The 69000-nt window shown below is 36.8% G+C and overlaps 1 protein-coding gene, 1 long non-coding RNA gene and 1 pseudogene across 2 annotated transcripts; 2 read left to right on the forward strand and 1 right to left on the reverse strand.

Moving 5' to 3' along the window:
- Positions 1 to 28377: 28377 nt before the first annotated feature.
- Positions 28378 to 33134, forward strand: LOC113342047 (annotated as a pseudogene).
- Positions 33135 to 33290: 156 nt separating this feature from the next.
- LOC113341978 lies at positions 33291 to 35283 on the forward strand. The gene is made up of 4 exons (XR_003356296.1): positions 33291 to 33743; positions 33890 to 33944; positions 34672 to 34891; positions 34990 to 35283. It is a non-coding gene; the product is annotated as an uncharacterized LOC113341978 (long non-coding RNA).
- Positions 35284 to 36601: 1318 nt separating this feature from the next.
- LOC113341977 (pre-rRNA-processing protein ESF2-like) lies at positions 36602 to 40389 on the reverse strand. The gene is made up of 8 exons (XM_026586661.1): positions 40268 to 40389; positions 39089 to 39205; positions 38398 to 38726; positions 38203 to 38270; positions 38024 to 38113; positions 37807 to 37937; positions 37010 to 37165; positions 36602 to 36904 (listed from the first exon to the last, which is right to left on the reverse strand). The coding sequence occupies exons 3-8, from the start codon at positions 38724 to 38726 to the stop codon at positions 36887 to 36889; spliced, it is 792 nt and encodes a 263-aa protein (XP_026442446.1). The 5' UTR covers positions 39089 to 39205; positions 40268 to 40389; the 3' UTR covers positions 36602 to 36886.
- Between the last annotated feature and the right edge of the window lie 28611 nt (positions 40390 to 69000).

Raw genomic sequence — 69000 nt, forward strand, 5'->3', positions numbered from 1 at the left:
CCCCCCCCCCTTAGTCAATACTCCATCTCACATGGAAGCCACTCCCCCTTACATAATGATCCGAAAACCATATGTATTTGTAGTGTGAACTACATATTAATTCTCCCCGTTTTTGTCAATAAAATTGGTAAAGGTACAAGAACGGGATCCTAGTGAAATTTCCAAAAGAGATATTTCATGACCAAAAGAAAGCATATATCATCTTGTTTAGATGCAATCATAAAGCCGAAGCTAAATGCATTCATCAAGGAGTTTAAAGACACAAGATAACCCATATAATATTCCACAGCCGGACTCCCCACAAAGATTTGGCAATTAAGCACAAGTTCAATTAAGAACTCTCCCCCATAAAATGTCATTCTCGAAAGAACAATAAGAGCGACCTTAATTTTGAAAGAAAAGAAGGATTTCTTTGGACACAACACACACAGGACTCTGACAAAAAAAAATCAATCCTACGGAAACAAATACAGAATTAGAGTAAACACTTACTGAAGTTTCAAACTCAATTGCCCAAAAGATCGAGATAAGCACAGGGGCAAGATTCATAGAAAAAATTAATGAACCAGAACAACACCAATAGACTGCCGTAAGTGTTGAAACGTAGCAGTGTCTAATGGTTTGGTAAGAATATCAGCCAATTGTTGTCCGGAAGGAACAAATTCCATACTTATGATACCATTTTCATAGAAATCTCGAATAAAATGGTACCTTATATCAATGTGCTTAGTTCTTGAGTGATCAACGGGATTCTCAGTGATTCGAAATGCACTAGAGTTATCACAAAAGATCTTCATTATTCCAGTATCAATTCCATAATCATCAAGCATTTGTTTCATCCATAGAAGTTGAGTGCAACATGAACCAGCAGTAATATATTTTTCTTCACATGTAGATAGGGATTGTGAATTTTTCTTCTTGCTATACCAAGCCACAAGATTCAGTCCTACTTAGTAGAAACCCCCTGATGTACTTTTTCTGTCTTCTACACATCCTGCCCAATCAGCATCTGAATAAGCAGAAAGATCATTGTTAGTATCAAAAGTGTAAGATAGACCATACCCGACAGTGTGATGGACATATCGTATGATCCTTTTTGCAGTTGCAAGATGAGATTCCTTTGGATTAGCCTGAAATCTAGCACAACAACCAACACTAAAAGAAATATCAGGTCTAGTGGTTGTAAGATATAAAAGGCTACCAATAATAGATCGATACAATTTTTGATCCACTTTTACTCCTTTCTCATTTCTATGCAGTTTACCAGTAGTCGGCATAGGTGTCAGTTTTGGAGTTGACTTATCCAGATCGAATCTTGACACAATATCCCCTGCATACTTTTCCTGGGATAAGTAAATTCCATCCTTATGTTGTTGAATTTGTAATCCTAAGAAGAATTTTAATTCACCAACATTGCTCATTTCAAATTCTTTAGCAAGAAGGACTTGGAAGTCCTTTGCAAATTTCTCAGAAATTGAACCATAGATGATATCATCAACATAGACTTGAGAAATAACAACATCTTTCCCACTCCATTTGGTAAACAAAGTTTTATTAGCTCCGCCTCTTGAAAAATCTTTTCTAATAAGAGAAGTGGTAAGTTTTTCAAACCAGGCTCTAGGTGCTTGTTTTAACCCATATAATGCCTTTTTGAGTTTAAGATAATGATCTGGGAAATCACGGTTTTCAAACCCCTTAGGTTGAGAGACATAGACTTCCTCCTTTAATATCCCGTTTAGGAATGCAGATTTTATATCCATTTGAAATAGCTTAATCTTAAGAAAACAAGCATGAGCTAATAAAAGTCGAATGGACTCAAGGCGTCCCACAGGAGCAAAGGATTCGTCAAAGTCAAGACCTTCAATCTGTGAATATCCTTGAGGGACAAGTCTGGCTTTATTTCTGACAATTGTGCCAAATTCATCAGACTTATTCTTGAATATGCATTTAGTACCAACAATATTAATATTGGAAGGACAAGGTACAAGTTCCCACACGTCTTGTATTTGAAATTGATTTAACTCTTCATGCATCGCATTCACCCAAAAGGGATCGCCCAGAGCTTCATCAATATTTCTTGGTTCCACTTGTGAAAGATAACAATCAAAATTGCAAATATTTTGAAGTTTTACTCTTGTCTTAGCTGTAGAATCTCTTCCTCCAATAATACTATTGGGATCTTGAGTCCTTTGAACCCATAGGTGTCGTGGAGGGACACGCTCTTGTTCGTCAGGAGTAGCTTGATCAGTGCTCTTCTCCTCGTCACTATAAATATCAGGGTCAGTGACAGTTGGGATAACTTCAACTGAATCTGGGATTTCTTTGACTTTCTCAATTGTCTTAGTTGGAGGAATTTCAGCAGGAGGATTATCATGATGAAAATTACTAATATCATCGATGATAACATTAGCTGATTCCATCATGACCTGGGTTATGAGATTAAATACTCCAAAACCACGGTTATCAGAAGTATATCCAAGAAAGATACCTTCATCACTTTTGGTATCGAATTTCCATCTATGTTCTCGATATTTTAGAATGCAGCACTTACTTCCGAACACTCTGAGATAGTGTAAGTTGGGTTTTCTTCCGTACCACAACTCATAAGGAGTGTTTAGGGTTTTAGACCGTAAGTAAACACGGTTGATCAAATAGCATGCTGTAAAAACAGCTTCTCCCCAAAACCTTAATAGAAGGTTTTTGTTATGGAGCATTACCCTGGCCATTTCCTGAATGTTCCAATTTTTTCTTTCTGCAACTCCATTAGATTGAGGAGTAATGGGTGGTGAGTATTGTTGAATAATTCGCAGTTCGTCACAAAATTCAAACACCTTAGTGTCCTTGAATTCAGTTCCACGGTCGCTTCTAATTTTCTTTAGTTTGCGACCTTGTTCGTTTTGGATTATTTTAACAATAATCTTGAATTCATCAAGGGTTTCATTCTTATGAGATAGAAATGCAACCCAAGTGAATCTGGTGTAATCATCTACCATAACTAAAGCATACTTCTTACCAGCAACTGTGGGTTGTTGAATTGTTCCGAAGAGATCCATATGAATTAAATCAAGTGGAGATTTAGTGAGAATATCTCGTGATGATTTATGGTGAACTTTTGTTTGTTTACCCTTTTGACAGGCACCACATACACCTTCAATCTTTGCATTGATTTTGGGAATAGTTAGAAGACGATAGTTGATGTGACCAAAACGCTCATGCCAAATATGTGTAGATTCCACCTTAGTCAAATTGCGACAGTTGCTGAACTGAGTATCGAGAAGATAACAGTTATTTTTACCACGAGTTCCTGGAAAAATTACTTTCCCAATTTTGTCTACAATGTCACATCCATTCGCATTCAAGACAACTCGATGGCCTTTGTCACAAATTTGACTAATAGAAAAAAGATTTGCAGTCATACCTTTTACGTATACTATATCATGGATTTCAGGTACGCCGGGTAGTTTGATCGTCCCCTTCTTGCTTATGTAGCAGCAACTCCCATCTCCAAATGTTACTGGTCCACCTTCATAGTCGTTAGAACTAACAAACCATGTGAGATCACCTGTCATATGTCTGCTATATCCACTGTCAAGAAACCATTGAAAGGGTGACGTTGATTTCAAAGCAAAAGCTCCCATACTATCAGTACTTTTCTATTTAGGATTTCCTGATAGTTTTGTACGTCTTTTTAGAGAAGCAATAAGTTGTTTAGTTTTCTTATGAAGATTACTTGCAACTTTCAGACTCTTTTGGAAAGACATACAAACATGTTGAAGGTGATTGGAAGAATCACAAAACAAACATGGGCCAACACCTTTAAGCTTTTCTGAGCAGTTTTGAGTCATATCAGTTTTCCCAACATCTGATTGATGACTTACGACTGTTCTTCGGAGATGAACGACTGGAGTTACTCAGATCCATCAAAGGATTTTTAAGGGATTTCAAATCCTTAAGTATTGCAATTTCTGCAACTAGATCAGAATTGATCCGGATTTTTTTATCCAACCTTTTTTGGAGAATAACCAGTTTATCAGAACTTCTTCTACGATTGGTTTTTAAACCTGGTGAAGCATTACTTGAGACTTTATCGTCCATAGAGTCAGATATCTACAAACACAGACTTATAAGGTCTTTCGACGTGTTTGCCTGCTCTGATACCAATTGAAAAAGAAGGGGTACAACAACCACACCCAATATTTCGCTTAGCAATCTGTATGGACTAACTCCAATATACTTTCAATAGATAATCAACTTTACAGTCAGACTCAATCTAGATAAAAGTATATCAAGGAGTTAATATCTCAATCTCTCGATTTGATCCATACTCAGCAAATAGAAATCTGCGAGTCTTTATCAAATACTAGAGAGATAACTTGAACGCTACCAAAGACCAATGTTCAAGTATCAGTCAATTTCAATCAACAACCAAAGGTCGGATTTCCAATTGATTGATTCTAACGCACAACCTGTGATATTTCAATTATAAAGATAAACAATATAATGCTGAAATAGAAATAACACAGACATCAAAATTTTGTTAATGAGGAAACCGCAAATGAAGAAAAACCCCGGGACCTAGTCCAGATTGAACACACACTGTATTAAGCCGCTACAGACACTATTCTACTACAAACTAACTTCGGTCTGGACTGTAGTTGAACCCCAATCAACCTCACATTGATCCAAGGTACAATTACGCTCCTTACATCTATGATCCCAGCAGGATGCTGCGCACTTGATTCCCTTAGCTGATCTCACCCACAACTAAGAATTGCTACGACCCAAAGTTGAAGACTTTAATAAACAAATATGTATCACGCAGAAAAGTCTACAGTAATAGATAAATCTGTCTCCCACAGAAATACCTACGCGTTTTGCTCCGTCTTTTGATAAATCAAGGTGAACATCAACCAATTGATAACCCAGACTTATATTCCCGAAAAACAACCTAGTATTATCAATCACCTCACAATAATCTAATCGACGTGGCGAAAGAAGATATTGTGGAATCACAAACGATGAGACGAAGATGTTTGTGACTACTTTTATATCTTTCCTATCGGAGATATTAATCTCAAGCCAATGTTTGCGACTGTACTCGTACGATAGAAACAAAAAGATCAGATCACACAACTATGAGACAGTAGTATCGGTCTGGCTTCACAATCCCAATGAAGTCTTTAAGTCGTTAACCTGGTTTTAAAGAAGAAACCAAAGGTTAAAGGAGATCTGACTCTAGCTTACATAACTAGTATCACACATAAGGTGTGGGGATTAGGTTTCCCAGTTGCTAGAGTTCTCCTTTATATAGTCTTTCAAATCAGGGTTTCCAATCAATGTTAGCTTGGTAACAAAGTATTCAATATTCACCGTTAGATGAAAACCTGATTAGATTCAAGCTAATATCTTTCAACCGTTAGATCGAAAACCTAGCTTGTTACACACAAATGTAATGCACGTTTCTAGGTTTGTGTAACCGTAACCTAACATGTACATTTGTTGGTTCAAAAATAGTTAACCAAATGGTTAGCCATATGAGCACTTTCATATCAACCATATTCTTCTTCACCATAGCTAGTTTAAATGACTCAAATGAACTAGTAGAGAGTTGTTCAATTGCAAGGAAATCTTATGTAACTACACAAGACACAATCGAAGCAAAAACGATTTGATTCACTCAAATCGGTTCATGAACTTTATAGCCAAGGTTTGCAATTAGCATTCCTTAGTTTATATAAACATGAGTTAACAAACAATCGCCTTTAGATATAACCTAACTCAAGTTCACAGACTGGGTTCCCGGACTTAAGTTCCCGGAAGGAGTTCTCAAACTCCAACAGATTTTCTCGGGTCGAGAACTTCCGCCAGTTCGCGGACTTAGTTCACGACTCTTGTTCTGATTCTCTTGATCAACAAAGTTCGCAAACTTCGGTTCAAGGAATAAGGACTTATACATATATGTGTTTCCACAGCAATGCTTATATCCATCATTGGTTATATAATCTAAACTCTCATTTCAATCATTGAAACATTCTTAGAGGACGTTATATAGTTGTTATTCACAAACCATTTTTCTTCAAAGCAATTTTCAAAGTGATTGAAACATAACATGACTTTCGTCACTAGGTAAAGATGAACTTGGCCAAAGCAAAAGCTTACCAACACATATTTCGAGATATAGATAGGCGAGTTAAACTCGGCTCGAAATAGAAAATGTATATAATCAAAGTCTATATAGTAAAACGACTTTTGTTTCAAGATAGGAGATAGAGTACATAGACTTTTGAGTGATAGATAAGTTCAAGTCTCCACATACCTTTTTGTCGATGAAGTTCCACCAGTTCCTTGAGTAGTTCTTCGTCTTGTATGATGATCCTCCATGGAGTTCTTGATCTCAACTACACTTTCTATCCTAGTCCGAGACTTAGCTATAATAGACTAGAAATCAAGACTTATAGTTTTGATCACTAACATTGACAAACATGCTTGAGATAGCAACGCATGCGAGTTCGACCGAGCAATGCTCTAACAGAGTGGTTTAAATTCCACCACTGAAGAGCCAACATGCATTTATGAAGATAATGCAGCTTGTATCGAACAGATGAAGCAAGGATATATCAAGAGTGATAATACGAAACATATTTCACCAAATTTCTTTTACAATCATCAACAACAGTGTATCTTAAACATTCAAGTTAACAAAGTACCGTCTGATGAGAATGTGGAAGACATATTTACTAAGTCACTTCCTAAGTCCTTATTTGAAAAGCACGTAAGAGTATTGAACTAAGGAAACTGTTCGAACTCCCTTGATTGAAATCAGGGGGAGATGGCGACATCATGGGGAGTATCTAATGATATGATGTCGATATCAGGGGGAGCGAGTGTCTGTTGAACTATTTTTCCCTTCACCGAGTTTTATTTTGTCCCAATGGGTTTTGTTATTCGGCAAGGTTTTTAATGAGACAACAACAACACTAGGTTTATGACTCTCCGATTTAAATTATCTTTTTCCCACATGGTTTTTATATTTAGGTTTTTCTGAAGAGAAGTGGTCAGCTTTATCAACACATTGTACTCTTTTCCCTTCGTCAAGGTTTTTTCCCATTGGGTTTTCCTTGTCAAGGTTTTAATGAGGCAACACATTTGAAGTTCTGATTTTGAACCGCACAAGGGAAAGTGTTATAGGGCCTATGGCCCATGTATGTGCGGTCCATTAGTATACTAGGGTTTAATCCTTTACTCTTGTATAAATAGAATACTTACATATGTAATGAGGTTCCTTTCCCTTCTATGGTTAATGCAAACTTATTCTCTCTTCTATTTTCTCTCTTTCTCATATTACTCCAAAAATGCCTAACTAATAGGCTTTTAAATTATTAATTATTAACTTTTACTCGTTAGTAGTTTAGGTTAGTGGGATAGCTTATACTTTGTAGATGGTACGTGGGGTTAATATGAGTAACCTTATCTTTGTAAACTCTATTCAAAAATTACAATTATATAATGTAATGGAGAGAAATGAAAGTAGATTATGTTTAGAGTATTTCTCTAGTTTGGAGTTTGATTACACTCCAAGTAATTGTTGGGAGGTGGTTTTCCTTGAATTGAACCATTTATCGACGGTGGATTCATCTACAAAACTTGTATCATTTCTTTTGTCTGATGTATGAAGAAGATATTAAGAGGATCGTACCATTGGGGCACTACAAATACGCTTTACTTTAAGAATTTATATTGCGATAAGTTTGTTTTTTTTCTAATTTAACTTTACGGGAATTCATTTTAGAACATGCAGAATTTAAATTATGAAATGTTTTTCTTTTTTTTGAAGCATGTTAAAGGTTATTTTTCTAAGGGGAAAGGGAGGTTACGGTTATATGTTTTGTGATACGTTTACAACTTTTATTATTTAGGATTAGTAAAAGTAATTAATTATAAACGGGTTATTAGTGTGCCTAATTAATAAGCTTTTAAATTATTAATTATTAACTTTTACTCGTTAGTAGTTTAGGTTAATGGGATAGCTTCTACTTTGTAGACGGTATGTGGAGTTAATATGAGTAACCATCTCTTTGTAAACTGTATTCAAAAAGCACAATTATATAACGTAATGGAGAGAAACGAAAGTAAATTATGTTTACAGTATTTTTGTAGTTGGGAGTTTGATTAAACTCCAAATAATCGTTGGGAGGCCTATTTTTCTCGAATTGAACCATTATCAACGGTGAATTCGTCTATAAAACTTGTACCATTTCTTTTGTCTGATATATGAAGAAGATATTAAGAGGGCCGTACCAGTGGGGCACTACAAATATGCTTTATTTCAAGAATTTATAATGCAATAAGTTTGTTTTTTCTCTAATTTATTTTTATGGGAATTCATTTTAGATCATGTAGAATTTAAATTATGAATATGTTTTTTTTTTTTGAAGCATGAATATGTTTTTCATAAGAGTTATACAACAGTATTTTGAGCATGTTTCTTTAAAAAGGGACAAATCCCCAAGTTACACTTGAAACAAAAAACACAAGATTTTTTCAACATTAACTAACCAAGAAGTAGGAAATAAGGCTCTTTCAATCGTTTGAGTAGGAAAGAAAACTCTTTCAATCGTTTGCGTTGATTCTTCTGCAAGCCTAATCACTCAATCATGTTTATGTTTTGCTGTAATCCTGTTAGTTTCCTCCTTCACCTCTTTTGTTGTCTCCCTGTCATGGCCATCTCTTGCTTTGGTCATGTGTTTTTTTATCATATCACAGTCCTTTAAACTTTCTAAATAAATTGGAGTTGGTCCTGTAAGGCAAGTCAGTTATGGTTCTCGTGATTTTATTTTTTTATTGGAGGTCTCATAGTGGCTTGTTTGTAAGGCTTGTGGGTTGTGTTGTTTTATCAACTTAAGCGTGTTTGTTTATTTGACTTGGTTTGAGTAATTATACAAGAACTGAGAGCTTTTGATGGGGTCTTTTATTACACTTCTGTTACGGGGACTATCTTTTTATGTAATCTTGCATAACCTACATCTCTACATTCCGGGAAGGCTCAATCATATTATCAGGGAGCAGAGATACATCCTAATGCTAGCTAGTGTCCTCCATATTCCTATTACTTTCAAGATTGTTGAGGAGAGGGTGAACTTGAAGAAGACAGTAAATGGAGTTCTGACACTATGGTTTTGTTGGACTTTCCTACTCCAAATTAATATTTCCAGATTATGTATTAGAGGTTTGATAGTTGATTCAATCTCCATCACCCCGGGATAATAATGCTCGGCATAAAGTCACCAAGTCGAATCACCATCAAATTTAAAAACATGATCATATCTTTTGAACAACTTGAAGCTTTTCAAGTTCTTTTATCACAAATTAGCACTAATAGTCTACTATCCTCACGGCTTGCATATGGGTCAGTGGATAATCCTCCATTTTATAGTTACTGAATCTTTGGGATCTTATCTGTTTTTGTTAGTAATAGTGCGTCTTTGTATTTTTTTTCGCCAACTACAATCGAGTCCGAGTCCTAGAATAAGTATTAGTTTGCATTAGCGTACTAGTCATTTTAAGTTAGAGCTTGTAAGCACACTTTTTCATGCAACTCTACTTTTATCTTTTCCTTTCTGTAATATTAGTTTTTCAAGTTCTCAACTCAAATATTCACAATGAATCAAGCAGAAAAACAACGAGATAAACAAGTTTTGTCCGGGATTCACACCTCAGCAACTAGGTTCGCTTTCATGGCTAGCACATCGGATCAATTGCATCTGAAACCACCACCACCAACACTGTTTCATTGGACATTTCTATGTTCATGAAAAGTATAAATTTTCTTGTGGAAAGCATTCGTTGAAGGCCTATAGATCCTCGACAACCTTCACCATATCCGCCTTACCATAACCAACACCTACCCCTCCTGCAATTCTAGTTCGGAGACTACTACTCATTATCTGCTTCTTTATGCTGCTGAAGATTCCTGGCATACTGTCTCATTTATAACTGTTAAATATCTGGGTATCTCAGACCCTAATGTAATGACTCCTTACTAGATTAATGCATATCATGCTTCAAAAAAAGAAAGAAAAGGAAAGACGTATTTCCTAGAAGTAATTCCAAGATCAAGGGGTGGAGTTAACCATGCGGAAATGACAGTGCTACTCAACACATCTTTTGTCGTGAATTTGAGCCTTTTTTCGTCCGATTTGACAGTTAGAGCAGTCAACGGTAGGATCAACAAGAATATTCCTTTGGAACTGAGTATTATCCATTTTAGTACATAACGACTTATCATTTATTTTATAATAAACCAATTAATAATTGTTAGAGCATTGCTCGGTTGAACCCACTAGCGTTGGTATGTCAAGTTAGTTGTCAATTTTAGTTGCCAAAATGCATTCTTGATTTAGCATACTAAAGATAGTTTCGGACTAGATTAGGTCTAAGAAGTTGAATCGAAGCTATCGATTGAAGACTACAAGAAGACATCAACAAGTAATTCATCAACAAAGGTATGTAATTGATTTCATTTGGATTCTTGTTCAATTCTACCTTTCTAATCTATCGAGATAAATGCTCACTCAATGGAACAATTCCTATGATGGTAAATGTACATTTATGTATATATACTTGAGGTTATTTGATTCATGACTTTGGTGACAATAACCTTTATCCCTATAGAGGATCTCATGTTATAGTGAATGAGCTTACGAATTCAACGAGCCAAGAATCACTCAATTCTGAGTTATAACGATGAAGTTATGAGTGATTTATTAAAGTAACAATTATAAGTGTTGTTGTAATTGTTACAGTTCGTTAGTAGGAAACAATCCATGGACTGTTTGTAACGGTTCAAGGACTTGGGCCCAATTACGTGACTAAAAGGAATTTTTGGTCAAGTTGGTGATGTTTCCTTATCTAGGTGTTTATGGCGGTTTTTAGCTTAGGGTTAAAATCGTAAAACCGCATATCTGACATGACGTCACTATGACCATTAGCACATTTATTGAATCGATCAGCATGCCTACGTAAGAATTACCAGGGTACCTTTTTTTTATGTGTCATGTTCCACGGAAAAACCCTTAACATTGACCGACATCATCTATGCCAAACCATAATTCTCATGCTACCGCGCCGAGGCATGCCAGCCGCACCACTGTGCCAATGGCAAACCATACCAGCCACATCTCCGTGCCAAAGCATGCCAACCATGCCAGCCACATCTCCACGCCAAGGCATGCCAACCATGCCAGTCGCACCACTGTGCCAATGGCAAACCATGCCAGCCACATCTCCGTGCCAAGGCATACCAACCATGCCAGCCGCACCACTGTGCCAATGGAAAACCATGCCAGCCACATCTCCGCGCCAAGGCATGCCAACCATGCCAGCTACACCACTGTGCCAATGGCAAACCATGCCAGCCACATCTCCGCGCCAAGGCATGCCAAGGCATGCCAACCATGCCAACCACATCTCCGCGCCAAGGCATGCCAAACATGCCAGCTGCACCACTGTGCCAATGGAAAACCATGCCAGCCACATCTCCGCGCCAAGGCATGCCAACCATGCCAGCCGTACCACTGTGCCAATGGAAAACCATGCCATCCACGTCTACCACGCCAAGGCATGCCAACCATGCTAGCCGCACCATACGCCAATGACATGCCAAACCCTTGGCCCCACCATGCCAAGCCAACCACACCTTGCCTTGGCCCCAACCATGCTAGTCGCACCATGCGCCAATGGCATGCCAAACCATTGGCCCCACCATGTCAAGCCAACCGCACCTTGCCTTGGCCCCACCATGCCAAGCCGTCCATACCATACCCTTGGCCCCACTATGCCAAGCCATCTGCGCCATTGGCCTTGGCCCCACCATGTCGGCCTTCCCTATGCGGCTACCAAAACGAAGGTGTGCGACGATCAACGACCACCTTTCCATCCTAGATGCAAATCCTAGTCGTCCAAGGTCGCCAAACAACGCATGGTAAACTTTGGCACAAAATCCTAGTTTTACCCGCCAAGGCATTCCATGCTACATGTGCCAATGGCATGCCAACCAGCTTGTCGCGCCATACCATGCCGGCCTTCCCCATGCGGTTACCAAAACGAAGGCGTGCGACGATCAACGGTCACCCTTCCATCCTAGATGCAAATCCTAGCCGTCCAAAGTCGCCAAACAACGCATGGTAACCTTTGGCCCAAAACCCTAGTTTTGGCCACGCCAAACCGCGCCAAGGCATGCCAACCACCTTGTCGCGCCATACCATGCCGACCTTCCCCATGCGGATACCAAAACGAAGGCGTGCGACGATCAACGGCCACCCTTCCATCCTGGATGCAAATCCTAGCCGTCCAAGGTCGCCAAATAACGCATGGTAACCTTTGTCCCAAAACCCTAGTTTTGGCCACGCCAAACCGCGCCAAGGCATGCCATGTCACATGTGCCAATGGCATGCCAACCACCTTGCCGCTCCATACCATGCAGGCCTTCCCTATGCGGCTACCAAAACGAAGGCCTACAACAATCAACGGCCTTTTTTTCATCTAAGGTGCAGATCTTAGCCGTCCAAGGTTACCAGCTAATGCATGGCAACCTTTGGCCCTAGTTTGGTCCCGCATAAACAAAGCCAAAACCCTAACTTTTGGGCGCGCCTAAACTGGGCCATATTAAAGCCATAATGATCATACTTTCATGCCACTGGCTACCAAACTAAAGGTTGCAATAATCAACAACTACTTTCCTCTTAAGATGCAAAATATCGACCGTTGAAGGTCACCACCGAGCCGGCAAGTCTCCCAAGCTCAACTTGCCAGAAAACAACAACATGCTACATGCTTTCCACGAAAACACTCGAGACATCAACACATGTCACAAACTGGGGGATGCTCATTGGGTATTGGTTTGGCGGTTTACAGCGTGCGGCGTGCACTACGCTCGTTATAAGAAAGTGTCATAAGGATGAGGCGGTTAGTAAATACAGGGAGTAATGGTGAAACGCTTTCTTTTATGGAACATCAATTCCAAGCGCTGCTGGTTACTACCTCCTCCCATTTACTCACCCGTTTTCCATTTATTAATGAGACCAGAGTACGTTTCACTTCGACTTGTATAAATAGGCATTACCTATTTCCACTGAATAACAAATTTTGGTCAGGAGCATAGAACAGTCAGAAATCACCTATTAGTTTTACAATCTGTTATCTTACGCTTTCTGATACAAGTCAAAACAACTACTCTTCCAGAAGACTCCAAATACCCCACCAACAGGACGAGAAACCGGAGGAACCAGAGGAAGTCGACCCTATATCACCATCGCTGATTTGATGGAACGGCGGGAGGTTATCGCTAGAGCCCAGACGGATATGTTTTCAACACAGAAAGAAGTACTCGTCTTTCTCAAATCCCTGACAGAGAACCTGCCGCGTGAGTCACGCCCTCCAGAGCCGATTAGAAACGCCTCCAACACCCCCGACGCTACCACCTCGGCGGAACGCGTCTCCACGGAGGACGAGATTCGTGCCAGAACCCCATTGGAAAGATGTCAGCCGTCCAATTTTGACACATGAGAGGATCTGGAACAACTTCTCCGGAATCGAATCAAGAATGATAAAATAGACATGCGTCAGCATCAACCTCCTTACCCACCTGAAATACAAAGAATTTCTCTTCCAAGAGGATACTCTTCTACTCAATTCACCATGTACGATGGCACCGGAAATGTACATGAGCATGTCTACCGCTTCTTGGATTCCCTAGGAGAACATGAATACAATCACGTTCTTCGTCTGAAGGAGTTTTCGAAATCTCTTACCGGAAGAGCGTACACATGGTACAACAGCATCGCGTCAAACAGCATCCCCAACTGGGGTGGCATGGTTACCGCGTTTTACAAGAAGTACTTCTTTGTGTCTGAAAAAGTTACCTTCTCGGACCTAGGAAGGATGTAACAACGGGATAACGAACATCCAAATGATTTTGTTAAGAGATTCAGGGTTCAAGCACTGGACTTTCATGACCCAAACGTGACCGAGCAACAACTGGTGAATTCATGCATCAACGATATGGCTCCCATTTACCGTGCCTTGCTAGAGAACCTGCGCTTCCAGATATTCTCTGAGCTCCATGAAGCTGCCAGGCGATCAACAACGACAGCACCAGCATTATTAGAAAGACCTAGATCAACCAGAGCCGAAGACGTACGCGAAACTCGCAGGAATTAGACGTCTCATCAATAAACAGTACAACGCTGGTCCCTCCTCTATGAGCATAGTAAACGAATGAGGAAAAAGGAAGGCCCCAGCTGCAGACCAGCATCCTAAACGCGAAGCACCAGCACGACGAGCAACTCCGCCACGGAAGGCCGCCGCTAAAGCTCCCATGCGTCATCACGAAGATGAAGGAAATACCTTGGATTTCCCGTTTCCCATTGAGGAGGTGATTGATCTCTTAGAATCATGGATTCAAGATGATGTTATCAGACTACCATCTCCCAGACGCCCACCGACTGAGGCCAAGATGGCAAACCCAAAATACTGCCACTACCACAGATTTGTTCACCACCCAACCAGTAATTGCAACAGACTGAAGCATATCTTCAAAGAAAAGATAGATACACGGGAACTTCAACTAGGAAACGAGAGAGTACATCGAGACCCACTTCCGGTGAGGAATTGTGGAGTTTCTGGGACTCCGTGCACGAGACTGTGCGATCCATGATGTAGCACGTATGCGAAATTCTCTACCTTTCCAAGGTGCGGAGCCAAGATATCTTCACGGCTCTCAATCGTGTCGTGTCGAGAAAACGGCTTTTTCCCTCCACGGAAGCCACGCCAAGATCCCAAGCTCTCTCAGCGAGCGGATCGAAAATGACAACTGGGGACTGCTGACCACGTCCTATTTAAGAGGTAACACGCTAATCGACACGGCCTCTGACTTCAACATTGTTACTTTCAAGACTCTGAAAGTTGTGGGATTTACGAAACAAGAGGCTACCCATTCCCCATACGTGATTAAGAACCCGGGAGGGGAAGCCTTGAACGCGCACGGCTACATTAACCTCGAGATCAAGATGGGAGACGCTATAACGCATAGAAAATTCCACATTGTCAAAGAAATGGGTTACGACATGATATTGGGGCACTTGTGGGTACTCGACAACAAGGAGAAATTGGGAACATCCTCCTACCGATGTCAACGCCCAAAAGAATCCCCAACCAACCGTCCTACTTGCTACCGCATCGACGAGTTACCGATGAAACCCGGACACCTGGAGATGACCTGTTGGCGCTAACTCATAGATTCCGAACGCGGGTAAGTTTGGCCGAACGATCTTCTCTACAACCAGTCATTTCGTCCCCTATTCCGTCATGGGGACTCAGCTCGATTACTGGCACGGACGCTGTCAAGAGATGTGAGTGGGGCGCTGGGCCATTCAAACGCTTTGCAAAGAATTTGGAAGCTGCCATCGAAACTGACGAGACTAAGATTCAAACGGTTACACAACACCCGAACTCGTTTCAAATCGGAGATATGGTGGTCAAAGTGAACTCGTTTCAAGTTGGGAAGATGACGGTAAAGATAGCTATTCGGACCGATTCACCCAAGGAAAAAGAAGACGAGTCATATCTGGTGGCAGACGTCCTTTTGAGAGGTTACTGCAAGCTCATCAACATAGACAAGCTGGGAGGTGTGATAGTTCATTCGCGATGGCTCAGGATTTTCAATCCCTAAAACGATGTACTACCTTCTTTCAGCACTCTCCCTTTAGTATTTTCTTCAGCAATTTCTCCTCCCGATTGATATTTGTATTTCCCCAAGATGAATGCACCGTTTGTATTCTTCTTTAGGTTTTCGTTTTTATTCAAAAGGCATACATTTCTTTCCGAATGAGTTTTCCAAATCTCAGAAAAATATACCAAACAAATCCCAAATCATTGAGAAGCCATTAACCATCCAATCACAACCTGAAACACCAACCCATTCTAATGGAAGGCTTGGGTCTTTCAAAAAAAAATGATAAGTTTTATTCAAAGACAGAAACCGCAAGCGGGATGCTAATTGAAGAAACCCTAACCTCGCCGCGAATACAAGGAATGTATAAAAAAAATAAGTCTGCAGAACATCATGACAACTAAGCGACGAATAGAAACAATGAAGAAGAAGAAGCTAGTCATATAAATCTAATGTGTGAATTTCCAATGCCTCGGTCAGAGATTTTTCAAATACTTTCCCCAACAATCTTTCGGGCAGCAAAGGTTCCATCCAGAAGCTACATCAGCAATAGAAGCCTCAATATCCCACCCGGAAGTCGTCTCAGCAGCAACATCGTCCGTATTTTTACCGACATCCGTCTCGGCAACTAACCCAGCATATGCCACCACGACTTCTCCAATGCCACCAAAAATAGTTTCGCCGTCTTCTCTAAAAGTTGTTTCAGTTTCATCAACCGCAACATCATCATCTTCCTCGGAAGTCTTCTCAACGACCTTTCAAGAAGAATTTCCGGATTCATCAGAATCAAGGTTTATGACACCGTCCTGGACAGGGGAGCTACGTTGATTTTCCCCTAAAAGTTTCATAAGCTCGGTCTTACGCCGTTTCAACTGAGAAGCAAACTGTCCCGCCCTAACAGTGGGCCGTGAAGAGATTTTGTTGCACCAAATCCTCCCAATGTACTGGGATGCTTCGCCGCCTTCCCGTTCTTTCTCCAAAGGTATGTCCCGAATGATTTTGCCAGCTTCACAAAACAGAGATTCAATTCTATTCAACGCCTCCCCATGAGAAGAAGACTGGTTTTCGTCGATTCCAAAGTTTCTCCCCGAAAAATTGGAGACATGTCTGTTATTGGAATATCCCATTATGCGCTACAAAACCAGAGAAACAATAGAAGATAGACACGATTTCAGAACGACCTGTGCAAATGAAGGATTCAAGATCATCTCTTATAACCAGCAGAGCGATGAGGTGCCGAAAAGGAAAGCCTCCTACTAGCCGCGGATTGAGGCGTGATATCAGATTCTAATAAAACTGTTTTCTACTAGCGAACATAAGGGAATGCCTGGCCACGTGAGGTATATTAGGGTTTGGTGAGAAAACGTGGAAGTACATGTTTAAGACACGCTTGCCCGCATTGTTACTTCTCTGCCTCCAGCACCGAGACTTGAAAAAAAAACCCGACAAGGTGACATGAAGAGAAGGAATAACGCCCCCTTTCTACGGGCATAACACTTGCAGGATTTTGAATAAGGAAAGAACTTCCTATGTGAGTCACGTAAGGAAAAGAGACAACCACTCCCACAAAGACAAGCCACTACTGGGCCAAGCCGTCCGCGCATGCTTTCCCTCACCAAACCGTGTCATTCCTTGCACCGCCGTCCGCGCCATACTTGCCTCGCCGCGTCATGCCTTGCACCATCGTGCCGCGCCATCACTTGTCGCGCCAACACCAACAAACTCTCCAAGCCAGCGTCACGATGTTCCCTAACCCATCCAATGTGGTGCATGTCCAGACTAAGCCGACAATTTTCATCTCACCACTCCACGATCTGCACCACCAGTACAATTTGTGCAAGGCCGCCAACACGGGAAGCACAAACTCTCTTTACCTCTCGAAAAAGGTTAGTCGGACCTTCCTGACCATCTTTTCACGACTTGTTGTTTCGATTTTTGTCCTAGCATGTCACCATCTTATACTTACCTCGCAACGATGCTCCCGTTCCTAGCTAAGCAGGGGACTTAATGTTGATGGTGGTTTTTAGCTTAGGGTTAAAATCGTAAAACCGCACATCTGACATGACGTCACTATGACCATTAGCACATTTATTGAATCGATCAGCATGCCAACGTAAGAATTACCAGGGTACTTTTTTTTTATGTGTCATGTTCCACGGCAGAACCCTTAACATTAACCGACATCATCTATGCCAAACCTTAATTCTCATGCTACCGCGCCAAGGCATGCCAGCCACACCATTGTGCCAATGGCAAACCATGCCAGCCATATCTCCGCGCCAAGTCATGCCAACCATGCCATCCGCACCACTGTGTCAATGGCAAACCATGCCAGCCACATCTCCGCGCCAAGGCATGCCAAACATGCTAGCCTCACCATATGCCAATGGCATTCCAAACACTTGGCCCCACCATGCCAAGCCAACCGCACCTTTCCTTGGCTCCAACCATGCTAGCCGCACCATGCGCCAATGGAATGCCAAACCCTTGACCCCACCATGCCAAGCCGTCCGTACCAAACCCTTGGCCCCACTATGCCAAAACATCTGCGCCATTTTCCTTGGCCCCACCATGCCGGCCTTCCCTATGCGGCTACCAAAACGAAGGCGTGCGACGATCAACGGCCACCATTCCATCCTAGATGCAAATCCTATCCGTCCAAGGTCGCCAAACAACGCATGGTAACCTTTGGCCCAAAACCCTAATTTTGGCCACGTCAAACCGTGCCAAGGCATGCCATGCTACATGTGCCAATAGCATTCCAACCACCTTGTCGTGCCATACCATGTCGTCCTTCCCCATGCGTCTACCAAAACGAAGGCGTGCGACGATCAACGACCACCCTTTCATCCTAAATGCAAATCCTAGCTGTCTAAGGTCGCCAAATAACGCATGGTAACCTTTGGCCCAAAACCTTAGTTTTGGCCACGCCAAACCGCGCCAAGGCATGCCATGCTACATGTGCCAATGACATGCCAACCACCTTGACGCGTCATACCATGCCGGCCTTCCCCATGCGGCTACCAAAACGAAGGCGTGCGACGATCAACGACCACCCTTCCATCCTGGATGCAAATCCTAGGCGTCCAAGGTCGCCAAACAACGCATGGTAACCTTTGTCCCAAAACCCTAGTTTTGCCCACGCCAAACCGCGCCAAGGCATGCCATGCCACATGTGCCAATGGCATGCCAACCACCTTGCCGCTCCATACCATGCCGGCCTTCCCTATGTGGCTACCAAAACGAAGGCCTGCAACAATCAACGACCTTTTTCATCTAAGATGCAGATCTTAGCCGTCCAAGGTTACCAGCTAATGCATGGCAACCTTTGTCCCTAGTTTGGTCGCGCCTAAACAAAGCCAAAACCCTAACTTTTGGCCGCGACTAAACTGAGCCATATTAAAGCCATAATGATCATACTTTCATGACACTGGCTACCAAACGAAAGATTGCAATAATCAACATCTACTTTCCTCTTAAGATGCAAAATCTCGACCGTTGAAGGTCACCACCGAGCCGGCAAGTCTCCCAAGCTCAACTTTCCAGACAACAACAACATGCTACATGTTTTCCATGAAAACACTCGAGACATCAACACATGTCACAAACTGGGGGATGCTCATGGGTATTGGTTTGGCGGTTTACAGCGTGCGGCGTACACTACGCTCGTTATAAGAAAATACAGGGAGTAATGGTGAAACATTTTCCTTTATGGAACATCAATTCCAAGCGCTATCGGTTACCACCTCCTCCCATTTACTCTCCCATTTTCCATTTCTTAATGAGACCAGAGTACGTTTCACTTCGACTTGTATAAATAGGCATTACTTATTTCCACCGAATAACAAGTTTTGGTCAGGAGCATAGAACACTCAGAAATCACCTGTTAGTTTTCCAATCTTTTAGCTTACGCTTTCTGATACAAGTCAAAACAACTACTCTTCCAGAATCAACTATTCTGGTCTCAACACTCTCTTAGCTTCCCTCCCCAAAACCAACCCTTCTCCTCCACTTTGTGACCGAAGCAATTCTGGAACGGCCATTTCTTGGTTTATGCCGGACTTGTACAGATTGATCTCTCGAATCTAAAGTACTCCCTTTTAGTACATTGTTTAGGGTTTAGACTTGTTTCTCACCCACATCACACGAAATTACCGAAACCAGCAGAAACTATTTTCACCCTCAAACACTAGGAAAGATGGCTATTAATCCAAACATATTTGATTACCATTTTAAAGTGTTTGTGATAACTTTTAATTCTTGTCTAAGTTAAAATGTGATTTATTCACATAAATACAATATTTACTAATTAATTAATTATTTTGGCAAGAGTTATAACTTTGGAAAGACTCTCATATTTAGGAGAGTCTTGAAAAAGGAAAATAGTCAAAACCCTAACTTAGCTTTTAAGCTAACTTATTCATTATAAATAAAGGGTTCATGAGTTTACACGGTTTTCATCCCCTTTGGAAAATTTGGTGTAAGCTTCATAAGGTTGTTTTCCATGTCTTCTGTTCTTCGTCAACAAGAGTGAGATAAAAGTCTTTGTATTGTGGATCACAAAGCCGAGTTGGATTTAATCTTCGTGATTGATTATACAACTTGTAATCTAGGTTTTTCACCTCTTGTCTATTCTAAGGTTTTCTCTTCTGATATAAAACCATTCAAGAGTTGTTGATCATAAACCCTAGGTTTTGATAGATTTCAGTTTCCGATCGTATACCAACACTTGTTAGTCGAAATCGGAAGCTAGAAAGAAAACTTCGATTAAGGTATCTCATAAAAATCCTTTTGAAGTTTTAAACAAGATATCTCTAGATTTATTCTAGTTGTTCTTGTTGTAATGTTATTAGGTTTCTCTTCCTATTATTGAAGAGTATAATAATCCCTAATCTACAAGTTTTTTTTTATATTACTTTTACCTAGTAATTGTTTTTTATCAAAACAAACACAAGATTTCCAAAACCTTGATTCACATCTAAAGGGAAATCAAACCGGTGTTTTGTGCAAACAAAATATCAAATCATATCAGTCTTGTTGTTGTATCTTCTAAAGAGAGTCGTGGGCTCTGCTAGAAGATTTGCGTGAAGAATTTCTAAAGAGAATCGGTATTATGCTAGGAGTTCTACAAGTGCTGAAGTAGGTATTACATCTAGTCCGAATAGTTAGTAGGAAATTGGTGTAACAGCTTATAATCAGTGTGTATTTATTCAGGACTAGGTCCCGGGGTTTTTCTGCATTTGCGGGTTTCCTCGTTAACAAAATTTATGGTGTCTGTGTTATTTCTTTTCCGCATTATATTGTTTATCTTTATAATTGAAATATCACAGGTTGTGCGTAAGTTCAATCAATTGGGAATCCAACCTTCGGTTGTTGATTAAATTGATTGACACTTGGATATTGGTTTTTTATACTGTCCAAGTTATTTCTTATATTCAATTAGGCTCTCAAATTCCTATTTGTTTGATTGCGGATTGAATTAAGGAATCGAGATATAACTCTTTGATATAATTTTCTTAAGATTGAGTCTGACTGTCTAGTTGATTCTCTTAAAAGTATATTGGAGTTAGCTCATACATATTTCCAAACGAATAATTGGGTGTGGTTGCTAGACCCCCGCTTTTTCAATAACCTAACATATGAAATTTTAAAAGCTAAGCATGTGATAGCAATTCTAGATTTACTCCATTATACCTTAGCACATCAACACTCAACAATATAGCTAAAGTATATCACCACCAAAATAGAATCTGACCTCGCAGTGGATAAAACACCACTACAAGAGCGATGACTATATAACCATATTACCAATTAGGAAGAAATAAGATTCACTAATAAGTACATAAAACATTATGTTTTACAAACAAAGAAAGAAAAATACAGGACAAACCCCCATGCTAACAAGTACATCAATGATTAGACTAACACAAAGAATAATGTTCAATAACTTTCGAGCTATGCAAATGCTTAACTGCTTTTCTAACTCAAAATTATTACTTGTCAACAGTATAACAGATTAAAATAATATGGGCAAGTCACCGGTTTAATTATAGCCTGATTTTTATTGATCATCAGACAACAATCATGATTAAGGATTTGAGAGTCTATTATCCTTAAGGTCAGCAGTTACCACCCTTATAACTTAATTATGAAACTTAGAAGTTGGTTTTAGTTTTATCATATTGATATAAATTGGTTTTTATGGATATTGAGTCGACAATTAAACTTAGTTGTTAACGAATTTTATAGGTGAATATCACGGCTAATTAAAATGCCTACTTAAGTAAAGAAAGGAAGAAAAATCTAACTTAGTTTTCCAGCTTTTTACTGCAGCAGACATAAACACCTAAACTTTAGGTGGAACAAACTTTACCCAAATACACTTGAATGACGCTATTATTTGAGAGTTTAGGTACAATGTAATTAACCAGTTGCAACATGTTTTGGCATTGAATCCTACTTCGACATTACATTTTAGTTTATCATCTTCCGTATCCAAACAAGGAGTATCGAAGATTATAGAAATCTCCACTAATTCATGTATTTCATCTGGAGAAATATTCCTTCTTAACTGCACATTCTTAGTTTCATTGACCATCATTTTTTTATGTCATCATTCTTCTGAGTACAAACTTTAAAGATCTTAGGAAATCTTAAATTCAGAGTTTGATTGTCTTTCCATTAATCCTACCAAAATTTGATTGCAGTCTCCTTTCTAATCTCCATATGCCTCTACCATGTGTCAAAGAGTTATCAATTACCCATATATCTTCAATCTTTCCTTGCATTTTGTTCTGAATTACTTTTTTGCACATTTATTTCTTTTGTTTAGTGTACTTCTATGTTTATTTTCCAATAAGGTTTTATTTGTAAGTGTCAAGTTTCTTACTCCTAGACCACCAAGTTTCTTTCGTTCACAAATTTTTTCCCAAGCAACCCATCTTATCTTTCTTCTTTGAAGTTGAAACCAACAAAAAATCTCTCGTTATTGATTTGACTTCTTTTCAATATCCACTGGAATTGAAAAGATGGAAAGGAAATAAATTAATACACTTGAAAGTGTTGATTTGATCAAGACTACTCTCCTTGCATTTTTAAAGAACTTTTTTTCCATGATGCCAATTTCTTCTGGATTTTTTTAATGATTGAATCCCAGATGGAAGTGCTTTTGCTGGTTTCCCCAGTTGGCATGCCTGTATATTTAAGGATGAGCTTTTAAATTTTGCAAGACTAAACATCAGCTATATCATGAACATTCTGATTGTATCCCACACTTATAAAAACATTTTGGGAGAAGTTCACTGTTAATCCAGTGATTGCTTCAAAAATCTATAATATTATCACCAAGTTTTCTGCTTCCTCCTCTTTATTATCAGAATATTATTAATTTGAAAGCCTGAATAAATATTTAGTTCTACCGCTTTATTCATTAGTTTAGTCAAGATTTCTGCAACTAGTATGAATAAAAATGTTTACAAGATGTCACCTTGTCTTATTTTTTTCTGTGGTTTGAATCTTACTATGGTGTTACTATTAATGAACAATGAATGTTGTGTTGTAGAGACACACCACATTATCCAATTGATCCGCTTTTGTCCAAATCCCAAGCTTTTCTAAATAATTTTTTATGGCGCACCAACTTACATTATCGAAGGCCTTTATATACTCAATTTGCATAAAATTTATGGTAATCAAATTTTTAAATTTGTATCAATTAGTTTTTCCGCAATCAATATTCCATCAAGTATTTGTTTGTTTTTTATAAAAGATCCTTTGATTTCAGTTATTAACTTTGTACTCTGCAATCAATATTCCATCAAGTATTTGTTTGTTTTTTATAAAAGATCCTTCAATTTCAGTTATTAACTTTGGTTGTACAGTTTTTAGTCTTTGAGTAAATACTTTGGATATCACTTTATATGCACTGCTTAGAAAACTAATTAGTCAGAAGTCTTGTGAATTGCCAACTTGCTCTTGTTTTGGTATTAAATTGATGAATGAGTAGTTTGTTCTCCAGTCTAACTTTTCTTTCATCTGAAACTCCTTTACCAATGCCATAAGATCAACTTTAATCACCTCCCATGCTACTTTTTGTAATTCCATGTTGTAAATATTTGGTCCCGGTGACTTATTCTTTTTGAAAGTTTTGATTACTTCCCGCAGTTCCTTTTCATTTATTGTTCTTTCCATCCATATCTTCTCTTACTATGATATTTTGGTACAAAATTCAACATTCAATTCTGGTCTCACGGGGAATTCGTCTTGAGATAATTTGAAGAGGTAACTTGAGATTTCATCTGAAATATCTTGTTGACAGAAATTGTCTTCACCGTAGATCACCAACTTTTCAATAATATTTTTTTTCGTCTCCCATTTGCTATATATTGTGAAAGTAACTAGTATTAGCATCCCTTTCCTTGAAATGTTGAGCCTTAGACCTAGTTAACTATTTTCTAGTACTATCCAAGTTAATATGCTTCAATTTTGCTCTTATATCTACTCTATCACTGATTCGTTGAGTGTTTGAAGCTCCTTGTTCTTCCAAAGAATTTAGTACATCAATTTATTGTGTTAACTCTTGTTTATTTTCATTCATATTTCCGTAAGTAGCTTTACTCCATCTACTCATGAAAAACTTCATGTTTTCTTTATATTTTTGGACATTATGTAACTTGCAGAACCATTAAAAACCATTACATCCAGCCCGAGATTTTTAAGTTTGCCAAAAATTCAGGGTTAGTATACCAATAACTTTCAATTTTAAATGATTTCATCCTATTGATGTTTATAGTTGTGAAAAGTAAAGCAGAATGGTTTGATAATGTTCTAGAGAGAAGTATGTGAGTTGTAAGTTACCTTCGAATTGTGGTGAGAACAACACTCTGTCTGATCTACAAAGTAGTGGGCCAGTCTGCATATTGATCCATGTGTATATCCATTCATTCAGTGGTAAATCTTCCATTTCATGCTCCTTCATGAATTCATTCAAAATCCTTCTGGTTCTTGTTGCACCTCCTGGTTTATTCCTTCCTCTTTTTCTTGTTGTTGCATTAAAATCTCCAGCCACACACCATGATTCATTTTCCAAACCTGTTAAATATTTTAGTTTTTCCCAAAATTCAAACCTTTCCCAATCATACGCTGTAACTTTGTAAGTCGGAAACAATAATGTTTTGACACTTATCTTCTCATTGTAGAAAATGAGAATCATCAATTGATTTAACTATAAATGAGAACATAGAAGGAATGAGAATTATCAATCATTTTAACCCTTTAATTTTTTTGGTTTTTTGAGAATCATATTTGTAATTATTCGTATGAATATTTTTAATTCTTATCTTTTTTATATATATACACCAAAATTAACTAGTTTATGTGATTTTTCTATGTGATTTCAAAGAAGTGGATTATGAATAAAAATGTAATTAAAATCCACTTTTACGTGGAGCAGTGCTATTTTTGATCGTTTGACCAGATATCAGTCATCCCATAGTACCTCAACTATATTTTATTACCATATTTGTTTCTTTTTGAGAAAATCAAACAATAATACACCTAAGCTGAGTGGTAAAGACTCCCAGCTTGGGGACAATGATGAATGATTCTACATACCGGGGTTGAATCCCACTGGTTGTACCGACTGGAACACAAGGTGGGACCCAACCAGGATTTAGTAGGGAGTAGGGGTATTGGGTTGTTGGGATTCCACCTCTTTGTTTCGGTCATTACAAACCCTGGAATTCAAACGTATACCTATCATTTTTGGACAATGACACCGCTTGCACTAATGATGCTGGACCAGTATGGCAGTTGTCCACATAGTAATTTTAATATGAGAGGATTCATGGACAATCTTATATATGAACAATTTATATAAGATTGGACCAATTTTTCTTAGAATGCAAATAATAATGAATTTTAACCGGATATTTCGAAGATATGTTCTCTTGTTAAACATTTGATATATTTTTTGGACACAATTTAATCATTTGCTATAAATAGAAGAAACCTATTATAGGGGCTCCAAGCATTTAGATTTGAAGGCTCTTATAGATTCAAATGTCCTATATGTAGATAAGGGGAGACCTAATCTATTGATAAAAATATAAAAATACCATCTACCGTATAATAGCTAACCTAACCAAAAACAAAAACTAAAATCCATCGCGTCCTTCTCTTCTTCTTCCCTTCCATCGTCTGTTCTTCATATTCTCCCATTTTTACAATCATCAATTATCAATATTAATCATAGCTGATTAATCAAGGAGTACAAACACCAATTAAGAATCGAAAGACCCAGCCTTTTCTTTAGGTTAAATTGTATAAATTGAGTTTGAATCGATCAAATTAGGGTTTAGAATTCAGTTCAGAAATGTCTACGGCTAGGAAAATAAATATTTATCCACCGCAGTGAAGTTCTACGGTTTAGAGTTCTTATTTTCCAAACCGTAGATTTTGTAGATATTCTCCCCTTGAAAATTTGAAACCAATATCCCCTCTCAATCGTAGATTCTAAAAAACTTAGTGAACAGAGAAAACGAGGGTTTCTTGTAATCTCGTGATCAACCCTTGCCACAATTTTTTGTTTTCTTACAGCTGCCTTTAAGATTATTGAAATCAGTACTACAAGAATCTCCACCGTACAAAAAATAGCAGTAGTAATTCAATTAGTCTTTCCCCATTGGTATATGATCTATTGGAATTGAGACCAACAACTAATTATCATGAGAAACAGAGATCGACGTCAGTATTAGTTTGATGCAGTTGAGATTTATCTAATGATAGTGGACCTATATCATTTTGTCTTATGTTATGTTCTTTGATTTCATTGTATGATTCTGTTGAGGGTAGTCCTCCTTTGTTTGGACTAGTTTGAGCAGGGATGGCTTCATTATCGTTTCATCATCTGTTCTTGGCAATACTACTGGTTTACTATTATGATCCCAACCGTAAAATGAACATTCCAAGATATCAAACTCACTTTTCCCCGCCGTATATTCATCTGAATTTTCTACGGTTTGGTGAATCAAAACGTAGCTGTATTTTCAAAGACAAAAAGAAGAAAAAAAAATCCTAACCGTATCAACTCAATTCCCAAACGTAGCATTCCCTGTGTTTGTATACGGTTTGGATTTTTTTAATTTCACACCGTGTATTTTACGGTTTATTTTCCAAGCCGTATATAAACTTCAACCAAAAAAAAAAAAGACTTGATCCCAGTTCTCCATTTTCGGAACTTTGATTTTTGATTTTCAATCACTAATAATAATCACTAATATTATTTAATTTAATTAATCTAATTTTCACACAAATTAATGGAGGGTATTTTAGTCATTAACAAAAGAGATAGGATAAGGGGTTTTGTTGAGTGCTATTTGATCATCAAATTTTGTCATCTTGTGAATCCTCAAATTTTTACTTGGAGCCCCTATAACAGACTTCAAATAGAATTCGACATCATGCATAATGCATCATGTGCATGATTTATCCGAATGTTCTATCTAGAATGTGAATGGATCAAGTTCAATTCATTATATGTAGATCTGACTCTAGAAAGGAGCCATCAAATGGTCGTTTTCTGAATTGACCAATGCGAAGAACATGAATCATCAAATAGCCATGTCGTGACACAGTGGCACGTAATATTTCATGTTTATTTTTATTTATACGATTTTTGGGCATGCATTTGAATTTTTTCTTATTTACGGTTGACAAAGATCACAAATGCCAATAACTAACAAGGAAAACATTCTTTAATAGATGGAAATATGGTATGTAAATGATTGAAAGTTGAAAGAAGAGAATAAGCAAATTCAATTTCAATATCGAGTAAAAAAAAAAAATCATCCTGCAAATACGAGAGAAAACATGCACGTAGGCTTGAGTAATATCCCACGATTCCCACTCATGTTTGAAACGTCTTTGATGGTGGAGGCCTGGATCATGGTAGAAAGAGCTAGAGATGTAGTTCAAGATGAAGCAATGGCGGTTTTAAAAGCTCTTCATTGGATCCTCCAGACGCAGTTTCAAAACGTCATTGTGGAAGGTGACAACAAAGAAGTCATGGATAGTATCAATGGAAGGTCCATTTGCACCAAATGGGAAGATAGTAATCTTATCAGGGAGTGTTAGCACTTAATTCAATGTTTAGGAAATGTTCAAGTTTTCTTTAAAGATAGAAAGTGTAACCAGGTTGCAGACTTACTTGCTAAGTATGCCAGGGTCAATAATTGTTCTAAAAAATGGAGTTCAGAGCTCCCAGTTTCAGTCATGTCTAGGTTAAAAGTAAAAAAGGGGTCTTGTATTTCTTAACTGTGTGTTCTCTCTTTGCTTTTAGGAGCTTAATGAAATTTCTGTAGGTTTTTCTTTCAAAAAAAAAACGTCTTTGATGCAATTGAATTTGGATCTAAATCTGGCACATATTTAGCTAGTTGCTGCTATATCTAGTTAAAGTACGAAAATAATCAACAATAAAAAAGAGTCTTGATTTAACGGAGGATAATAATCCCACACGTCCATAATATCTCCGTAACAAACAGAAGGACCACTCCAGTCATGGCTAATTGATTATGAATTGGATACTCAACCACTTTGACAAATACAATATGCATCGCCAACTAAGTTTTATGTCCCTGATACCATTAACCTCGTGCTATTTCGCATATTTGGATTCTCTAAAAGATTCATCCACATTATTTTATCTATATATACACATCTCTTCTTTCATTTGGTATATAAGTACACCCAATCAAATACAACATCAAATATCTACATAAAAAAAGAGATTTAAGGCCTGCGAACCAACAAAATTTTCGTCATCTATCCATCCTTCCTATTGAAGGGAAAGAAATGGGGATAAATATTAAACCATCACTATATAAAGATTATGATCAGAAGACCAGCAACAATAACACTAATTCTGCTTCTCAAGTTTTTGGTGTTGAACCAAGTCTAGTCAAAGCTGATCAGCAAATTACTCCAACCTCTGCTCATACCATAGACCATGGTGAATCTCTCTCTCTCTCTCTTTCTCTCTCTCTCTTTCTCTCCCTCTCCCTCTCCATCCATCCCTCCCTCCCTTCATTTGATGAATATGCTGATATATTTGGTGTTGTGTGTTAATGGTTGGTGGTGTAGATTCATGGAAACAAGTGGGTTTTCTAATGATGACAAGCTTCAACTGTGGATACATATTGAGTTTTTCAAACTTGATGTTGGTTCCATTAGGTTGGACATGGGGGATTACATGCTTGATAGTGATTGCTCTTTTCACTTTCTATTCAAGCTGGTTATTAGCAGGTTTTCATTTCATTGATGGTCAAAGATTCATTAGATACAGAGATTTGATGGGGTTTTTCTTTGGTGAGATATACAAATCATCATCATGTATTATGTTATTATCTTTTTCTCAAAACCTAAGTTACACAAGAAACGAGATATTTTTATTGTTGAAGAAAGTTTTCTATTTGCTAGAAGATTCTAACAATTTTTTCATAGAAAAATAGATAAATGTTTTGCTTTTGAAAGTTAGCTATTGTAGTAAAGTATTAGTCTTACTTAGATCCTTAGGGTTTGAATAATTTTCTCTAATATGTGATTAATTCTTTTGGATTTTTGTTTTTCTTGTAGGTGGGAAAATGTATTATGCGACATGGATCCTTCAGTTCTTTACCCTTGTTATGGGAAACATGGGTTTCATCCTTCTTGGAGGAAGAGCACTAAAGGTGGGTTTCAGATCATGTCAGCAGCATATAAAATATGGTCGTATGGATAAAATTTGTTGGTGTCAGCTACACATGTACAAGTGTCCCTCAAATCTGATTCAGGACAAATTAGCTAGGTTTTGGCCTTCCGGTCATTGAGTCAGATAAAAGATATCAGTGGTTACATATATTATTAAAATTAGACTGCATGATTGATACAAATAATTAATTTAAATACATGAAAAACATAACCACGAAAGTCTTAATGATTTTTCAATGCCATGGTATTGTGTGGACAATACATAAACAGGAAGTCGATTCAGAGTTCATCAATGACCATGGAGGGATCACATCAACATCACTGTTAAGACTTCAGTATTTCATAATAATAACAGGAGCAGTATACTTTGTATTCGCATTTATGGTACCAACAATATCAGCAATGAGAAGATGGCTGGGAATCTCATTTATCTTCACTTTCACCTACATAGGCATCCTCTTAGTCATCCTGGTAAAAGATGGTAGGCATGACTCTATGCAAACCTTAACTTTTCCTATTTACCTTCTTAATTCTAAATACATACATGTATTGAATTAACATTCATTTTACATCAAAAAAAAAGGTAAGGCAAATGATTCCAGGAACTACAAGATCAGGGGAAACCAAGTTGATAAGGTATTTAATGCCTTTGGTGCGATAGCTTCCATCCTTGTTTGTAATAGCATGCAAGTGTGTGATTGAGTGTTTGAGAGATTAGTGCAGAATATCTTCACACAAGTCTGTTGCCAGCCTGTCTGTACGGTCTATGTGAGTGCCAGCCTGTAACTAAGGGAATAATCTGAATTCAATCAATAACAAAACCATCTTTCAGAATGTAGATATTAGATTTCCACTATGGTATCAGACCGAGAGATGTCTGCATCTCTCAGGTAAGATTCTAGGCCTGGTTTTTCATAATCACCACCATCACAACCACCACTTAAACCATCATCATCATCAATTTTATCTTCTGCTGCTGCTACACACCTTCGTCTTCAATTTCGTTTGGCATCTCAAATATGGTTTTCTGATAATACTGTTGGAGATTTTTTTCATTGAAGATTCTTGTTGAATCTTTATGGATTGTGATTTCTCTTTCTGCTGATCAAATTTCTGGTAACATTGATCTTTTCCTCTTTATTTTGTGTTTTTCTCTCAAATCTACAATTTCTTTCTTTCCGATCTCGTCTATGATTCTTTCTTTCCATATTAGTTGTTGAAATTTCTAAACTCAATCTATTTTCCGTATTAGTTGTTGAAATTTCCAGATTATGTTGTTAATGAAGCAAATACATGTTCATATGAGAAGTTGTACGTCTGTTTTCGATCTGATTTTTTTCACTACCAGCGAATGAACTGCAGTTGATTTTGTTCATCTAGTGTGAGTAGATTGAATAATTTCATTCAGATTTGGTTGGTGCTGCTACAAGAAAGGAGTGTTATGGTGATAATTGTTCAAATTATGTGTTTCAAGGAATGTTACAGAGTTCTTGTGGATGCAGCTAGTGAGTACTTCTCACTTATCAAACTCTATGGCATGGGAAGTTATTGCAGCTTGTTGCTGATTTCTTTTCTTTTCCTCAGTGGTGATTTACATAATTCTCTAATTTGATTCTTCTAGTAACAATAACACCTGTGTGAAGAATTGCTACACACAGTCTCAGAGGTAATAACTGTTTCTATAACAGTGTGTGCATTATTGCTGCACGCAGTCTTTGTCAGCAGTAAAAATGCAAGTGGATTGTAAGATTGTTGGAATTTGAAGATATGTATTGGCAAGGTTGGAGGTGAAGACTCAATTTTTCATATCTCTGCAAATTTGGTTCAAGTATGAAGATTCATTTTATCAACATCAAGACCTGCTACTGCCACAACTATTGGATTGTGTTTATTTTACTTCTACATCCATTGCTATTCAGATATGATAACTACAGCCTTCTCTACACAGCATACTTCTCTACATAAGAACAACACAGATTTCAGAGGCTCCTTCACCTTCTTGTCATCTACACAGCCTACAAAGTTCAAGCTTATGCAGTGGATCTTTAGCTTCATTGTCATCTACACAGCCTATTACTATTTGCTGCCTCTACTGCCAGTATATCTGCACCAACTATTACTGCTACTGCCACATTTTGTAAGTGTATGGTTGAGTGTTTGTCCAATCTCAGGTGAGCTTTTCAAGCTCTCTTGAGCCTGAGGGGGGATAATAGCATGTAAGTGTGTGATTGAGTGTTTGAGAGAGTAGTGCTGAATATCTTCACACAAGTCTGTTGCCAGCCTGTCTGTACGGTCTATGTGAGTGCCAGCCTGTAAGAGAGGTAGAAAGGAATGAGTGTGCATATAAACTCATCATGAGTGAATAATCTGAATTCAATCAATAACAAAACCATCTTTCAGAATGTAGATATTAGATTTCCACTAGTTTGCAGTGCGCCAGCCTTGCTCCCAGAAATACATGTATGATACAAAACCTGGTTTATATATTATCAAGGTATACTGTTTGAATATTTGACTTGCGGGCTGACTCTGTTGATTTTTATAATTTGTTGTGTCAATTATATCAACAATCATTTTAGTACCCTCATAATTGCATTATCCACACAGTCAAACGTTGCGTAAGCCAGCAGTAAAGAACATGAGGAAAGCCTTATACCTACAGTTCACAATAGGGCTAGCATTTTACTATCAAAAATTCTAGGTGAACCGAGAATTTAAACAACACAAAAACAATCAGACACATCAAAACCCATAAAATGGGACCCCCTGCTGTCCTCTGCGGGGCCCATCGGAACCACATCCAAAAATTTGTGAGAGAAAAAGTGGAATTTGGTTTTGGTGTAGTTTGGAGAGGCGGTCTGTTAAGAATCACCCTTTTACTATGGGGTGAGCATTCTCGGATATTGGGCTTATGGTTCTACGGTTTTTCTGGGTACCTTCCAAGAGAGCTTAGCGGACCTAAATGGGCCAAAGTCGTCATCAACGCTTTACAATTTCTCCAGAGCATCATCTCTCAACATGTATTAAGCTAACACAGTCAGGCGTAGATTAATATAAGCACAATGTGTAAACGGACGGCTTTCTGCCAGCAAACTTACTAACTACAATTCTCCATGCAGATGTTCATCGCGCCAGTACATGAAGCTCTAGATACAAAGTACATGAAACTGGATGAAAGAATGGACTTCATGAGTAACGTCAAGCGTAGACTTATCCTTCGCGCTGCTATCTTTGGAGCAAACACTTTCATAACAGCGGCATTTCCATTCATGGGAGATTTCGTAAATTTATTTGGTTCTTTCACACTGTTTCCTCTTACTTTGGTGTTTCCAAGCATGATTTTCCTCAAGGTAAATTCATTGGATTGTATTAATATTCTGATTACAGTTAAAACTCATCAGCTAATATAGTAGTTGGTCAATTCCATTAAATTTTTCTTTGCTCGCAGATTAAAGGAAACAAAGCTGGAATAGGCCACAAGGCGTGGCATTGGGCAAACATTGTTGTGTTTTCTTTAGTTGTTGTAGTTACAACTACCTCCGCGGTCAAGTTGATCGTGAACAATGTCAAAGTGTATCATTTTTTTTGCAGATACTTGAAAGAGAAGTCATTAATATTAGCAAAAAGCAAAGAAAAGTCGATATATCATTATCATTATTACTAATATGATTTCAGGTGATTTTTCTCTGTTATGATTAAAAGCTGAACAAAGCTCTCTTCTGAGAGCTTCTGGCCCCACCGGGGTATATTTCGGTCAATAAAATCGTCCTTTTATTTCACACCATCAAAACTACGTCACGAAACACCACCACCGAATGTATTTTACAGTTTACCGAATACCTACAAAAAAAGAGACTTGCCTCTCAATCAACATCGATAAAAACAACCTAAAAAAATAAAAAATTCCCTCTGCAACTAAACAACAATCACTAATGGTGTTCCGTATTTTCAATATCAATCTTACGCCATCTATGTCCAGACTCCAGAGACGCAGCACATTATAATCGATATTACGTATAATCATAAATCACAAACAAAGAAATCTTCACTATTACTAGGGATTTCTTCTTCGCTTTTATAGAAGCAAAACCCTCGCTATCCTAACCCTATTCTCAGCCATCTATTTCTTTGATCCGTGTTTGTTATGTTTGTTTTCCTCCTACCGGAATCTTCATAACCCTAATCCAAATCCTTCCTTTTTTAGATTCTTCTTTTACGTATTGATTTTACAAACGATCTTTTGTTGCAGGTAGTATGACCTTTATCCTAAAAGGTACGTGGTTTATGTGTTGTACTACTTTTTCTACTGCCTTTCTCTTCTTTTACCTATCCTTCTTTGATCATTTTAATTTATTTTTTATTTTTTATTTTTTTAAGTTTTGTTAATTTTACTTTTACTGCTTTCCTTCCATTTTGTAGTTCTTTTTCATGGCTTACTGGAACCTAAGATGAAGGCGGTTGGTGCAATTAAAAGGTAATATTGCTTCTTATGATTTTGTATGGTCGTGACTAAATTATACAATGATTCTACAATTTTTGTTAATATGCTTATCTAGCTCTCTTTTGCAACAAGACACTTTTTCGTACTGAGTGTTGAATGAAACCATTAATTTATGTGTTCTTTGATTCATGTTCTTACCAGTAGAAGATACATTTTTTGCTGGTGACATTTACCATGGCTACTGGTGCTAATCCTAGCTTCTTAGTTGTTCATGGGCGGCAGTAGTTGCCAAGGAGAGTTAAATCAGGGGCCACATTGTGTTGAATATTAGGAGGTGACTAAAAAATCTTAGTTTTCATTGATATTGACTTGCAGGGTGACAATCAAGATACTATGTGACTCTGGAAACTCCAGTGTGAGAGATGTGCACTACAGTTTCCAGTATCACATTGCTTTTTGGCTGCTCATATTAGCTGAATAATAAGTCCCTGAGCCTACTGATTAAATGTTTGTGTACCAGGTTTTCCGGTTCGGATCTATGTATGGTATCTTCTCACCAGAATCCGAATTTGCTTATATGAAAAATTATTTCTTGACTGTAGAATTTGCTTATATGATTAGATCACTCACTTTGTCTTTCGTAAAACAAATGCTGGCGAAAATTTTTCAATTGTTTATATGATTAGCTCACTTCTTTGTTAAATTAAGGGTGTTGGTTGGGAAGTTAAATACTTAATTTTTGTTATCTACAATTTTTCAGGAAGAGAATAAGATTTTAGCGAGAGAGCTAGCTAGAGCTACAGTCATGGAATATGGTGTTGCATCTACGGCTGCTATAGAGTGTAAGGATGAGTGCGATCAAGTCACGACTGTTAAGCAGCAGCTTTAAGTCCGTAGGTTCTTGCAGGTATTTCTTCCGATACCACAGCTACGGCGTCAAAGAAATCTCTCAGCGTCACATCCAACACTTAAAAGATGAAGTATACACACTTTATATCTTACTGCCACTTCATCTAAAATCTATCAAGTTTCCTGTTACTTCTTTCCCAATTCTTACTTTTCTTTTCTTTTGATGGAGAAAATGGTTCTTGGCAGAACTGGGTCTCATGCATTCAGCACATGATGATAAGGTTTTGTGAATCGATGTGGGATAGCTCTGCAGCCTATATATGCAACATGAGCTAATCGAACGAGGGGTACCACGCTAAGGAACGAACCGCTCAAATTCCATATAAATTTTCTCAGTCAAAATCGTATGTAAATTTTATCGATGCTAACATTTGCTGGGATCTTTGTTCCAGTCATCTCCTATGATAGGATGATGGAGACGTAAGATGAGCTATTTGAAATATTATCTTCAGTTACATTAGTACTTTCTGGGCTATTCTAAGGGTTCGCATTTATACTTGTGTACCTCCAAAACCCTTAAAAACCTAATCCATGAAACGCAATGAACTTTGGCGCGCAGGTCTGGGGAGCTTTTGGTGAAGAGAGGAGAAGGCCGTGTTAAATGTGGGGATGCTTTTATACATTTTGCCGATTGGCGTGTCATTTTATTTACTCTTTTTTTGGTGTGCTCCAGTGTAGGAAAAAAGTACCAACAGAAAAAACTTAGATTTGTATGTCAACTATTTTTGGGTTCAAGAATTCTCTCACGAGCAACAGTCTGAGATGGAAAAGACATTAAAGACTAGTTTAATAAAGAGGAAGAACATTTGAATTAGATACAAAGCAATTTTTTGAAATAAGAACTAACTAACGAATCACCACTCGAGTCTAGAAATAGAATCAACATACTTAAATGGCTTAAGAGTGCAATTTAACTTAATTTGAGATGATAAATTTGAGCCCGTGCAAAGCACGGGCGCACGTCTAGTCTAGTATATATAATAAACATCATATTGTTTATTAGTTTTGCGATAAAAAGAATCTATAATATTCCAACGGTAATACAACAGTTGAAGATGAGTCTAAGCATGACTAAGCATCAAATGAGTACATACCACTTTGGAGTCTCATTCGCTCATTATTCACTTCCCATCTATATTACAGATAAGAGCATCATGCCATCATGGATTTTTTTTTAAACTTATCAATGTTGAATTAGAGGGTAACTTTACAACAAAAACCTAATTATAGTCGATTAGAGTACAGTACATGTTTCCTCCTGCAGGTCAATAGTGTTAAAGATTGTGACCGTTAAAGATTTGATTGATTAATCCAAAGGTTGAGTTGGGATGGAAAAGTAGATATCTAAGTTCTCAGCATTGACATGATCGCATGGATATGTGTTACAAGATTCTAATCATGGTGGTACAGTCATTTGTTAGTGTTGGCTCATTGAATCTGCTAGCTGTTGGAGTTGGACCAGTTGGTGTTTGTGGTAGTGGTGGTGTTACGTTGGACTGGTAGTGATAGTAGTTATTGCAAGTAGAAGAATAAGTTATCTGACGGGGGTATTTTGCTCGACTCAGAAAAACTATAGGTATCCTAGTTGAAGAGTTGATTAACAGTTTCAGGATTTTTGGTGTTTGCTCTCCGACCTGAATGTGCTCTCCATATATAACAAAAGCCTTTAGACCTGAATGTGCTCTCCCTAGATAAAAAAATAAATCTTTTTAAGTAAATATCTCGTAGTCATGGATATAAATCATGCGCATCTATAATCATGTTTATGTTCGTTACGTAGGTGTTTTAAAATGCTTTTCAATGATATAAATTTATAAATATCCGTAGTACAGTTTGAGAGAAATCATTTCAAAATTGTACTAGGTCAATTAATAGTGGGACGGAGGGAGTACCCGTTTGGAACGAGTCTCATAGGTTTATCAATCCATCAGTAAATTGATTCAATACATCTCACTAATATTAATACAATAAGTTTTTCATGAAAACAAAAAATGCAAAAGTTGGGTCGTACAACACTCTGGACCTTCAGTAGGGTCCAGAACCAGGCCTGGTGTAGCAGGTGGTGATCATTTTCCACCAAATACCTGGAGCGAACATGATCATGGAGATTCGGTGAGCAAAGTAGAATATGCCCCGTGGAAGGTTTAGTTATGGAAGTAGAAATAAAGATAGAGGTGCTGGTTACTTACCCCGGCCAAGACATCTCTAGACATTCGAAGTTTGGTCTGGGCTGAATCATCCTTAACTGGCCTTGTCTGTTGGAATTGGCGAATTACTTTTGGTTCTTGATGATCCACTTGGGGATCTGAATTTATCTCCGAGCCTTGTTCTTGGACCTTCTGCTTCTGCATAATTTTTTTAGCATAAACAGATTTCAGTCATCAAAAATAAAATCAGGTTTCTGGCTTTCTCCATTAATATGTCAGAACTATAAAAACTCATTTTTATAGTTCATATTCTTCTTATTGTATCACGTAAATGATGTCATTCTTTACACAAACAAGTTTCTTCAACTTCCAAAACCCACAATTGACTGATGTATTCTGTAATCTGCTTGTACCCCTAACTCATAATTGTTAACTAAATTCTTATATGGGTGTTCTCTTTGCAACTTGCAAGAAGATGGTACTTATACTATAGAAATGGAGGAAGAATTGACTAAAATTAGAACTACAGCTACGAAGTGAGACATGCTTATCATAAGAAATAAATTAAGAAAACGGAGGATGAGATACATTGAAGTTTGCTGAAAATAACTTGCAAGTTGATAGAACCACCACATTCGGCTCCTAGAAATGTTTGACAATAGCAAGTGAGTTAAGCGAACTAAGTGATTGGCATATTTCAAGAGGAAAACAAAGTCAAGTAACTAATATTTCACAGCGAAGAAGAAACAACAGTAGTGAGTTTCAGGGCATAGATCAATGAATAATGATTAAAAGCATGCGGATTTTTATTTAAGGATTTAGTGTGTGAGATTACGTACCTTTTTCATCCGTTCTTGTATGGCAGTCAGGCCTTTAGACTTATCAACCTTGTCCATGTAGAAATTCCGTTCCCTCTTGGCAGCAGATATTTCCAAAGTTAATTTCTGCTCCCTAAGAGCATGCTTGTAAGCTAGATTAACAAATGCAACAAAAATATTTTAATATTAACATTTAAACAGATCTTCTCATCACTTGTCAAAATTCATTGTTGCTTACCGATTTCTTCCGTAAGATCCTCCCACTTAAATTTACTTAGATACTTGATATTCCATGTGTCATAAAAGAACGATGATTTTTTCCTCCCACCTACAAAATTTGCAGCAACACAAATACACATCAGATTGATTAACCACTCATTGCGGTATACTTATATAACACGGTTTAAACTGGCATACCCATTTGTTCCCCATTTAACATTTCCGCAATCCTCTTTGCAACTCTTTTATTCGTAAATTCAACCCACCTACAAACATGACATTATGTCACAATTATAACCCGTAACTGACAAAAATAACTTCGGCATATCCTACTGCGAAATGTGCATTCTACTCGCAGTAATAAGAAAAACTCTTAAAGCATGCATTACATACCCTTCTGAAAAGCCTTGACCTCGAAAATCACCAGCTTTCTTGCGATTTACTTGCTGAGGTAACTGCTTCGTTTCAGGCACAAGGTAAATCCTATCAATTTCTCCATACTGAGAAAGAACTTGGCGTAGCTTTACTGGGTCCATTTGAGGAGGTATCCTACTCATATAACAAACTCCATGGTTCCGTGCCTGCTTAGCTTCTTTTAACAATAGTTTCTTCCGTTTCTTTTTCTGAGATTCGGCTTTTTCATCATTTAATATGATTATATCTGCATTTCCTATCTCTGGTAAACTAGAGTCACCTTGATCTTCTCGCTCTTCGGACGTCATCTACTCAAGTACAATGAGTGACAACTTTAGAACTTGACTAACAAAAATGAAAGAAATAGAAAACCCTTAATCCGTATTGGACTGGTAGGCTATGAGTATGATTACTATTGAAACAATTTGTCAATGTATTCTCGGGAACATGAAGTTGGAATCACTAGTAATCGCGGAAACTCCCCTCCTTAGCCGTGCATAGATTCCGACCCTGAATTGGTCGTGGTTCGATTACCACGAACAATAAAATCAAAGAGAGGGAAACTCCCCTCCTTAGCGGTGCATAGATTGTGACCCCGAACTGCTGCTTCCGTACTAGTTACATCGAAACCGGTGTCTATAAAATCAAAGAGAGGGAGAGGTTTGCTTACCGATGAAGCTGCAACGGTGGTGCTGTGATGGTTTCCTCGTGGCGCGGCAGAGAGAAATTTTTAGAGAAGTTTTATATATTCTTCTATCAACTGGATCATAAAATCAGCATTATAGTCCTGAAAATGACCTTTGGTTCAGGAATAAAGAAGAAAATTCCAGGTAACTAAACATCTAAATACAATACATAAGATTTTAAGTTGAACTCGTGAAAAGATGGCAGTATCGGCAACAACCAACACTATAGTGAAAGAGAGGCAAACAAACACATGGTATAGCTTGATCATTTATCTGTTTCGAGTAAGACGCACTTGATAACTACTGAGAAATAATTACATTCTTTTGTTTTTTAGGGGTCTTAGCTAATAGTGTCTAGAGTTCAACTTGTTGGCAAAACACTCTGAACACAAGAAAACAAGCTATATATGGAGGCTTAAAACTAAGAAATGTAAACACCAAGGAATTGCTTAAACTTCATAGTTCAGTTTATGGATCTAGACTCGTGCTGACAACTTACACGCCCCATCTAAAATGACTACACTTCGATACCATATTGAAAATTCAGAAACTTAAATATCCATTAATTATTGTCGGTTAATGCACCTTGTAGAAACGTTATGAACTCGTTCTATTATTGACACGATAATACTCCGGAGATGTATGAGCATCGTATTAAGCTAGTGTTGCTCGTGCAGAGCTCCTAAAGCTCTCATGTATATCAGTGAAGCAAGACCATTTAGTTACATGAACTGACTCTCAATCATTATCATTCTAACTTCATATTACAAGTAAGGATTGGCTTCAATGATTGGCAAAGCCAAAATCGATTCGCCCATCTTGAAAGATTAAAGTACTGATGATAAATGTGACCCGACCCTAATACCTAAAACTTCTTATAAATCAACTTCCAGTACATCAAAAGTCCTAACACAAAATAAGTAAATGCAATCAAATAACAGAACTAAACCACAATCACATGAAAAGGAGAATCGAGTCTCTCTTCTCAAAGCCCAGGGATATCAGAACAATCCTTCCCAATTCATCACAATTCACAGAGTAAAAAATGAATAGTATAGGATACAAAAAAAACACTTCAATGATTAACCCTAGAAATAAATTAAAGAACGAGTTTCAATAATATAGCATCAAAACGGACAAAGAAATCGAGCCTGAGGCAATACCTGGTGTAAGAGAATAGAAGATGAGAACCAACCCTAATCCCGAATTCGTGGCTGCAGGAGTGAAGTCTTTCAGTCTTGAAACCAAAAATGGAGCTAGGTAGTATTTTTCGAAGGAGTTTAGTCCAAAATCCCATCCAAATATACCATTTAGTCCTAACCCATTCAACTAGGTACAAATTAGTCATTTTTTATGGAAAATACACAAATAACTCTCCGGTTTACAATTTAGTCCAAATATTTGAAGTTTAGTCCAAAGTGACTCACGATGATGTCAGCAGTTTTAAATAATATATAAAAAAATTAAATCGATTTATCCCTCGAACCGCTTGTCCAAAATTCGCAAATTGTATATATTCGGAAAGCTCTTTCCAAGAGCTACAAAAAGAGTACCCATATGACTATATAAATTTCATTTTTTTAAAAATTTAGTTTACATTGGTGTACAAACATGTAAACATCTACAAAAAATACTTGTTTACAACCCAAACTCATTACCAACACCATCTTCAATGCTCAACCACTCTTCACCCTTCTGCTCCAAACAACTACAGCACCTCAACCATTCAACTCAATTTTTTTATCTGTTTCTATAGCTTTCCAATCTTAGCTGCACTTCTCTACAGCAACACTACCCATCCAACAGCAACATAAATTCCTGCTCCTCAGTACCACCTACACCACACATTTCAGATTTCATCTTTGCAACTCCGTCGGCATTTCAAAATTATTCACCAGATCACCACTTCAGAGTTCTACCATCTCAATAGCACCAGATACTCAGCTGCACCATTCTTTGTACTGCAACATAGAAGCAAACCCATTCTTCCAAATTTCCCATAGCATCACCTGCAATTGCTTCATAGCAAGCTGCAGCTCATCCATACCCTGTAATTGCTCGACCAGCAACAATACACAGCGCTTCTTCATTTCGTTATCATCTTACTCACTGCAGACTCTAAATCGCACAAACTCCATCTCATATTCATCAAATCAACAGTTCTAACACCCTTGAAATCTCAGTAACACCATCTTCTTTCAGACTCGAGCAGGCTTAAATTCTAATCAAACCAAACACATCTTTCCTTCACTGCAGAAAACACATTACGATCATAAATTGCATCATGTTTCTAACCACAGATTAAACCCCAAGACAACCGGTAACAAGCATGAGACTTGTCATCAAATCGCCTATATTAGCTTTATCAGACATGATGCCAGCGTTTTCAGTCATAGTTGTATCATGTGAACTTGAAGCCTGTCCACCTCCTTTTTCTTCTGCAGTCCTTGCACCAACGTCCTTTCTTGCCCTCTCTTCCTCCATTAAAGCTCTAAGATCAAGATCAAGAGCAAGGTGTACAAGCATATACACCTGTAACAAGCACGAAATAAAAGGTGCACTTTTATATGTACCCATATAACTGGTGTACGAGAAAATACACCGGTTAATTTTTACGTACTTCTAAGAATATATGCTTACCAATATTTTTGTTGAATGATCTTTTCTGTTGTATATCTGACCGAGATTCGAGAGGTTGTTGCCAATTTGGGTTGCATCCGTTGATGGAAGTTCATGTGGTCAAATAGGAGCAACATAAAGGTACAATTACTACAGTAGATATGATTATTTGGCTGGATTGATAGCAAGCATGTGTTTATATTATGTGAATCAGATCTAGCTCCTCAACGACTTTGGATTTTAGTTTAAATTACTGCTGCACTTGACCTTGATTCTACAATCTCTACGTTGTGCTATAGTGGAAAGATGCTTGAATTGCTGCTTGCTGGAGAAGTATTGATACAATTGACAGTATTGGAGCAATCAGACAACCCTAAAATTTCGGTCGTAACCAACATCCAGTGAATCATAGCATCACTGATTCGACATCCAAAAAACGAAAAAAGATTGTTCACTTTTTTTTCTTCTTGTAATAACTTTCATTTTCTTTTCTAATTTTTAAATTACATTTATTAATAATTAAATAAAGAAAAAGAAATATTTGTTTTTAAAAATAAAATTACAACTTGATTAAGAGTCCTAAGATGGGATACTATGTACACATGTAATTTATGTCATATGTGTACGACAATGTATACTTATATTATAGGTGTACAAATATGTACACGTAGTGGTGTACTGATGCGTGTCGTAACCACAACAAATTAATTAATGTTTTTTCACCTAATTAACAAGTAATATAGTGTATGTAGTCAAGTTCGTTCCCACGGGGAGCAAGAGATTTTTAGTTGTAAAGTTGTCACGAAAAGGGAGGGGTTTTGGTTTTGAAAAGCAAAAGAAAATAAAAAAAGCAATTAAAAGTGTATGTTGAAACCAATAAGAGAGATTAGATCAAGGAATCCTTCTTCGTTGCAAAACAATAAATCAAGTTATGTTCTTTTCCACTTCTTATTAGTGACAAATTATCACCAACCGTAGGTAAAGCAGCTAACTCAGTGCTAAACCCCTAAATCCCTTGTATCACCGGATACGAAAATTCTCGCCTACCAGATTCTATTTACCAAACCACCTAGTAGTAGCTCACTCAAGATGTAATTTAGTTAAACGCATTTAGATTTATGAATTTATTAGGTTGATATTAGTAGTTAAACTCTTAGCTTAAGGTCTACTTGTTAACGTTGTTTTCACACACAATTGCTCCACGGAATCCCTCCGCAAGGTCTCATGTTTGATACTTGTGTAAAGAGTCAAGAAACGATTACTTATCCCCTAAATTTCACTAGCTTTAGATCAATTAACAAATCAATTTAGTTGGCCACCTAAACAATCTATCAATCAACCATGAATGTATAAACACTCCTATTAGTAAAAACAAACGATAATCATGTGAAAAACTTCAAAGTAGATTTAAAAACAAAAATCAAAACATGTTAAGAACTAGGAATTCATCCTCACTCAATAAGAAAAATTAGCTACTCATGTTTTTGAAATTCACACAGATAATTAAAGGGAGAATTTTTAAAGTTCACACAAATAATTAAAAGAAGAATTTTGAAAAGCAAGCAAAAACACAAGTGTTGTGTGTGTAGAGGTGTGTAGAAGTGCATAAAAAGTGTAGAGAACTTCTCTATTTATATGCTTTAATTTCCTAGCAATCCTCTTAGGAATAGAATCCCTTTCCCTTTGTAAGTCTTCTTTCCAAGTCCTTGTCTTTCTCAAATCTTCCATCTTCACTTTCCAAATTCAAGTCCAATTCTTCATCCAATTCCAATTCTAGGTCTTCACACCCATGAGTCTAGAATACTCTTCACAAAATTCTGCATATATTGGGTAGCCGGAAAAGTTTTCAGGATCACCGGAATCCGGCCTGAAAAGTCGCCACCGGCCAGCTGAGTCAAACTAACGATCTTCCAGGGTCGCCGTCATATTTAACAATCTGACTGACGGCGACGTTATCTGTTCAACTCACCTGGATCACTGAATTGACTCTCCTGAATCGGAACTCGGCCGAGTTCTGTCTATTTTCAGGACTTTCTCAGGCAAGTTCAGGCCTTTCTTTCCCTGTAACAAAACCTAACATTCATCTAATCATTCAACATTTGCAACACAGTGTCACTCAAAGCCCCTATCTGAATCGGTTTTCTTCAATTCAAGCTTTAACAGACTCGACCAGTTCTCCCCTGTCTACTCTTGTTGCAGCACCAGCTCCACCACTGGATCACCTTGACGCTTTGAATTACATCTTTTGTTCTTCAGAAATCAACAGCAAACCTCCAGTTCCTTGACATTCACTATGAACCCATCTTTGCAATGAATGGCAACATCAGAATTCTTTCATGTTCAATTTCTTCACCACAGGAAAACCCTAACCTCAATTTCTTCTTTGTAGAACAACAACACAACAGTTCTATCTCTCGATTCTCCATTCAGTAATTCAAGCAGAGAACACCACCAATTGTAGAATCATTATCATCTAGATCTCCTCCATTAACGGCAGCAACCCTTTTCTATCTCGGATTCAATTTCTTTGTCTCATCACCGCAGCAGTTAGGTTCTTCACTAATCTTTCAAAACCCATCGAGTAAATCAACAGTAGCAATAACAATTCACAGCTGTATTAGATCCATCTTCTTTGATTTCTATCGTCAATTCGAACGAAACCCATTAGACCCATTTCTTCCATCTCCAAGAACAGCAACAGCATCTGCATCTCTCACTTCTATCCTGTCAATCCACCACCAACCCATCTTCTCGATTTTACAGTAGCATCATCTCCTAACCAGTTCCATCAAAACCCATTCTCAGATCAAATTTATTCCACACTGTAAAACCCTAACTGCTTCTCGATCTAATTCATATCCGTCAGTAGCAGAAACCCATCAGAATTCATCATCGCTCTTCTCGATTCACAATCATTCTCGAGCAACACAGCTACCCTCTTTCTTTCTTCTTATGGATCTGAATCCCATCTTCATCTTTTGATTCTTCTCTGGTACTACAGATCCTTCTGCTAATCAATCATCTTCAATCAACACAGAGAAATTGACTCAACGTGAAATCCATGAATGGCAGCGCGAAATCCCCTTTTCTTTCTTCTCTCAATTTCTCGATTTTAGTCTCTCAGCTTTAATAGCAACAGCCGCTTCTCATAATGAACAAATGATTGAGAGGAAGAAGTCTTTCGACTTTAGGGTTATGGGAGTAGGGTTATACCCAGTGTCCGGTCACCTTGATAAGGGCTATCCAGCTGGTATCCCCTTAACCACTGCTAGTCTTTGTTTAATATTCCTCCAAATATAGTTGACCTATAACCTTGACTGGGCTCCTAATATTATTCATCTGTGAAATGACGATCTTACCCTTTTTGCTCAAATTGAGTGATTTCATCTTCTTTTCCTCCGTATGACTCCAAAATACCTAAAACACTCAAAACAAATTAAAATACAAAATTCACAAGAAAAAATAGTAAAGAAAGCATAACTATTATATAGTAAATTAGGTGTTTTAGACACCTATCATGTACCACCATGTACACATCTACAAAAATCATGAAAATCCAACATCCATGCCCATAAAACATGCCATATATCAATGAGACAGGACAGTAGTGTACACCCGTGTACACATGTACAAAATATAGAAAATCTAACATCTGCATACATAAAACATGTCGTATATTTATGAGACGGAACAAAATGCAAAAGTTTATACACATAAATAACTTGAATCGTCTACACATAAAAAATCTACAACAAAAAGAAGAAGAAAAATACAAAATTGGGCATATCCTAAACAAGCAGTTAATCTAAGTAATTTCACCTGAAACTTCTCAACGGGAGTTGCAAGTAGAGAGTTTAGTGGAAAAAATGATTAAAAAGAACAAAAGTCAAACTGGTACTGACCTCATAACAAATCTTGAATTGCGATCCAACGATAGTGTTTCACCTGTTGATATAAATTACAGTCTACCATTATCAAATTTGCATGTCGAATTGAAATTTGAAAATCAAAACAAAAGTATGCGAGTAATAATTACCAGTAGAAGGATTAAACATTAACCAAAGCTTATTCCTGAATTGCCGATCAGCACCCAAAAATCGCACCCAATAAACAGGTGTATAATTATGTAGACATTAATCTTCAGCATGTGTACAACTATGTACACTGATGGTTTATCAAAAGTGATTGTAGTTGAAGTGGTAAAACGGATTCGTATCAGACTTGTGAAGAAAACAATTTTTCTAGATTTAAATTAAACACGCAAATAAATAAAATAGTTCAAACCTTTAGAGAAAAACACCAAGACTTGGATTCCACCATTGATCCATTATTTGATAAATTCTAATAATTAATATTCATGCAATTTTTCTTTTAGAGTGATTCTAATATTATGCCTTTTGTAGATTTTTGAAGTAATAAATGTAAACACCAAGCATGAAACATCAAGAGTCTTAAACTAAGCATGCTCCATCAAAATGAATCACAATTATTCAATAAAAATCAATTTTCCAATAAAAATTCCATGCAAATAATCATGTAATAATATTGCAAATAAATAATAAAGTTAGAACTATACCATAAATAAGGACCAATGGCTTCCTCCGTCGCCTTGGCTAAGGGGTTTAGCTCCTCATCCCAAAAACAAACTCACAAGATAAATTCATGGCTAAAATAGGTGTTTTTATTGATGTATAAGATGAAACAGGAAATTGTAACGCTGTGAAAGTGTTACAGCGTCACCGTTACAAAGGGGTCACTGTTACAAAAGAGTATGGTAATTTAAGACTGCTGTAAACGATAACTATCTACTGCTGTGAAACAACAACAGTGGTATTGAAAATAAGTCTGCTGAAGAACGACGGACTCTGCGAGTCTGTTCTTCGTGTTCTTCAAAAGCTTTAATGGCAGCAGCAGCAGCAGCGCTGTCTCCTCTATAATTGCTTCTCCTAGGCTCTCATCGACTCTAAACTCTCTCTTAAGGTTTTTTAAACTTTTCTTTGATGTAAACCAACACTTATATAGCCCAACAGATCCATAAATCTCGACTAAATATGCGATTATTCTTTTTCTTCTTCTCATGCAGTTGAAACGATAATCGCTTCTGTTGAGCTTTTTCACGTGTTGTTGGCTATAAAATAGCTACCAAACTCTTCCATAATATTGAATAGGACCATGTACATGTTAATCCAGCGTCAAAGTCCTCCAGAAATCTCTCAAAAATATTCTAAAAACCCAACAGAGAACACGTCTCTCTGTTGGAAACTTTGAAACCCTCTCTCGGCCATTCCAGCCCAATTGGTTGGTTCCAATCGATTGTACTAGGCCTGTTTAGTCCATCCAAGTCCAGCCCAACTGATTTCGTCGATTGAATCTCGTTAAAACTCCATCAAAATTCGATTATCAATCTGCCAGTGAACGTGAAGAAGGTGGGTGCCCTTATCCTGTGTTGTTCTCCCTTTAGCAGCTGCCTGGAAATAGGTCACCCCTTAGTAATTAGGTTACCCCTTATCCAAAATCGAGGGTCCGTATAGTGATTTCTCTGGGACATTTTCCGCACTTTTTTCGGGGTTCCTCCGGGATATTCCTGGGGTACTTCCGGTACAATTCTGGGGCGCTTCCGGCACGTTATCAACGGAGGTCCAAATGCCGCATTTTTAGCCAATTTCGCCACAAAGCCTTATTCTTCCAAAAACACCTACAAATAAATAAAATAACCAAATAAGTACGATATCGAGCACTAACAATATATACAAATGAGCTATATTAGACACATAAATGCGTCTATCAAATACCCCCAAACTTATTATTTGCTAGTCCTCGAGCAAATCTAATCTAAAATAAAATGACTACACTTAGCACGTGCAGTAAGCCGTTAAACCACTAGGTGGCCCTAGTGGCGGAGTGTTGTCTCCGGAGGGTTTACCAGAGGTGTACCCACAAAACCTTAATACTCCAGAGCTTAGCTATCTACGCAGAACCTTGGAAGGCACTAAAGAATCTCCTTGGTTGGCATACTTATTGACTACAGGAAGAAGTACCTTGATGCGAAATTCCAATTGTTGTACACGAGTTTGCACTTAACCATACTAAAATTCATATAAAGTGACAGAGCTCTACTCAGATAGTTGCACTATGGACATCATATTCGGAGTCAAACTAATCACATGGAAAGATTAAGAAGATGGATATAGAAAAACATAGATGGTTTTGATGTTTACTAAGTGAACGACGTTTCCCATATCTGTCTGAAGGCCTCCACCAAAATGAACCTATCCTAATGGATTGAGATACTAGTCTGACTAATATCAACACACTGGCATATACAAGGGTACCAGTGGTCGATAACCTAACTCTAGGTCAACACAACTGGCATATACAAGGGTACCAGTGGTCGACTTTATTGAATTTATTCCTTTTGGTCAAATAGTCTGGTCTCAATTTTTTTTTTTTTTTCTTTTTTTGATAACTACCATTTTTTTTTTCATCTTTTTTTTTTCATCTCTTTTTCTTTTTCAACTTTTTTTTTTTCATGGTATCTCAATCACTCTAATTCACCCTAGCATTGGTAACAACTTGAATCGTGGGCCCCACCTATCACTTAGAGAAACATAGTTTAAAAACAAAATAAAATAAAAATAGAAGTGAAAAGGATTCAACGAGATATGGTGAAACTATCATGTTATTTCTAACACCTGAGCTCTGTGCTTTTATGAATAGACTCTTCTAGATGTTTCCATCTAATCAGATTGGTTCTTCAACTCCTACAACCAAAATGCTTCCATCCAGTTAGATTAGTTAGTGCAATCCTCAATAGGCATAATTTCTAAGCTCTGGAGTTTATTTATTGCAACTAAAAGCCAAAAAGTGTTTCTTCCCCACCCCCAAACTTAAATCTAACATTGTCCTCAATGTTTATACTTATGAAATTAAAGCACATACAAGGAGAAAATGTTACCACTGGAGGGAAAAGAAATAAGGAAGGATATTACCGTATCACAAGAACGCGGGAGCCTCCCAGTAAATGCTAAATTTATAGTCATTAGCTAGACATCAAATACCTCAAAAAGAATTTTCACCTTCCAAAGTCGTATACCAATAGTCGAAACAATTGTGGGTCCATAAGACCAAATAGAACTGCCACTAATAGGAGACAAATAGTCAAGAACAGAAAAATGAGCAGAAAGAGCACAACCTGATCTAAAGTTTCTCGCAAGACAATTGGATTTATCTGGAGTGCCCAATTGGGCTTCATATGAGTGTCTCGGGAAACATATTCATCCGAAAAACGGGCCTCTAACATATGGATTTTCTCCTGGACAGTATCAGGAGGATCGGGTTGTGGAGTCTGAATAGACTCAGGGAATACCTCACTAGGCTCGAGTCCCAAGTTAGGGACTTCCAATGGGGATACTTGACTATCACAAGAATCATTACTACCTCCAAACATAGGGTTTTCACTACTCTCAGTCAAACCTTTAATTATTGCTTGGATTTCCGAATCTTCGGAGTCCTTGAAATGCTCAAGAGCTTCTTGTAGTTCTACAGTAGGTTCACCTATCTGTCTTAGTAAGATTGTCTCATCAAATGCATCCACACAATCGTTAAATAAAGTGTCATCCCAATTATCCTGAATTTGAACTAAAGTGATAATCATATTCACTTCCTCTAAATCATTGGAAGGTTGTCTAGTAACATTAAAAACATTCAGTTCAGTGGTCATATTACCAAAGGATATGTTCATGAGTCCAGTCCTACAATTGATGATAGCATTAGATGTGGCTAAGAATGGGCGACCTAAAATCACCGGGACGTGAGCACTTGGGTCCTGAACTGGCTGGGTCTCTAGAACAACAAAATCAACTGGATAAAAAAACTTATCAACCTCAATTAGAACATCCTCTATGACACCACGAGGGACTTTGACATACCTATCAGCTAATTGTAGTGTCATGTTGGTCGGTTTCATCTTACCAAGACCTAGCTGGGTGTATACATGATACGGGAGTAAGTTAACACTAGCTCCTAAGTCAAGTAATGCCTTATCGACCATGTGATTACCAATTGCACAAGATATGGTAGGGCATCCAGGGTCCTTGTACTTAGGGAGTGTTTGGTTCAGAAGAATTGAACTTACTTGACCAGCTAAAAAGGCTTTCTTATGGACATTAAGCTTACGTTTTCGTGTACAAAGATCCTTAAGGAACTTGGAATAAGATGGTAGTTGCCTAATTGCTTCTAGTAACGGAAGGTTTATGTTAACTTTCTTAAAAACCTCCATTATGTCATTAAAGTTTGATTCATTTTTTGTTGGTGCCAATAACCGGGGAAATGGGGCTCTGGGGACAAAACCAGGCTCAACAGGACCCTCATTGGTCTCTTTAGAGACTCTATCAGTCTCCTCATTTTCTGGCTCATAAGGGTGAACTACAGCATGTTCACTTTCAGGTATGTCGACCTTATTATCAACTTTCTTTCCACTCCTAAGGGTCGTGACAGCATTCACATGATTGTACGATTTCTATCCTCTAGGGTTAGGATCAATATGACTAGGGAACCTTCCATCTTCTCTCACTTATAAACTTAGCTATTTGTCCTACTTGAAGTTCTAACTTGGCAAGACTCTGGGAAGTATTCTTCAATTCCTGCCTAGTTTCTTGTTGAAAGCTCATGTGGTTCTTTGATAGCATGTCATGGTTACTTACTAACATAGTGATAGCTTCCTCTAAGGTAGAGATCTTTTTCTCGGAAGTGTTCTGAAACTGGGTTTGACCTGAAGAGTTCTTAAAACCAAAACCTGGGGGAGGCTGAGAATTGCTAGACTGGCCTTGACTCTGGCCTTTAGACCAAGAGAAATTAGGATGGTTTCTCCAACCAGGGTTGTAGGTTTCTGAGTATGGGTCAAACTTCTGACGGTTCTCAAACCTAGCATTGTTATAGACAGCATGGGCTTGTTCTTCACTAACCTGACCTTCCCATAATGAATTATCGGGCTCTATTCCACAACTAGAGACTTGAGAGGCTCTATTAGGTTCAACAAGGGACCTATTTTTAGACTGGCCAATTTCCAAAGCTTCTAACCTTCTAGATAAAGCAGCAAACTTAGCATCTGAACCAAAACTTGTATCTACCACATTGGTGCTACTTCTATTGACTAAGAGTCTTTTAGGGGGTTCAACACAAGATTCCCACTGTTGGGATTTTTCAGCGATAGCTCCTAAGAAGGTAAAAGCATCATCAGCATTTTTACTAGTGAACTCACCAGCGCACATAGACTCAACCATGGCTTTGGTCGAATAGTCTAAACCATCATAAATAATCTGTACGAGTTTCATATTATCAAATCCATGGTGAGGACACTGAGATAGGAGATCATTGAATCACTCTAAAAACCTATAAAGAGACTCTCCCTCTTGTTGCACACTAGCACTAATTTTCTGCCTAACAGCTGCAGTTTTATGCTTAGGGTAGAATTTCATATAGAAGGCAGCGATAAGTTCCTGCCATGTTTCTATGGATTCAGACGGTAGGTTGTTCAGCCAGGTCTTGGCTTTGTCTCTCAAAGAAAAGGGAAACATCTTAAGTTTCAAGACTTCATCGGTAAGGTCCTTTATCCTAATTGTCCCACAGATTTCCTCAAAGTCCCTAATATGAAAATAAGGGTTCTCATCATCTTTTCCTAAGAATATAGGGATCATCTGAAGAATACTAGGTTTTATCTCGAAATTAGCCGTAGTGGCTGGCAATTTAATGCATGAAGCTCGGTTGGTCCTAGTTGGGAACATGTAATCTTTCAAAGTTGCCATCGCTGGCACAACAGAAGTACTAGGGGTACTTTTATCACTCAGAGATAAATTCTCAAAACTGAAGTTTCCAAAAACAGGGCTCTCAAAAGAAGAGTCTTCGAGCTCCCTTCTTAAATCAGAAGAACTACTAGGTTTTTCGCTAATCAATCAACCTAGAGTATCTCTTTTCCAAGCCCTATTAACAAAATCGGGGATACACTAAAAAGAATTCAAAAAGAAATAAAAAAACCTAACAGGAAGGTTCTAGAAATCACACAGCAGGCTGACTCGACTTTACCACAGCAAACCTAAAGATTTCTAGCAAACAACAAGCATGATGGCTCCACTTAGATTGTTTCTAGACCAGCTTCTAATCCTTCGAAAGGGAATTCGTTACAATTTGAGCAAACCCCTCTGGAATCAATCCAAGTTAAAGCAAGTTGAATCGAAGCGAGGGAAGCTCAGTGGAGCTTTGATACCCAAAACCTCACCGATCCTATGCGGCGCAGTCACGCATTCAACTCGCAGAAACCGTCAAGAACTTCGAGGTGTGCTTAAAAGAGTAACCAATATTTTTCGAATGATTGTTCTGTTAAGATCGATACCCTATAGGTCTCTTTCTAGTCCAAATTTTAGGCTTAGGTTCGCTTTAGGTTTCGTTTTCCTAAGGCGGGCAAGAAGGGAGCGGTGATGAAATCCGAACCCTTATCTTGTTTAGGCCAGGCCTTGCCCTTTACTAGGAAAATAAAGACAGTCCGGTTCGTCCTCAAACAATTAACACCTTAAGGAGTACAGTAACTCGCTTGCAGGGGATTCGCGAGTGTTTCGATTGGACTTACCTCCGTACCAGACGGGCGAAGAACCGTTGTAGTCGACTCGGGCCACGACTCCTATGCCGTGTGCAAACCCGAGGGGCCGAGACGATATTGTAATCGTCGTCCTTCCCTGCAAACAGTTTATATTTAAGGGTACCCTTCCGTAGGGTTTAAAAATAAAAATAAAAATGTCCCAAAATTAATGTCCAAAGTCCATAAAAAAATACAAAAGAAAAGAAAGTCTAAAAAAAAATTACAAAAATAAAAATGTCTCTCTTTTTTTTCTCTCTTTTACAAAATAAAGAAAATCTTCTTCTTTCGCTCCTTTAGCTTTGCTTTTCGGTCCCAAACTTTAAGTATATGACCACAAGCTTTGGCAAAATTGTCTTTCGCTCCAATCTTCAAAAATCTGCAAGGAAACAAAAAAAACCCAAAAAACGTAAAGAAGAACAAAAATAAAAAAAATCTAAAAAATCTAAAAAAAATGCTAACTAAACACAGGTCCGCGTCGGCGGCGCCAAAAATTGATGGTTTATCAAAAGTGATTGTAGTTGAAGTGGTAAAACGGATTCGTATCAGACTTGTGAAGAAAACAATTTTTCTAGATTTAAATTAAACACGCAAATAAATAAAATAGTTCAAACCTTTAGAGAAAAACACCAAGACTTGGATTCCACCATTGATCCATTATTTGATAACTTCTAATAATTATTATTCATGCAATTTTTCTTTTAGAGTGATTCTAATATTATGCCTTTTGTAGATTTTTGAAGTAATAAATGTAAACACCAAGCATGAAACATGAAGAGTCTTAAACTAAGAATGCTCCATCAAAATGAATCACAATTATTCAATAAAAATCAATTTTCCAATAAAAATTCCATGTAAATAATCATGTAATAATATTGCAAATAAATAATAAAGTTAGAACTATACCATAAATAAGGACCAATGGCTTCCTCCGTCGCCTTGGCTAAGGGGTTTAGCTCCTCATCCCAAAAAAACACTCACAAGATAAATTCATGGCTAAAATAGGTGTTTTTATTGATGTATAAGATGAAACAGGAAATTGTAACGCTGTGAAAGTGTTACAGCGTCACCGTTACAAAGGGGTCACTGTTACAAAAGAGTATGGTAATTTAAGACTGCTGTAAACGATAACTATCTACTGCTGTGAAACAACAACAGTGGTATTGAAAATAAGTCTGCTGAAGAACGACGGACTCTGCGAGTCTGTTCTTCGTGTTCTTCAGAAGCTTTAATGGCAGCAGCAGCAGCAGCGCTGTCTCCTCTATAATTGCTTCTCCTAGGCTCTCATCGACTCTAAACTCTCTCTTAAGGTTTTTTAAACTTTTCTTTGATGTAAACCAACACTTATATAGCCCAACAGATCCATAAATCTCGACTAAATATGCGATTATTCTTTTTCTTCTTCTCATGCAGTTGAAACGATAATCGCTTCTGTTGAGCTTTTTCACGTGCTGTTGGCTATAAAATAGCTACCAAACTCTTCCATAATCTTGAATAGGACCATGTACATGTTAATCCAGCGTCAAAGTCCTCCAGAAATCTCTCAAAAATATTCTAAAAACCCAACAGAGAACACGTCTCTCTGTTGGAAACTTTGAAACCCTCTCTCGGCCATTCCAGCCCAATTGGTTGGTTCCAATCGATTGTACTAGGCCTGTTTAGTCCATCCAAGTCCAGCCCAACTGATTTCGGCGATTGAATCTCGTTAAAACTCCATCAAAATTCGATTATCAATCTGCCAGTGAACGTGAAGAAGGTGGGTGCCCTTATCCTGTGCTGTTCTCCCTTTAGCAGCTGCCTGGAAATAGGTCACCCCTTAGTAATTAGGTTACCCCTTATCCAAAATCGAGGGTCCGTATAGTGATTTCTCTGGGACATTTTCCGCACTTTTTTCGGGGTTCCTCCGGGATATTCCTGGGGTACTTCCGGTACAATTCTGGGGCGCTTCCGGCACGTTATCAACGGAGGTCCAAATGCCGCATTTTTAGCCAATTTCGCCACAAAGCCTTATTCTTCCAAAAACACCTACAAATAAATAAAATAACCAAATAAGTACGATATCGAGCACTAAAAATATATACAAATGAGCTATATTAGACACATAAATGCGTCTATCATACACATCGCAGCACACACTGAGAGCTTCTAGTTTGAGTAAAATAGGAACGCGATAATACTAAAGGTGCAGGAATCTGGATTTCTTTTATATAATTATGTACTTACCAACAAACAAATAGAATAACAAAGATGCAAAATAAAAGAAACAAATAAAGGGTGTAACCTTTAAATGTTTCGTTTTGCGTCTCGGATTCGAATTATGGAACGCAAAAAAAAATTCCCACCATCCAGATGAATAGTCATGACCTTTTTTCTCGGCCATTTCTGGAAGAAAAAAAAGAGAAATAAATAAATGAATCTACCCTTATTTATCCCAATGAATTAATGCAAGCATGCAATAACATGAGGTAATATATCAGCAAGAAGTCATAAAGATCATTACGATACCCATTTCATCACAAAGAAAGCCAAGTTTTTCATATGTAAAACTAAAAATAGTCCATGTGGAATATACAAGAAGTCATATAATAAGTGGTGTACAAGCATATACACCTCTTATAACAAGGACAAAAAAGAGTGCACTTCTATTTACACCGCGTATAGCTGGTACATAAATGCGCAAAATTTCACGATTTTTACAGTTTGGTTAAAATATCAAACCACTGCACAGTAAATGTATAGCAAATTACTACTCCTATTTATTTTCTTATTTAAAGTAATTAATGATTCTTATTAATAAACATAACAAGGAATTGTGATGTTATATGAGTTAGTATATGAACACAATCTACTCAAACCTATGATACCAGAAAAATGATAGTGCAAGCACATCTTATTTTTTCCAGTCATTAGTGCTCAAGACTATTTAGTATAATGGATGCAACTGTAAACAAAAGACAAAAATATATTTTGGTAGCTTTCAAGTGATGGGATAGCAAAAATAAAATAAAATTACAACCAACTAATACTAACTTTGCATATCCTAGTTATCAACAGCACGAAGAGAATCCACACACCATATACATGTGCATGTAATAGTTTGACGTGCACTATGTCCTCCTAGTGTATTACTGTGTATTCAATTCTTATTGCAATGATATAATTACCCATTTCCAAGCACCATAATTCACTCAAAATATTTAACATTGACACAGAGGGATGATGCTCAATTTTAAACTACCAAACACCAAGATATCAAATCACGCGTATTTTCATTAATAACTAATAATAATGGTTATATAAGAAGCTGAGCTTAAGCCATCAATCCACGTCTGTCTATTCTTGCAAATATAATTAGCAACACATCAAGGCAGAGTATGGATCAGCTATATGCCTACGATTTAAGTGTACATACATTTATTTTTTTGTCCTAAGGAAATGAAAAAGAGTAGAACATATAATACCCCGCTGCAGTGACTAGCTTTACCGGGTATTAACAGTTCGTAACCAACTTAAATGCCAAACAAATGAGAAGAAATGCTAATATAATCCATTGTGCATAAATGTGACAGTCTCACTTTCACTCTACCATAAGCGTACAATAATCCCCCAATCCCATTTTACAAGACAAGTCTCATTATCATTCATGCTAAAGCACCTCACTTAAATTACCCCTAAACTTGAATCAAAATTAGAAAAAGCAGAACACGTGATTTCAATTTCAAGTACAAAAAGCATAATCTAACCAACTCCTCAACAAAAATCAACCCTAAATCAAAAAGTGAGAGGAAAATGAGATGGAATTAAAATCGTTACCTTGCATTTTAGGGGAAGAACAAGAGAACACATCATTAACAAGAAAAATATTCTTAGGCACATTTGCCGGCGTACGTTTTACTCCAAAAACAGTACTAACTGAATCAATTTTAGCTTCCATTTATGGAAAATCACCAGCGGCTTCATTAGCAGTCATCAAATCAGTACTATGAAATCCAAGAATAACAACACCACCTTCAACACTAGTAGTATTAACAAAAAACGAAGTAATTAGGTTTTTAAAATCACAAAAAATTCCTGAGATGGATAAATTGACATTTACACTAAATTAAATAATAAGCATAGATTATACTTATCTTCCAAATCGCTTTGATTGTTGAAATATTCGAATTAAAATGTTGAAACTGCATCAAATCAACTTTTTCGCTCAAGTTAATCTTTAAGGAAATGTACTGATGATGACGATCTAACTTATCTAAGTTGAATCGAAACGAAAATGTGTTTGTTTGATTCTCAAATTTATGTTTCGATATTGGATATTCGTTCGGAAGTCAAGAAAATTAGGTTTTAGGGGAAAAAAATTCTTCGTTTGAGAGCTATTTCGACATTGGAACGGAGAAGAAAAATAGAAACCAGACTAATCCAGAAGAACTCGTACATATCTATCACATGAGTATTTTCGTCTTAGAAAAAATCAGATTTGGACTGAATCGTTAACAAAAGGATCAACCCGTTTCAAACCTGGTGAATTTGGACCTCCTAATACTAGGCTTGAGAGGATAGGACTAGAGCGTCCAAGGCCCAACAACTTTGGGATTAAATGTTAATTTCGGGATAATTAGAGTTTAGTACTCAGGTTATGATCGACACTGGTCCAACATTTGTCCAATGATAGGGCTTGGTACCTGGACTGGACCTTGACCCATTTTGACTCCGCTGAGTTTTAACTTCTGTTCAGAAATTATAAAAAAAAAATTGCATTAAATTAAATTATTACACGAGATTATAATATACCCTTCATTATACAAATATTACACAGTAACCATTCAACATTAACCCTAATCTTTTCACCTTCTCCCTTCTCCTCCTCCAAATCGTGGCCGTCAACACTATCATCACTTTCTCTGCTATCTTCTCACACTACCTCTGCAACACCAACCACTTCCCTGCAATCTAATTCTCCGACCCATTGTGTTTCCCTGCAGAAAATTCAATTCCGACAACATACTTCATCATTCAAATCCAAATCCAAATAATCGACGTACTTCATCATTCATAGCATCAACCATTTTCCTCATTTTGTTCATCACTGCAATTTCAACTTTATCGCCTGTAGAAACCAATTTCACATCAAACCCATCTGAATCTTCATGAACAAACCCTTATTCCTCGTAACTGCCACAGCCATCTCTAATTCAAATCAATACCCTAAACTCACAACTCCTCCCTGATTCATCACCTTCCTGCTTGAATTCGAGAACCCCTAAAATTAGAACTTTAACCTATTGATAATTATTATTGTCTAACAGCTGAATCAAATCAAAATAAAACCCCATCTCTGAGTTGGCCGCTATCCGATGCTGCCATTGAAGATGGTGAAGAATTCGATGTTGCCATTGAAGATGGTGAAGAATTGACGGGTTCTGCTGGTGTGAAGAAGAAGGATGATAATGATTTTGGTATGATGAGGGTTGATGTCGATTGGGTTTGGTTGAATATTACAGTTAGAAATAGGGTTCGATATCAATTTGATATTGGTAGCAGAACAGGTGATGGTTTTGGCTCAATTGTTTAAAATCCTTTTTGAAGAAAAAACCTTAAACTGGGTTTAAACAGATTTTGTCGTTTGATTGTTGTTGTATTAAAAATTCCTCTGTTAGTTGAGATTGAATTGATGATTGATTGAGTAATGAAAGTTTCTCTGAACTCTGCTAGTTTGGGTTGGATTAGTGCTAGCCATGAACAAAGTGGATGGAAGTTGGGTTTTGGCTCAAATGGATCGGTGGATGAGAAAACCAGCGAGAAGTACGTTACTGCTGGTGGATTGCAATGGGCTATGGAGCTGTACGATGGAGTTTGGGGTCAATTTTGGATCTGCAGCGGAGTTGAGAGATGGGATAAAAGATGATGGAAGCGAAAGTATGTGGGGAAGTTGGCCAGATTTGTTTATGTTGCCAAGGTACTTCATTGAACTGATTGAACAGCTGCCATTGAGTTCGGTTTGGCAGGGAATGGTGACGAGAAGTGAGAACTGGTGATGATGGAATGGTGTCTGCCATGGCACACTACAGTTTCGACGTCAACAATGTTGCGGCAAAGATAAATTCCCGAGGGCTGCAATTGGCTGCTTTTGGTGGTGATCGAATCGTCTGTTGATGTAACTGTATGGTTATGCCGGTGGGTGATGGATCAGATGGTCTGGAAGTAGAGGTTGGTGCTGTTATTGCAGATGATGGAACCCTAGGTTTTAAGAAGAAAATTATTTTTGTGACTCTTAACTGATATATGTAATGGACTCGGGTTCTCAAAACCTGTTCTATAACGATTCAGGTTTACACTTGTAAACTCGATTTTTTCAGGATTTTTATTTTGTAAAATTAATTAAAGTCTGGTCATAAACAGTCAATGGTCAACATTCAGTCCAGGTACCAAGCCCTAACGTTGGACAAATGTTAGACCAAAATCTAGTGTTGGTCATAACCTGAGTACTAAACTCCAATTATCCCATTTTTTAAAGAATTGGAGGAACTTAGGCTAAGGCCTCACCCGTGGGTTACCCTTAATATGAGGCCCTTACTTAAAAGAAGTTTAAATCTAGGCCCCGAATTATTAAAAGACGTTCATACTTTTATTTATATTGTCAAGCCCCAAATTAAATAAAATTTAAATTTAAGCCCCAATTATTAAAATAGAGTACAATGATATCCCCACCACCACCACTGCCACCGACCACCAACCGCCATCGCCGACCACCACTGCCTCCAATACCACCACCTCCCCACACATCTATATGGAATGTGTAACGAGAAGTTACATATCCGTATGGCATATGTAACGAGAAGTTACACATCTGCATGGTATGTGTACCCATAAATTACTCATTCATGGCATGAAACAATACATATAGGCATATGTCATGTGTACTTAGAAGTTACACATCCATAATGAATATGTATCCAGAAGTTACATATGCACATAGATGTATATCTCAAGAATTACACGTCAAAAAAGAAACACATATCAGTTGTTATTGAAACAATAATTTCATTTCAATAATTTCTTTGTTTATCAATTGTTATTAACCACAATAAACGAGCTAAAACGAAATCCTAGAAATGTTCCCTTCATTTTTGTCATTATTGATTCCAAAATGCTTGCATCTGCAAACAAAATAAGGATCCATGATATTAGCGTAATTAAAAGAACAGTACAAACATCACAGTACAAACACCAATGCATTAATCAACTTTGATGAGATTAAAAAGAACAACACACACGTCAATACATAAATCAGTTTCACATGCATCTAAAAATAGCGTAATTAGAAGTTACACATGCATCTGAGTAGTGTAACTAGAAATTACACATGCATATGACTAATGTAACTTAGAATTACACATGCATCTTAAGTTTCGCATGCATCTAAAAAAGCGTAATTAGAAGTTACACGTGCATCTATGTAGTGTAACTAGAAATTACACATGCATCTAACTAGTGTAAGTTAAAGTTACACATGCATATGACTTGTGTAACTTAGAGTTACACATGCATATGGCATATCCGTTTGTCATGAACTTGCATATAACGTGTAATTAGGAGTTAAAAGATAAGTACCTTCTTCACACTTGGTGAGAAGCGTTCAATGACTGACGAAGAAAAAGGTGTCCATATCCACTGAAGACGATACCTCCACTTATATCTTTTGGATACAATGATAAACTAGTTAGTGTCAAAGCACATGCCAACCAATATTAGCTAGTAAGAACCACATTTTAGGAAGAAAGTAGAAGAAATATAATAATTTCACAAATAAGCATGCAAGCATGTTCTATTAGCATAAGTGTAGCATGTTTATTGTTAACATTTTATTAAAAATTACATCTCAGATCAGGACATCACACTATGAACTTAACATTAACAAGTTACACATCCTAATTAAAATGAAAAAACACAGACTTAACATTAGCAAGTTACACATCGCAATATATGGATGTGTAGAAGCAAGTTACACATGCTTACTGGATATGTAGAACAAAATTACACATGCTAATTGAAAGAAAAATAGACTCAGAACTGGAAGAGGTTATGTTTATATGTAACTGAGAGTTACACATGCTAATTGGATGTGTAGAAGCAAGTTACACATGCTTACTGGATATGTAGACGCAAGTTAGACATGTTAATTGAAATAAAAAACAGACTCCAAACTGGAAGAAGCTATATTTATGTGTAACTGTCCGCTAATTGGATGTGTAGAAGCAAGTTACACATGCAAATTGGGTGTGTAGACGAAAGTTACACATGTTGTGTATCATCACATAACAAATTAAACAAACAAACAACTTCACTATCAGATTCAAAACATAGATGTTAATGAAAAGAAATCATAGAGAAAGTTTGAGAATCATGATATTGAAGATGATGATTAGTAGTAGGAGTGATTATTATGAAGAAGGAGTTTGGGGATTGAACCAAACGCTTGATCTTGTGACTCCTCTTTTCCAACTCAGCCGATGGATTCATCAAATCGATATCATTCGAGAGAACCTACAACACACAACAACACAGATCTGTATCATCAGATTGAATCTGAATCTGATTTATTTTCTCCGAAATTTTAACTTGAAAACTTGTGGTGATTTATTTTTTCGAAATTTAACTTGAAAACAAATATAAATATGAGATAAATACAAATCTCAACACTATATTATGAATCAGAAAAGATATTAGAACTTAAATCAGAGCTATTAGGTTTTTGAAACCGTAAAATTTTTAGAAATTAAATTCGAAATCAACAAATTAACATAGAAGAGAAAATTAAACTCACTTTTTCAATAAGTTTCACCGATGAATTTTCAAATTAATTGATCGATAATGATTTTCATCAATTTTTCCCCTCTATTTTAGATTTAATCACCAAGAACGGTTATAATGACATCACAATTTTACGATTGAAAACTCGTTGAACCTTTTTGTAGTTTCACATAACTTCTTCTTTGTTTTTCCAGATCTAAAACGAATGATGAACTCAAAGTACAGAGGAATGAATGATGCAAACAAAAACCCAAGAACTTCTTCGTTTTTTCGCACCTAAACTGAGAAGATGAAAAACTTTGAATGAATCTGTGTTGTTTTCGTTTTTTGTTGAAGAACCAGATTGTAAATTACAAAAAAATAAGATCACAAAAATAAACCCTAAGAATTATTTTCGTCACAACCGAGAGAGAAATATGAGAGAGAAATTGAATGGAGAAATGAAAATCTCTTTTAATTTTCCTCTTGTATATATACAAACGGATAGATTTGTCATTATGAAAAAAAATCATTTACTAAAAACCCTGAAAATGAAAGTTTTGGGCCTATGGATAACAAAAACTAGAAAGTATGGAGTTGGGAAAGAAGGATCCATTTTGTGGGGTTTGTGTGTGTGGAACCCATATAGTTAGAGGTTTACAATAGTTTTCACACTCATAAAAGGGGTGTTATGTGGGTTTTTGTGATTGTTGGGTTCTGTACGATTTTGGATCGGGTTCAGATACGCTCGGGTAATACCCAAGGCCAGCCTGGTATCAGAACTCTTGTGGAGTGTTTGGAATATTTGGATGGTAGTGGGGCTAAACCCATCTGGTTTTGAATTCCCGTACTTCTGGGGAATCATATTCCTAAACTCCCTTTATTTCTATTTACCAATTATGTGAATGAGATTATATTCCCCGAAAACTGATTTCATTCCCTTCAACCAAACACGACATTGATTTCTGTTTGTTTTTCAGTGGTGGGATTTGAGTTGGGTCAATCAATATTGTATTTGATTCATATGCAAAATAACTTATACAAAATAAACTAATGAAATTGCAATACTAAAATTCTCACACCAAAGAGTATTCATCAACCAAATGACTCATTCATAAAAGACAAAAAAAAGACACAATTAAACTGATACTACAATTTCATAAATTTGTTTGGCTTCGTTGTCTTTCCTTTTGGATCTTCGAAAGTTTGTGTGCGTGTTTGTTGAGTAGATTCAACACTTAAAAGCTTTGAGTAATGGTCAGGGTTTTTAGAGTTCCATAAGCTTTAGAAGTATATACAGATTTGTTTTTTCCATAAGTTGTACAAGATGGCTGTGATGATTCCCTAACACAAAATATTTTCCTCCTCTTAGCTTTACACCTGGCAGGTGTATCCAAATTGGAGAAGGTACCAACATCAATTTGAGTTCTTTTCCTTTTCTTCTTCAGTTTTTTCAAGCAAAGTACAAATATTATTAGAAACTATTCTAAGTCGTCAGAAAAGTGACTAAGAAACAAGCAAAATTACACGAATGTGTGAACCACAACATTCCAATTACAAATAAGAGTGGACAAACTAAATCCCAAGATAATGTCAGTTTAATATCCAATTGAGAAACAAAGACTTAACTTCAACAATAATCTGCTTAAAATTTCTAATAACATTATTATATAACTTGTTGTTTCTTTCTCTCCACATACTTCATCAAATGGCAGATAATCCCATAACCTATTGAGTTTGTTCATGCACTTTTTGTTATCCCACCGCCATAAAAGTTCTTCTAACATCACCTTGAAAACAACCATCTGTTACTTAGGCTTTTGACCAACTTCACCTCCAACACATGTTGATTTGTTATGGTATTTTGTTTTGCACCTGTTACATTTATAACCGTTGACCTGTGATTGATGTTTATCATATGTTGTTGGACATGATCTGATATAGGATGAATATACAATGATCATATATAAATACCATATTACCCCTATATTTTTACAAAATTTTTGTATACCTTGATATAATAGATGCAAGTATCAAACGGATTTGTAAGTCAGCGCCATCATCCAATCCAAAATCCGTTGGACCCAAAAATTATATTTGCATCCAGTTTATTAATGTACGGGTTGGACACATACCCACAAAATAACATGTGGGACAGATTCGTCCCAAACGCTCATCCCTATAATTAATATAAACTACACCTTTTTAATGCTTAAACTCTTTTAACTTTTGAAACATAATTGAGATATTATCTTAATCTTTTACTGGCCGATTTAAATTCCATACTCATTTGTTTTCTTTCAATTCATATATGAAACTTCAATCTTTTTCATTCAAGTTATGAAAACAAGTCTACTGCATGTGTGTTGCATGTCGGTGACGCTATATTTTTCTTTTCCTACCAACGGCATTACAGTCGAAACCATTATTTTTTCCTACCAAGAGCGTTGCACTTATATTATATTTTGTCATCCGAAATTTATATTTATTGTTTTAATTATGTTATTACTTTAAGTTTTTAAACGCTATCTAAACAACATATAAAAGTATCGTTTCTTCCAATTTACCTTCAAATTATATCTAATTTTAGGGAAAGACGTAAATATATTAAAAAATAAAATTGGATATTGTTATTTATACTCATTATTTAGATAATTTAACGAGTTTTTCAAATATATAAAATCCCCAAAAATTCAACATATGGTTTGGAAGATATGAAGCTTATTAATATTTGTCTTCATTTTTATAAAAAATGACACTTTCGTGAATAATTGATTCTAAAATATTTTTAATTTAAGTTTCTAAAAAAATAATATATTAGTGTCGCATCACTCACTTTTCTAATAGCGTTTTTCAGTCCTTATAAAAGTAAAAAATTAAAAATCCATTTTTCGTTTACTTGTTTGTGTTCCGGTCCCTATTTGGTTTGGTATTTGGACCTTGTTCCGTTTGGTTAACCAAAAATTAGTTAACAAAATTGATTTTGGGATGCTCCCCTTAAGAAGGGGAGATAAGCATTCATACAAATGTAATAATAACAACATGATTCTGACGGTAGCGTTTTGGAGGGTTTTCATATTCCTGACGGTGTTGCCGGAATACGAACAACAGAAAAGTGGTGCTTAGAGTTTCTATTCTGTTTGATTATACGCTTTGTTAATCAAAAATTGGTTAATTTTTGATATTGGGTTGCTCCCTTTAAAGAGGGGGAGATAAGTGTTCGTAAGTGTAACAATAACAACATAATTGTAACAGCAGTGTGTTGGAGGGTTTTTATATATCAGACGGTGTGCCGGAATAGGAGCCATTATAAGGAAAAATGTCCTCTTGTAATACTTTGGTTGTTTCACAAAATAGCAAAAATGAAATTTACTCCCAAATATGGGGCTTTATTCCGGTTAGTCCTCCCATCTCAAGTGTAGCATTAGGAGATCCATATATACACAATTTGGTACAGGTTAGTCCGTTTATGGACGATTCAGTCCAAGCATTTTTTTCTTATGACAGAAATACACATCATAATAAATTTGTAGGTATGAAATTCATGATTCATTCAGTTTCTTTTTCTTCATTTTCATTGTCGAAACAACTCTCCAAAAAAGAAAGTCCTAAAACCTAATCTTCTCGCCGACACCTGAATGAAAATTTAATCTTCAAACGTAAATATGAGAATCAAAGAAGAACATTTTTAATTCGATTCTACTTAATGAACCTAAATCACCATCATCAGTACCTTTCCTTGAAGATTAACTTAAAGGGAAAAGTTTATCAGTACCTTTCCTTAAATTAATTCCAAGATTTTATCAATCAAATCAACATGAAATATAAGTTCAATATATTATTATTATTTAATTTGATGAAAATGTTATTTATCGATTTTGAACTCGATTTTAGAAAAATATAGTGGTTTCAAAGACCTAATTACTTTGATTTCAGATTGAATTTCGTATCTGCTTTATCATTTAGATTTCAGATCTATTATCATCTCATTTTAATTGTTATTTTGGGATAAAAAGTTTGATAAATTTTGACAAAATTTCTTGTAGCTCATATCTAAAAGTTTGACCAAGATTTCAGTTTATGATTATGATCGAAAATCGGACTTCGAGGTCGATGCATCTTCCCTAGCTAGAGAAGCAGCCGCTGGGAATAGAAAAAGAAATCAACCATGGGTAGAAGTAAGTTTTCCCCCGAATCGATCTACTCATATGTTTTAAATAATATATGATAATTTGTGATTTGATCTAGATATACAAATATTTTCATCTTATTTCTAAATTAAAAAATCTTGAACATGTATGCGCGTTAGGGTTAAAACGGTTTTCTTGTTAGATTGTGAAGTTATGCAGTGATTTTTGTATATGGAGATTTTGTTATTACTTTTTTGGTAGTGATTTTTATGAACCTAGTGGTTATATTTCTCATTTTTCCTTATAAATTATCACTTCGACTGTATGTATTAGAAGTTTGGGTCTTTTCAAAAGAAGCTGAAATCCAGTATTATTACTGCATTTGTTGCTAGCAGTCTAGGTTCACGGTTGGATATTTTAAAATAGATGTTGCTCACTGATTATGATTTAATTTTCGAATTGAGAATTTGTGATGCATACTTTTTATGAATTTGACTGATTGGAAAAGAAGCATTCTCTACTAGTTATTATCACATTTAGAAAGGATTGTGATAGTTATGTAATCTTCTTTAGGCTCAGTAATTACTGTGTTAGTTGGATTAAATGTGCTCACTGCTTTCTGATTCTTTTTAGTTTATATCTTTTAAGAGAAGCATCATTGTGTTTGCATGAGTAACTTTAATCTTATCGTATATCCATGTATGTTAAAACACTGAGATGTGATTCCTCAGTGACTGTGAGCTAATGACCTTTGTCAGATTTTATGTGGTTCTCTTCTTTGAATTATACTTATCTCCATTGCACTGGATTTGAGTTTTCTCACATACTTGTTGTATTGGTTTAATATTGTAGGACCTGCTAGGTGTTACAGGCAGATTAAGAACAAGCCTTACCCAAAGTCAATGTACTGTCGTGGTGTACCTGACCCAAATATTAGGATTTATGATGTTGGCATGAAAAATAAAGAGTTGATGAGTTCTCATTATGTGTCCATTTGGTGGGTTGGTAGAAGTAAAATGTTTTCTGTGAGGCTTCATGTATCACTTGCAACAAGTACATGACCAAGTTTGCGGGGAAGGATGCTTTCCATTTGAGAATCGGTGTACATCCTTTCCGTGTACAAAGTACATGGCCAAGTTTATATTCAAAGAAACTTCTTTCGTTAAAAGTTTATTTGAATTTTTTTTCTTGTACTGAACTGAATCAAGAAATTCTTCAGGTGAGTATGTTCGGTTGCTTAATGGCGTTATTACTCATAGAAATAAATTGAGTGTTGAACCCATTCTTGTTTCTTTTTTTTTAGGTTCTGAAGTTTTGTTTTTGATCAAAGATTGAGATTTTAAAAACAATATATAATATATTGTAAAGATTGAGTTTACAGTTATGGGTTAAGCAACAGATGTGAAAATGATCTTAGAAAATACAAGAGATTGGTTTGGCTTGCTGGTTTGAAGCCCTGAGATCAAATGTTTGCTCGATAATGTAAAACAGTTTTTTAATACCGGCGAGTGAAATCTCTACTTTGATATCCATTATATTTATTGTTTTACTTTGGTTTATACATTCACTAACTTGATGTCTTTGTTGCAGTTTAATTGGAAAGTAAAGACTTGTTGAGAATGTACAATTGCACGTATTCGTGGAATTGCAGTTGAATTTCACAAGTGTCTATTATATAACATGTTGATTCTTAATGTGTACATATAATTATACACATGTTGATTGTTAATGTACGCATAGTTATACACGTGGTGATTGTTAATGTGCACATAGTTGTACACGTGGTGATTATTAATGTGTACATAGTTGTGCACCTTTTTATTATTGATGTGTACATAGTTATGCACATTAACAATTCTTGATCTTCTTGATTCTTTTTATATCTCCTTTGGAGATATTTGGCTATGTCTATTATATTTTGATTTGTATACTTGGTTGAGAAGTGTTCATCTGTTGTACACACTGAATTCGTTTGATAATTCTAGTTTCAACTAGTGTATTGATGCTGCATTAGGCTTTCGCGAAACTTACGAATTTTTATCACCCCTTCTTGCTGAAGTTCTTTATGACAGTATGTTAGCTACTCTTTTTGTTTACAACCAATCTCAGCTATTTCTTGAAGAGATCCATCTTTCTTCAATTTGCTTAAGATCAGAATTTTCTAGCTAGATTGTACATTAAGAAATTGCTTTGTATGTTTAGCTTTGTTCGGCGCTTTTCCATCTTGATTAGTGTTGGAATTATTAGAAAAATGTCGAATAAAAGATATAAAACTATATTTTACATATACGGACTAAATTAGGGAAATCACTATTATGTAAGGATGTTGGATTTTTTTTGGTGTATACATAGTTGTACGCCATTGTGATATCTCAATAATATATGCATGTTTTGTGGGCATGGATGTTGGATTTTTGTAGGTGTACACCATTGTGCCCTTTCATGATTTTATGGCATGTTTTGTAGGTATGTATGTGTACATAATTGTATACCATTGTACAATCTCAATAATATATATAACTTGTTTTGTGGGTGTGGATGTTGGATTAGTTGGATTTTTGTAGGTGTTACATAGTTATACACCACTGTGCTATCTCAATAATATATGGTATGTTTTGTGGATATGGATGTTGGATTTTTGTAGGTGTATGCATAGTAGTACACCATTGTGCTCTCTTAATAAGATAAAAACCTTAATTCTTGATGAAACCCTAAGTTGTTACTTCTTGATATCGTGAGAAGATTTTAATAACATGCTTTATATATGTTCAGGTGCTTTTTGAGGAAGCTTAAGAAGTGAAGAAGAGCAATGGAAATATTTTGGCTATTAATGAGGTATCAAATTCCTTCTATGATGATTTAGCCGACTTGTGTCTATCTTTGGCTTTATTTTTTGTTACGACTAATATGGTTCAAATTAGATCAGGTTCGTCTGGACTTTAGTTTGTTTTCCCTCTTAAGAGTAATAATTGCGTGCAAGTATAATATTGGCTAAAATAAGTAGTCACCCTTGAATTTGATTCTATTTTCCTCCTTGGATATTTGAGTATTTGTCCTTGAATCCTTTTGGTTCTCACTTTCTGAGCCTTTAAAAGGGACATGATGGATGAGTTATTATTCTATCATCAATATTTTAAGAATTTGACTTTACATGGTTTTTGTAGCGTTTTGGTTATGAAGTCAAGTTGATTAGTTAGTCTAGGAAAATATGGGAAATATCATGTGTACCTTGTTTCGCAGCAGTGCACCTAAAATAGCCTTCGTGTCACAAGGAGGACAGACCATATATTACTTTCATATTCATAAATAATGGAATGTTTGCCTTTCTAAGTTTCTAGTATGAACAATACTAATTTGAAAACCACATACAAGGCAACAAAACCCAGCCTATTTAAGTGCACTTTGTTATGACTCACAAGTGCCTAAAGTAGTAGCTAATTAGACTCTGGTTTGCTGGGCAATGTCTGCAAAAGGTTTATTTTGGTATTAAACATATTTGTTATAGGTGGAACCTTATTTTTGTTTCATATGGTATCTTTCAAAATCATATGCACATTATTGTACAATGTAATGGTTCTTGGTGATTGTTGAAGTGCACATCGTTATACATATGTTGATTATTAATGTGCACATAGTTGTACACAGGTTGATTGTTAATATCCTTAGAGATGAACTTGTACACATGGGTATACATGTTTTGGGTACAGATGCAGGTGTACATAGTTGTACACAT

This window comes from Papaver somniferum, unplaced genomic scaffold (genome assembly GCF_003573695.1).
Source record: "Papaver somniferum cultivar HN1 unplaced genomic scaffold, ASM357369v1 unplaced-scaffold_33, whole genome shotgun sequence".
Taxonomy (NCBI): Eukaryota; Viridiplantae; Streptophyta; class Magnoliopsida; order Ranunculales; family Papaveraceae; genus Papaver; species Papaver somniferum.

Coding starts and splice junctions, on each gene's coding strand:
- LOC113341977 (XM_026586661.1), bottom strand. CDS start 38,726: ATGACGTCCGAAGAGCGAGAAGATCAAGGTGACTCTAGTTTACCAGAG. Junction 37,938..38,023: donor GGATCTTACGGAAGAAATCG/GTAAGCAACAAT, acceptor TTGTTAATCTAG/CTTACAAGCATGCTCTTAGG. Junction 37,166..37,806: donor TACAAGAACGGATGAAAAAG/GTACGTAATCTC, acceptor AAAATTATGCAG/AAGCAGAAGGTCCAAGAACA.